The sequence below is a fragment of the Bos grunniens genome, chromosome 15 (genome assembly GCF_055505025.1).
Source record: "Bos grunniens cultivar Pamir isolate PY7600 chromosome 15, Bosgru_T2T1.0, whole genome shotgun sequence".
Lineage (NCBI taxonomy): Eukaryota > Metazoa > Chordata > Mammalia > Artiodactyla > Bovidae > Bos > Bos grunniens.
The window spans coordinates 60,848,865-60,920,953 of NC_141179.1; positions in this window are offsets into that span (position 1 = coordinate 60,848,865).

Sequence of the window (72,089 nt, forward strand, 5' to 3'; positions counted from 1 at the left end):
TATTATTTGATATTCAGCTTCTGGGAAATTTGCTTTGATATCTTAAAAGGAAATGAAAGATATTAAACCTACTTTTCATTTGAGTAAATGTTAGTCTGCAAATTTTGAGGAATAGCTGACATCCATAAGGATACTGGAGGATTTTAATTTTGTTTTTCTTTTTAACAGAATTCAGAAAGAGAACAAGAGAACCATAGTATTATATAATTAAACAACTTCTGATAGTAGCAACATTAATAGTTAAATATATTTGTATTTTTGCTATAAATTTAAGCAAAAAAAAAAAGAAGAAGAATTAAGGCTAAGTATTATCCAATGTCGGAGAAGGCATGGCACCCCACTCCAGTACTCTTGCCTGGAAAATCTCATAGATGGAGGAGCCTGGTAGGCTGCAGTCGATGGGGTCGCTGAAGGTTGGACATGACTAAGCGACTTTACTTTCACTTTTCACTTTCATGCATTGGAGAAGGAAATGGCAACCCACTCCAGTGTTCTTGCCTGGAGAATCCCAGGGACGGGGGAGCCTGGTGGGCTGCCGTCTATGGGGTCGCAGAGAGTTGGACACGACTGAAGCAACTTAGCATTATCCAATGTCAACATTAATGAACATTACGATCAATGTACTTGCAAAAGCAATAGAAATAGCTATAAAAATAGAGAACGTTTACTCATTAACTATACTGAGGAATAGAAACACAGTGATAAAATACAAATAGACATTGCTACATATTGAGAACAATTTTAAAATTCATATTTGATCCTCAAATATATAAATTACCTGGTTTCTATTTTTAATAGACATTTTGATTTATAGAGACCTCCATTTCAAACATGCATACGAATGCACATAAGTGCTGTGGTATAAATAGTAAGCACAAAATATTTATGAAATGATCTAATTTATAAGACACATACTGTTAAAGACATCCTTCAGTTCAGTTCAGTTCAGTTCAGTTGCTCAGTCATGTCCAACTCTTTGCGACCCCATGAATCGCAGCACGCCAGGCCTCCCTGTCCATCACCAACTCCCGGAGTTCACTCAGACTCACATCCATCGAGTCAGTGATGCCGTCCAGCCATCTCATCCTCTGTTGTCCCCTTCTCCTCCTGCCCCCAATCCCTCCCAGCATCGGAGTCTTTTCCAATGAGTCAACTCTTCGCATGAGGTGGCCAAAGTACTGGAGTTTCAGCTTTAGCATCAGTCCTTCCAAAGAAATCCCAGGGCTAATCTCCTTCAGAATGGACTGGTTGGATCTCCTTGCAGTCCAAGGGACTCTCAAGAGTCTTCTCCAACACCACAGTACAAAAGCATCAATTCTTCAGCGCTCAGCCTTCTTCACAGTCCAACTCTCACATCCATACATGACCACAGTAAAAACCATAGCCTTGACTAGACGAACCTTTGTTGGCAAAGTAATGTCTCTGCTTTTCAATATGCTATCTAGGTTGGTCATAACGTTCCTTCCAAGGAGTAAGCGTCTTTTAATTTCATGGCTGCAGTCACCATCTGCAGTGATTTTGGAGCCCCAAAAAATAAAGTCTGACACTGTTTCCACTGTTTCTCCATCTATTTCCCACGAAATGATGGGACCAGATGCCATGATCTTCGTTTTCTGAATGTTGAGTTTTAAGCCAACTTTTTCACTCTCCTCTTTCACTTTCATCAAGAGGCTTTTTAGTTCCTCTTCACTTTCTGCCATAAGGGTGGTGTCATCTGCATATCTGAGGTTATTGATATTTCTCCCGGCAATCTTGATTCCAGCTTGTGTTTCTTCCAGTCCAGCGTTTCTCATGATGTACTCTGCATATATGTTAAATAAGCAGGGTAACAATATACAGCCTTGACATACTCCTTTTCCTATTTGGAACCAGTCTGTTGTTCAATGTCCAGTTCTAACTGTTGCTTCCTGTCCTCCATATAAATTCCTCAAGAGGCAGGTCAGGGGGTCTGGTATTCCCATCTCTTTCCTTATTATCCAATAAAACATTGTCAAGTCCTTACAGTGACAAACTCACACGAAGAAACAAATATTATACATGTTATTCACAATAGCCAAGACATGGAAGCAACCCAATGTCCATCAGTGGATGGATGGGTAAGGAAAATGTGGTACATACATAACGAAAAATCACTCAGCCCTAAAAAAGAAAGCTATACTGCCATTTGTGAAAACATGGATGAACCTGGAGGACATTATGTTCATTAAATGAAATAAGCCAGACACAGAAGGACAAACCTATATGGTACCACTTATATGAGAAATCTAAATTAGTCAAGCACATAAAAAACAAAGAGTAGAATGGTGGTTTCCAGGGGCTGAAGTGAAGGAGAAAAGAGGAAATATTATTCAAAGGGTACAAGAACTCAGTTTTTCAACATAAATACGTCCTAGAGATCTACTGTATAATACAGAATCCGTAGTTAACAACATTATATCGCATACTTAAAATTTACTAGAAGAGTAGATCTTATGTTAAGCTTTCTTATCACAAACAACATGTTAAAGAACAGGGAAGGAAACTTCTGAGTAGGAGGAATATGTTTATGGTATAAGTTGTAGTCGTGGAGGGTACAGTAACACAGTCCAGTATTCTTGCATGGAAAATCCCTTGGACAGAGTAGCTTTGGGCTACAGCCCACAGGGTCACAAAGAGTCAGACATGACTAAAGCCACTTAGCACACATGCATGCACGCACTTATCTCCAAACTTGGTAAGCTGTATACATTAAATATGTACAGCTTTTTGAATGTTAATCATTTTTCAATTAAGGGGTTTAAAATATTATAAATAAAAACATACATCATTGACTCGCCACTTTTAAAATTAGCTTCTATTTACACACCCCTCCACATATAATAATAGATTCTATCTCTTATCCCATATTATGGTATAATATCTGTAGGTAGTTCTCTTCTGTATTTACCAATATATTTAAAATATAATTCAAATTAATAACAAAGTAAAATATCAAATCTTGCAAAGATGCTGTATTTTATGAAGTCTCAAAATGGGATTTTGGATATGATTGCTGTTTCTTGAATTCTAGATTAATGAAAAATTCAGGTTAGGTAGCACTCTATTATAGAACAACTGAGAAAATAAATCCACATAAATAATAACAGAGTAGGTGCTTCATAAGAGTAATAAATTTAATGTTAAAAGAAAATTGATAAAACACTTAAATAATTTAATAAAAAGTATATTTATAACCATGCCATCAAAGTTTATCAAAAAATAAACATCTCATTTTCCTTTTTCTAAAAACTGGCTCACAGTTTTATTTAGAAACTAAATTTTATTAATTAAGAAAAAAATTAGAGAAGGATGCCCACTCACACTATTCCTGTGCATAGTACATAGTACTGTAAATCCTAGCTAGAGCAATTAGGCAAGAAAAAGAAAAAGAAAGGGATCAGATTTGGAAAGAACAAAGTAAAACTATCTCTATTTGCACATAGCATTATTTTATGTACAGAAAATCTTAAATACTCCATTTAAAAAAAAGTGTTAAACACTTAACCACAGCAAGAGAAATAACAAACAAAATGAAGAAAAAAAAAAAACCTGCAGAGTGGGAAAAAATATTGCATAAGATACATCTGACTAGGGGTTACTATCCAAGATATATTGAAAAAAATAGCAACAAATCAAATAATCCAATTTAGAAATGGGCAAAGGACCTGAAAAGACATTTTTCAACAAAGATATATGAATGGCCAACAGGTACACAAAAAGGTACTAAACATCGCTAATCATTAGGGAAATGCAAATCAAAACCACAATGAGCTATCACTTTAGGTCTGTTAGAATGGCTGTCATAAAAAAGACAAGATATAATAAATGCTGGTGAGGTTGTGAAGAAAGGGAAAACTTTTGCTCTTATAGAGATATTCCAGTTGGTACAGGCACTATGGAAAATGGTGTGAATATTCATGAAAGAGATAAATAAATAAAACCACCATATGATCCAAGGCTTCTCTGGTGGCTCAGTCAATCCACCTGTGATGAAGGAGACCCAGGTTCTATCCCTGGGCTGGGAAGATCTCCTGGAGAAGGAAATGGCAACCCACTCCAGGATTCTTGTCTGGAAAACCCTGTGGACAGAGCAGCCTGGCAGCTCACAGGTCATAGGGTTGCAAAGAGTCAGCCATAACTTAGTGAATGAAACTACCACCACCATATGGTTCATCAGTTCCACTTTTGGGTATTTATCCAAAGGAAACCAGGTCATGATGCCTAAGAGCTTTCTGCACCCATGTGTTCATGACAGCATTATTTATATTAGCTAAGACATGGAAACAACAAACCTGTCGAGTCTATCAACAGATGCCATTTGTGACAACATGGATTGACCTTGAGGGCATTATGCTACATGAAGTAAGTCAAAGAAAGATAAGCACTGTAATTAATTTCTATCTGAAATCTAAAAAAAGAAAAAAACTCTTTAAAAAGAGATAAGATTTGTGGTTATCAGAGGAGGTGGGTAAGGGGAAGGGAAATTGGATGAAGGTGGTCAAAGGTATATACTTCCAGTTATAAATCAGTACTAAGGATGTAACATACCAATGGTGATTGCTGTGTGATATACTTATAGAATGTGAAGACTGTAAATCTTAAGTTCTCATCATGAGAAAACAAACTTTTTTTATTCTTTTCCTTTTTCTGTACCTGTATGAGACGATAGATATTAACTTATTGTCGTAATCAGTTCACAATACGTGTGAGTCAAATTATGCTGAACACTTTAACCCTACAGAGTATAGTATGTTAACTATAAAAGTAGGGGTAGAGGAAAATCAAAGGTACTTATCTAGTGATATTTACTCTTATTTGTTAAAATCACTTTTCTTTTAAGCCTATTAAAATAAATTGGTTTCTGTTTTAATGCAATCATTGTAGGAAGCCTTTTCTTACCAACTGTCCTCAGATATTTTCACAGTGCCCTTTGGGAGGCCCCTGAACTATCTTAAGTTTCCATTTCATTATTATATAAAAGAAGGGATTGGACCAAACAATATCTAATTTCCCTTCTGAGTGTAGATTTTTTAATTAAATAATCCAGACAGTTATTTTATTATAATTCTCCTCACATGTGTCCTAACATTCCCACAGCTGCCCCTTCAGTTTGTGCTGGGCTCCATATTTTATATTTAATAGGAGTTAAAAAAGCATCTACTGAGCCAATTTAAGTGACAATGTCAAGAAATGAGCATATACTAATGCAATTACAAGTAATTCTTCCTACTTTAATTAATGATCATTAAAATTTTTTTGATCACTGTTGTACAAAAACATAAGAATTGCTTGAAGCTATAGAAAAGTTCAGGGAAGCAGTTTTTTGTTAATGGTTTAGAACTTAGGCTTTGAAACTGGAGAGTTCTCAGATCAAAGTCCAATTAGATGCCAATTAAATGCATGTTTGGGGACAAGTTAAGCCTATCTAAGCCTTATATTCTTTAAGTGAAAAACTGGAATATAATAGTATTCAGCATTTGTTGAGAAGGATTAAATAAGAGATTGCTCATGGTGGATGCAAAATGAGTACCTAGTCTGTAGAAATCTCTCTTTAAGTGTTAAATATGGGAGTTTCATGATAAAGCTATGATTATGGCTTACTTTTTTTTCAGTTCACATGTAATATATTTTGCAAGTGGATTTTTTTCTTGCATATGGATGCTGAACCAAGTTGAGTGTTATTGAAAGCTATAGCTTCCTGAATCTTGATTAAAGCTCTTCTCTGTCAATCTTTAGATGAAAAAAAAAACAAAACAGTATACCAAGTTATCAATTTACCCACATGAATAATATTAATAAAAATATGTATCAGTGAAACTAGGGTGATATTCAAAACACTTTTCAATACTACAAATTCCTGGCAATTAAAGTGAAAGACATTTATAAACGGATATATGGTTGCATGAAGGCCTATCAACTGAATATCAATCATCCTTAAATATTACACATATATACATTCTTGCCTCTCCTTATCACTCTCCACTCACCATTCATATTACTCACCATTTGTATTGCAAATCAATTTTTCTTAAAGGTTGGAAATTGTATATGATTAATAGACCCCTTAACTTAAACTTAGAGATAAGACAAACAAATAGCCCACCCACTAAAACCTGTTAGTTAACTCTAGTGAATCATTCAAGGTCTCTACAGAAAATAGCACCCTCATATTTATAGGAAAATTACAAGGGATTGTACAGAACCATGAAACTAGTCACTTCACCTCTAAGGCAGAAGAAGGAGAGGAAAAGAGGTCCCCAGCACTGGATGGGAGAGTCCTCTAGGGAGGACCATGAAAGGAACAAGGACATTCCTTGAAAAAAACACAACTATCTCAGGACCAGCCTGCCAGGAAGGCAGCCAGGGGACATAAAAATCTACCTTCTACCCTTCTGATGTCTTGCCATGACATCTTATTGGTCAAACACTATAAGAAGCCAGAAACACAAAGCCTCCTTCATGATCTCCATAAAATTCAGACCCTTAAAACAAAATATGGAATCAAGGTGGCTGGAGCTTAGATCTGAAAGAACAGAAAATAAAAACCCAATAAAACTAGCTTTCTCTCCCATTAGCCTAGCAAATATTTAATTCTGAGACAAAACCAATCTACAAATCAGTCTAACCTAGGTTGTACTGTGATTTAAACCCTTACAAAAGAGCAAATACACCAAAGATGAAATAAATATGTGACACCATCTGTCATTAGACCCTGCTATCTGAATTTTTCCCCTTCTAAAAATTAAATGCCTACTACTTTTTAACATTTGGGCTTCCTTTGTGGCTCAGCTGGTAAAGAATCTGCCTGTAATGCAGGAGATCTGGATTCAATCCTTGTATTGGAAAGATCCCCTGGAGAAGCAAAAGGCTCTCCAGTATTCTGGCCTGGAGAATTCCATGGACTGTATAGTCCATGGGGTCGCAAAGAGTTGGACACAACTAAGTGACTTTCACTTCACTTCATTTTTGATATTTAAACTGCTATTACAGTTTATGGGCTTCCCTGGTGGCTCAGACAGTAAAAAATTCGCCTGCTATGCGGGAGACCTGGGTCCGATACCTGGGTTGAGAAGATCCCCTGGAGGAGGGCATGGCAACCCACTCCAGTATTCTTGCCTAGGAGAATCCCAATGGACAGAGGAACCTAGCGGGCTACAGTTCATGGGGTCGCAAAGAGTCTGACACAACTGAACAACTAAGCAATTACATTTTATATCAATCAAGCCTTCAGACTGGCACAGAAAGAGTTAAAACTTAGATCCTCCAACTTACTACAAAGATGTATTTTCCTTCATTCAAAAGGAGAGAGTTACTGCACGCTTTGAATTGGGAAGGCCCACCCAATGTGCACATGAGTAAGTGGCTCTAATGCTACCAGCTGAGTGCTCTTACAAATTTCAATCAAATATTTTTAATTCTAAATGAGAGCAATTGCTTTGCTACCATTTTTTTTTTTAATATCAGTCTCTGACTCCATACTTTTCTCTGTAGGGAAATGGCAACAAGTTACAGGGACGGGACACTAGAAAATAGAGTTCTAAAATACGAATAGGGGAGTTAATGGGCTGGTAGAAATTTCTAGTACCTTGTAAACGCAGTAACCATCTCCCCAGAACAGTGGTAGCCAAATGCTTTGTGAGAGGCCAGGCACATCTGGGCTCAGACAAGACTGTTTATCAGGGAGTGAGATGAAGGAAATACATCTGGAATCTCCCAAACAAAAAGATTCTGCTCTCCGTGAGTCCATGGGGTTCAAGAGTGAGGCTATTAAAGATGTTGTAAGAATGAACAGGAAATTCTAGAAATTAGACAAGGCAATGGGGTGTTGCAGGACCATTCTGCTTGGGGTGAATAAAAGTGTATTTTATAATGACAACCAGAGAATTCTCCACAGGGTGTAAAAATCTCACAGTAAACTTAAATGAAACAAGCATCTCTGGACTTCATGAACCCACTCAAATAAATAGTGCAAGAAAGACTGAGTGATTGGACTAAAACAGTAAGGAACAACAAGATTAATGATCTGCTGTAAAAAAGATTATTCTGTACCATGTACCCCAAGGAAACTGGTATTGTAGTCATCTTTGAACAGTATGCATTTTATTTCCTCATTGAATAAACTGCCTGGTTATAGAAAATTCACATTAGAAAGTTTGGGAATCGAGACTTGGATTGCATAATATCCTTTCAAGGATACTATTAATATATATGCAATTACATTTCCATTACCAAAATTAAACAAGCTGTTTTGGTTCTGTTATACTTCAAACGCTGAACCCTTCTAGAGAAACTCAGAGATGCATCACTGATACAGTGACATCACTCAGAATACAGGTGCTTCAGGAAGGGATGGCCTTATTGAGAACCCTCTTGGGGTAATCAAGGATTACCCCTAGAAAGGCCTAACCACCCCCCCGCCTTGGATCCTCCCAAGTGTTCAAAGCTTCCATTTTTTCTCCTGTCTCTTCAACTTTTGAAAAATGATCAACAGAATGGAAACTATGAGGGAAAGCTGTTGACTAATTCTGTCCCCTTGATCTTGTGACAACTATAAAAAAGCCAAAGATTCTGTAAAAGAAAGACAACCATCTGCTTCCGACAACCTGAACTTTTCCAAAATTTGCGTCAAGGAGACTCAGCACTGAAATTTTAACTCTTGAGAAGAAACTATTTCTAAACCGTTTATGTTACCAGTTTCTGACACAGAAATCTCAGGTAATCTAGGTATGTTTACTTTGTGTCCAAATCCTCCTTCAAGTCACAGTGGCCGCAAAGAAAACAGCAGTCATGCCAGGAAGCAATCAGGAGGGTTTAGATATTCACTTCAATGAGAGCCCAAGTAAAAGCCTAACTATTCAGTGCCAAGTTTAAAGGAAAAATAGGAAACTCAGAAATACTGATGTTGCATAGAGTGTGGATATAGGGAACAAACTGAAACCTTCACTTGTTTGAGTGAAAGGGATCTTTTTAAAAGGCATCAGCTGAAATCTACCTAAATTTTAAAGTCCTATGCAATAGGACAGAAAGTAAAAGCTTGCTAAATCACAATTTCACCTTTTTAAACAAAGTCAATGGTAGATTTTCCTGAAGAAGAGAGGAACATGACTTACCTTGAAAAGTGCTTTTGTGAGTATCTAATACATTTGGTTCTCAGTCATCACTTGTATCAGAATCAACTTATCAGCTTAGAAGATGTAAAGAAATAGTACCCTGGCCTCATTCCTGGAGACTCTGCACTGAAGGGGATCTCACTGGTATGATTTCTTGTGCTTCCAGGGTTTTTTGGTTGCACAGTGAGGGTTGATAACCACTGATCTAGTTGAACCTGGATCACCCATTTCATAAATAAGAGGACTAGAGAAGTTATATGTTCCATGCAAAATCACTGCTAGTAGAAAGAACACTGTACTTGTGGTCAGGAGACATTAGTTTGAGTCATAGTTTTCTTGCTGAATGATAATGCAAAACTGTGCAAATCACACCAACTTTTACTTTCAGGATATTCATAAGGAAAATGAAAATAAAATGCCTGCTTGATTTCATAGGGTTTTTAGAGGATCAACATAAAACCATGTGACATATACTAGGTAAAATTAATTTGCAAAATGCAAAGTACTACACATACATTGGGAATGTTTATTTGTAGTAGAGGCAAGATTAGGCCTTACAAATAGCTGTGAAAAGAAGAGAAGTGAAAAGCAAAGGAGAAAAGGAAAGATATAAACATCTGAATGCAGAGTTCCAAAGAATAGCAAGAAGAGATAAGAAAGCCTTCCTCAGCGATCAATGCAAAGAATAGAGGAAAACAACAGAATGGAAAAGACTAGAGATCTCCTCAAGAAAATTAGAGATACCAAGGGAACATTTCATGCAAAGATGGGCTCAATAAAGGACAGAAATGGTATGGACCTAACAGAAGTAGAAGATATCAAGAAGAGGTGGCAAGAATACACAGAAGAACTATACAAAAAAGAGCTTCACGACCCAGATAATCACGATGATGTGATCACTGGCCTAGAGCCAGACATCCTGGAATGTGAAGTCAAGTGGGCCTTAGAAAGCATCACTACGAACAAAGCTAGTGGAGGTGATGGAATTCCAGTTGAGCTATTTCAAATCCTGAAAGATGATGCTGTGAAAGTGCTGCACTCAATATGCCAGCAAATTTGGAAAACTCAGCAGTGACCACAGGACTGGAAAAGGTCAGCTTTGATTCCAATCTCAAAGAAAGACAATGCCAAAGAATGCTCAAACTACCGCACAATTGCTCTCATCTCACATGCTAGTCATGCATTGGAGAAGGAAATGGCAACCCACTCCAATGTTCTTGCCTGGAGAATCCCAGGGACAGAGAAGCCTGGTGGGCTGCCGTCTATGGGGTCGCACAGAGTTGGACACGACTGAAGCGACTTAGCAGCAGCAGCAGCACATGCTAGTAAAGTAATGCTCAAAATTTTCCAAGCCAGGCTTCAGCTCTACGTGAACCGTGAACTTCCCGATGTTCAAGCTGGTTTTAGAAAGGGCAGAGGAACCAGAGATCAAATTGCCAACATCCGCTGGATCATGGAAAAAGCAAGAGAGTTCCAGAAAAACATCTATTTCTGCTTTATTGACTATGCCAAAGCCTTTGACTGTGTGCATCACAATAAACTGTGGAAAATTCTGAAAGAGATGGGAATACCAGACCACCTGATCTGCCTTTTGAGAAATCTGTATGCAGGTCAGGAAGCAACAGTTAGAACTGGACATGGAACAACAGACTGGTTCCAAATAGGAAAAGGAGTATGTCAAGGCTGTATATTGTCACCCTGCTTATTTAACTTATATGCAGAGTACATCATGAGAAACACTGGACTGGAAGAAACACAAACTGGAATCAAGATTGCTGGGAGAAATATCAATAACCTCAGATATGCAGATGACACCACCCTTATGGCAGAAAGTGAAGAGGAACTCAAAAGCCTCTTGATGAAGGTGAAAGAGGAGAGTGAAAAAGTTGGCTTAAAGCTCAACATTCAGAAAATGAAGATCATGGCATCCGGTCCCATCATTTCGTGGGAAATAGATAGAGACAGTGGAAACAGTGTCAGACTTTATATTTTTGGGCTCCAAAATCACTGCAGATGGTGACTGCAGCCATGAAATAAAAGACGCTTACTCCTTGGAAGGAAAGTTATGACCAACCTAGATAGCATATTCAAAAGCAGAGACATTACTTTGCCAACAAAGGTCCGTCTAGTCAAGACTATGGATTTTCCTGTGGTCATGTATGGATGTGAGAGTTGGACTGTGAAGAAGGCTGAGTGCCGAAGAACTGACACTTTTGAACTGTGGTGTTGGAGAAGACTCTTGAGAGTCCCTTGGACTGCAAGGAGATCCAACCAGTCCATTCTGAAGGAGATCAGCCCTGCGATTTCTTTGGAAGAAATGATGCTAAAGCTGAAACTCCAGTACTTTGGCCACCTCATGGGAAGAGTTGACTCATTGGAAAAGACTCTGATGCTGGGAGGGATTGGGGGCAGGAGGAGAAGGGGACAACAGAGGATGAGATGGCTGGATGGCATCACTGACTCGATGGACCTGAGTCTGAGTGAACTCCGGGAGTTGGTGATGTACAGGGAGGCCTGGCGTGCTGAGATTCATGGGGTCGCAAAGAGTCGGATACGACTTAGCGACTGAACTGAACTGAACTGAACTGAAGATTAGACAGCAATATTTTCGATCTCCTAGCTTTTTTTACTTTCGAAACTATTCTCTCTTTATATCAATGACTATATCACAGCACTAGTTATCATATATTATATAAATCAGCACATAGTATTAGCTAGCTTACCCCCATACAATGGTAACTGATTTTAGTAATCATGACTCAGATGCTCTAAGACTTCACTACTCAAAGTATGGTTGATTCAAGAACCAGCAGCATCTGCATCAAGGGGCAAGTTTCTAGAAATGTGAATCACATACTTTACCTCAGATTACTGAATCTGAATCTTCAGTTTAACAAGATCCCCAGGTGATTGGATGGACATTAAAATTTGAAAAATACTGTTCTACAAGATCTCAAAATGTCTCTGGCATGATAAAACTAGGTTCTGTGCCATTTGCAATTATTTTTCCATTTTAATGCTTCATAAACTAAAAATGCACATGATCTGTGTGTGTGTACAGAAATATAATCCTTTCTGAAACTATTAGATTAAATAAATATCTCCTTTCTCTGTTTGGGCTGAATAACACCATTCATTGCCTTAATTTGATAAAACTCTCTTTAGATTTCTTCTCATAATAATTAATTCTTAGCAAGAGTTTAGATTCTTTTGAGCTAATCACTGTTAGGTTGTGGAAGCTTAGGGATTCAACATTCTCATTTTAAATGAGATTTTTTTGAACAGCAGTTATTAGAGGCTATATGATCAAAGCCCCCATCCCATTGACTATTACATGTCTTTCTCATCCATTCTCCAAAGCCAGCAGCTCATTTTACCCAGCCCAAGTTGAAACTAATTTGTGATTCTTAGGGGTGACCAAAGTATGCAACTTAATATTTGGATTACATATTCTTAGGGAAGACATAGCCCTGGTGATTTTAATTTAATAAGAATAAATTAATAAGAATTTGGGGGAAGTTAAATGATGATAATATTATGTTCTCATTATTCAGGCATTTTTAAAAAGAAAAGGAATAAATAATTTTGCCATTTTTTTCTCAAAGATGCTATGCTCCAATTAATTACCCTGTCTTAAGTCATTCCCAAGGCTCTGCTCAAATTAAAAGTGTTTGAATTGAAATCAAATAAGAGAATCTTAGCAAATGGCAGCAACATCAGTCACTCAGCCATCACACACACCCTGCATACTGAGTGAGTGGAAATTTTCCTGCAACCCCAGATTCCCCTCCACATCTAATTGGGTGTAAATTGCTGCCTATTTATAGTCAATCTGTGAATAAATGTCAGTCCAAAAGTGTCATGGCTGGAGGTATATTGCAAGAGGCTTATGATGAATTTGTCTCCACAGGAGGTAATGATTTTTGAAAAGTGTGGCCACAAAACGAGAGCAGGTCAACAAGATGTGGCAGGAAGGCTGTTTCCCAGGAAGCCCTTTGAAACCTTGTGTGAAATGAGCGAGCAGTAAGGAAATTCAAAGGGGTCTAGGAGGCTTGGACAGCGAAAGGGGGCTAGGTGCCTTCACTTCATGTCAGTTTCACTTTGGAAAGTATTATAAGGACAGAGAGAACAGTGAGGTTCAGACATAAGGTTCAAGCCTATTGAGGAGAATGAATTTGCTTGAATAGGCCCCCATCCCCCACCTCACCCCAGAAAAAACTATTGATTTTCAGCTGATAAATATAAGCCACTAATCAAGATTTCTAGCATAGTTCTCTGGAATAGAAGAGAGTGAATGAATTTAATTGTACAAAATGTACAGCTTCAGGGCTACAGGTGACATCAAGTTATGTAGAACGCCAGGCTTGTTTCATATTAATTCATGACATTTATATCATGTCGTATGCGCTCTGCAATTTAATACCACATAGAGCTTGATCATTTTTCCCCACTCTTCAGCAAGTGTATTTCATGCTAGGGCGACAAGACAAGCTCATTGATATCTCCACCCATATTGATTGTCACTTTGGGTCTGTTTTCAACATCTCTCTCTAGAGAGAGATGCATTTCTCCTTGTCCCTCTTCAGCCTCACTCCAGTCATAAGGACTCACCTCCGTGAGGAATTTACAGACACTCAGTACAGATACATTGTTTACAGCTGTGTTCCTCTTCGGTTTGTAGACCAATAGATGATATATTAAGTGTAATACCTGAGCATGACGCTGACCTTGATGCTGGGAAAGATTGAAGGCAGGAGGAGAAAGGGACGTCAGAGGATGAGATGGTTGGATGGCATCACTGACTCAGTGGACGTGAGTTTGAATTTACAGACTCCCTGTACACGTGCATTCTTTACAGCTTTGTTCCTCTTCAGTTTGTAGACCAACAGATGATTTATTAAGTGTATTACTTAATACACTTAATACACTGGGGATGATAGAATGGACATTTACAATCAGCAATCAAGACTAACACTAAAATGCTCAGAAGTTTCCCTGAAGATTGAGAAGTTTCTAGAAGTTTCTACCTTTCGGAAAATGCTCTAGATTATGGAGCACTTGAAAGGTGCTAGGTCAAGATCACTCTAGGTTTCGTGGGCCACAAAACATTGAAATAGTCTAGCTTCTGGCAGGGAATAACAGAAAAATAATCAGACAAGCAGGTTTCCAAACCTGGTTCTTCCCCTCATTTACAAAACATCTTCAAATCCTTCAATATTCTTACCTGTAAAATGTCTACCTCAGTGTGTTATTCCAATGATAAAATGGGATGAGCTAAGAAAGTTTCAATAAAGGTCCTGTGTTTTCTTATTTTTAAAGTAATTCATAGTGTTTTCAGTAAGATCAAAGGCGATAAATTGTGTGGAAATACATGGCACAATATAAAGATAGGCTGGAAATTGTAGTAAAGGTCAAATGTAAATACCCCCATGCTACTTGTGATTGATAAGTGAGACCCAACGGGAGTTGATTTGAGTTTTCAAGTTGGTTTTGAGTATATTGTGTCATTGAAAAATGGAGTGTTGCACAAATGAAAGCATGTGTTCATATTTGTCTTAGAATTTCTTTTCTATCAATTCATGTATCTTGTATCTAACACATTTTGGAATTGTGTGAGTTGTTACTCTTGGAGAATAAAATTCAGTTTTAACCTGGAATTTTTTAATCAAATGGTTCATCTATCTCACCTGTAGCCAACATCTTCTGAAACACACAGATATAACAATACCTTATCCCCTTTGTGGCATTGTACGCTTGAATTCATAGCATATGCCAGCACAGAAGAGCATGTGTGTCTTCTGATACTCTGATAGTCTGCCTGAATGTATCAATGGAGCTACATTGGTGACCAAAATAATTACTGAAATACTACTATACATTTGGCAAAGAGCTAGCTATTGCCCTGAGCCTTTAAGGTCCTTCTACTCTCACAAACTTCCCACTAGAATCCCCCACAGATCCCCCACAAGTCCAGCAGCCAAACACATCTGTGCTTCACAGGTCCTACTGGCCCTAGTGCTGAAGTCTGCCACTCTCCTTGATCAGTACCTGTATTGTCTCTTCCATGTCTGTGTCTACGCTCTTGTCCTTATTCCTCCACAGTAGAGCATAGAAAGCCACGGCCAGACTGTTCCTACAGTTTTGACTCCTCCTGGTCCCACACCCTCCACCATTCCACTGACCCTTGACAACCATTGTCCTGAGACCCTGAGGATAAATCTCCTCTTTCCAGCCCTCAGTTTTATTTCTTCTGCATCTCTTTGGGTTCTCTTCTCCTCACATAGAAGTTTTGGACCTTTATCCCACTTTTGTTGTTTAGTCACGAAGTTGTATTTGACTCTTTTGAAACCCCGGGGCCTGTAGCCTGCCAGGTTCTTCTGTCCATGGGATTTCCCAAGCAAGAATACTGTAGTGGGTTGCCATTTCTTACTCCAGGGGATCTTCCTGATTCAGGGATCAAACCCATGTCTCCTACATTGGCAGGCACATTCTTTACTGCTGATCCCCTATGTTATCCACCTGTACATCAAAGTCTTCTATGCTTTCTTTGAATCTGACTACTCTAATTGCAATCTACCATAAGCATCACCATGTCCATTCGTTTCTATTTAAAAAGAGTTTCTTGATGTGGACCATTTTTAAAGTCTTTGTAGAATTTGTCACAATATTGTTTCTACTTTAATATTAATATTTAATGTTATAATATTTAACACTAATAATTAACATTTAATATTACAATATTATTTTGCTCTTTCAGTTCTGGGGCATGTGGGATCTTAGCTGCCTGACCAGGGATCAAACCCATGACCCCCGGCATTGGAAGGTGAAGCTCTAACCACTAGACTACCAAGGAAGTCCCACCATCTCCACTTCTATGAAGTAAATTAGGGATGAGAGGTTGCTCTTTCTTCATGCTGTGGCAGGAGACTTGTCTGACATTATACCTTCTAAGAAATGCTAGAGCCTTTTTAAAGACAAGCGAGAATTTCTCTTTGACTCTAATTTCTGTAACTCTTGAAAAATAGCCTGATTCTTTTGATTTCCATTTTTGTACTGGTTTCTATATAATTGTAAACCAAAAAATGTAATCTAAATTGCATATAATTTTATATAATTATTCAACATTGAATATGAAAATATTCATATTTCAATATTTTTGATATTTCCATTTTAATGGAAAATATTTCAAAATTTTCATAAGTTTTCCTTTTAAAAATAAATCATTTATACATTCTTCCAGAGTATGAAAAAAGGCTACAGAACCTTAATGTCTAGTCTAGGTGTGTTTCTAAATTGGTTCATTAAGCATCTTGGAGGAAGGATGATCTTTCTCCATCCCCAGCAATTAGACAGCCACTGCAGATAAATTCCTATATTGGGCCTTTAGCTAAAGCAATGTCCATAAGTTTCAGCCAGAGACTTCAAGCTTTAGACAAGCAGAAGGACTTCATGCACCCTGAAGCAGGAGTAAGGGACATTGAACTACAGAAGTACTGGGCTCTTAAGCCCTTTAGTGAGGAACTGCTGTCCTATGGATTGGTTCTGTTTTCATCCTTGTTATGACTTTACAAGCAAAATAACTTATCTTTATTCGTTGATTCTAAATATGGTTAGTGAACATGTTTGCACAATGACCCCTACCCATCTGGCACTGATTTTCTGGATGTACAGATTAGGCATTCTTCATGTGTTGATGAAGATAAAAATACTTTGGCCAAAACTGAGACAGAGAAATTCAAATAATCACTTAATCCTCCTGGTTCTGTCCACTTGGCTAACTCTCCTGCCTGGACTATCTCAGTCTCACCTGTGCGTACGTCATTAAGGGATACCAAAGGAAATCATACCTATTGATTTGGGTAGTGGTCAAAAAATGTTGCATCTTGAGATATAATAGCTCCTTCTTGGTTTTGCAGCTTATACAGTGAAATGAAATGCTTTTCTGTGCATTTAGGCAGGCAAAGGATGAAATGGATACACATTAGAAAAATGTTTGAATTTTCCTTTTTTCCACTTCTAAACTTTACCTGAAAATTAATTGGTAAGCTTGTGTTTAAATGTCATCCCCTGAGTATTCGTCACTCAGTTGTGTCTGACTCTTTGTGACCTCATGTAATCTGTCAGGTTCCTCTGTCCGTGGAATTCTCCAGGCAAGAATACTGGAGTGGATTGACATTCCCTTCTCCAGGAGATCTCCCTGACCCAGAGATTAAGCCCAGGTCTCCTGCATTGCAGGCAGATTCTTTACCATCTGAGCTTTCAGGGAAGCCCTTGGTCCTTAAAAAAACTAGGAATAAAACTAACATATGACACAGCAATCCCACTACTGGGCATATACCCTGAGAACAATATAATTCAAAGAGACACATGTACCCCAATGTTCATTGCAGCACTATTTACAATAGCTAAGACATGGAAGCATCCTAGATGTCCATCAATAGATGAATGGATAAAGAAGTTGCAGTACATGTATACCGTGGAGTATTACTTAGCCATTTAAAGGAACAAATGTGAATCAGTTGACTGAGGTGGATGAATCTATGGCCTGTTATATAGAGTGAAGTAAAGTCAGAAGAGAAAAACAAATATCATATATGAAGACACATATATGGAACCTAGGGAAGTGGTACTTATGAACCTATTTGCAGGGCAGGAATAGAGACACAGATGTAGAGAAGGGATTTGTGGACACAGCAAGGAAAAAGAGGGTGGGATGAATTGAGAAAGTAGCACTGACATATACTCTGTCGTGTGTAAAGTAGATAGCTAGTGGAAGCTGCTATATAACACAGGGAGCCCAGCCTAACACTCTGTGATGACCTAGAGAGGTGGGACTGGGTGGGAAGGGGAGGGAGGCTTAAGAGGGAGGGGAGATACATATATATGTATCTATCTATATATGCATATGCTTATGGCTGATTTGCATTGTTGTATAGCAGAACACAACATTATAAAGCAATTATCCTCCAAGTAAAAATAAGAAAAAATAAAAATAAACTATTTTGTTATAGGAAAAAATAATCCATTATGAAAAATGACTGATAAAAATTATTGACATATAAAAAATGATAGACAAAATGGATTAAAATATTTGGATGTTTGTCTTTGGGAAAAAAAAAAAAACTAAATTCTTATCATTTAAAAGATATACGTTCCCCAACACCCTGTCCTGAAAGATTCTGATTTTCTTAGGAATCAGAGCGCAGGAATCTAGAGTTTTAACAAATATCCAGCATAATGTTGATATCAACTGTGCCCTGGAGCTCAGTCCTCAAGGGATTCCAGGCCAGTTTGGAACAGATGCTGCTGACTTCTTTGCTGTTCAGCAGATGTAAATTCCTTAAATATATATCAGTTATTGAATCAAAAAGAGATACCAAAGAAATACAACAAAAAATCATGAATAAACCAAAGTGTATGTGACATTTGATATTATAAAGGTGGCATCTCAAATTAAGGGAGGAAAGAGAACTTTTTAAGAAATTGTGTTAGGACAAATAGTCACTTGAGAAAAAAGACAAATCTAGATTTGTCTCTCATATGTTATACCACACACAGGATAAAGGCAATCAAAAATATAAATATAAAACTAAACTATATAAGAAGAAAAATCTATGCATTCATTTACAATCTTTATGTGAGGGAATCTTAAATATGATTTAATCTAGAAATGATTATAAGAAACAGTAATATATTCAGCTACATATTTTGTAACTTTGCTTAGGGAAATCAATATTATAGGAAAAGAAAACAAAACAGAGGAACCAACATCCTTATACTTAAAGAACTCCTAAAAACAAAAAAGAAGAAAAGCTCAATTTAAATAAATACAAAATATAGACATTCTCTGTTTGGAAGGAAAGCTATGACAAACTTTGTGTATTAAAAAGCAGGGACATCCTTTGCTGACAAAAATCCATGTAGTCAAAGCTATGTTTTTTCCAGTAGTCATGTACAGATAATTGAGTTGGACCATAAAGAAGGGTGAATGATGAAGAACTGATGCCCTCGAATTGTGGTACTGGAGACTCTTGAGAGTCCCTTGCACTCAAGGAGATCAAACCAATCAATCCTAAAGGAAATTAACTTTTTGAATATTCGTTGGAAGAACTGATGCTGAAGCTGAAGCTCCAATACTTTGGTCACCTGATGTGAAGAGCCAACTTACTGGAAAAAACTGATTCTGGGAAGGGTTGAGGGCAGGAGGAGAAGAGGGTGGCAGAGGATGAGACGGTTGGATGGTATCACTAACTCAATGGACATGAGTTTGCTTGAGCAAACTCTGGCAGAGAGTGAAGGACAGGGACGCATGGCTGCTGTGGTCCATGAGGTCACAAAGAGCTGGACAAGACTTAGCAACTGAACAGCAGTTAAAAAAAGTGGGGAGAGGCAAAGTATTTTTTTGCAGAAATTACAAGCAAGAAGACATTGAAAACAGTGAAAGTGAAAGTGTTAGTTGCTCAGTCATAAAGCCAGGCTCTACTGTCCATGGGGTGGGGAACAGACTGATGGTGGACTGGCCTATATGTGCCTTCTCTACTGTGATCACTAAATGCTCACGGCATAAACACAGGACTATTACTACCATGCCCCACACTTCCCAGGACACACACGTACATACCTACTCAAAACACAGAGATATCTTAAGCGTCAGAAAGAACTGGACTAATATCTGATTGTGGTGTGTATTAGCTGTGGAGCCATGAGCAAAATATAGGCCCTCCCCAAAACTCAACATCCTCATATGCTGCATAGGTTAGTAATAAATTCTTCTCAAGATTCACTGATAGAACTAAATGAGGCAGTATGCATAGCCACCTAACTTTAGATGCCCACAAATTGTTTCTTTCCTTCCTGGGTCTTTCCCTTCAGGCCAGTCTCTAAGGCTGAATTGTCTGCACATGGAGTTGTTTTAGGTAAGGTGACAGAGTCAGGGATGCACAACCTGGTGAGAAATTGTTTTCTGCCAAGAGGTGGGAATCCTCATTTGCCAAATCTTTCCTGTTCTCAACAATGTTCATAGTCCAGCTTTAAGCTTTTAAAACAGGGTCGTCCATATTTGGTTAGGAAGGTGGACTTCTTTTGAGATCCTCAAAATTAGAATTATTTTCTTCTCTAGTCTCATCAAGAATTGAGGATAGAGCTCCCTGAACAAGATGGCCTTAAGTTTCCTCCCAGTTTGACTAAAGTTTAGGTTTCTTCCTGATATAGGTCCCTGACTTCCCCTTTCTTAGAGCATCTATTTCAGAAAACTTGTGATTGTAAATCCTTTCTCTGCCCGTTTGAGATATAAATATTCACCCAACCTCTTGCCAGATTTACATGCAGAAATGTCTTGAGTCTCAAGGACCTGGGCACCCCTTTGAAATGTAATCATCATGAAAGATAGTACCCTTGTTTTCCAGTGTCTGTGGGAGGATAAGAGCTTAAGTTTGATAAGTACTAAGTAGCAAACACAGAGGCCTCATCACATTGATCAACCTCCTCACTAAAATCCTTCTTTACTTTCACAAGCTCACCCACATGCCTAAAACCTCTCCTACCTTCTGTTTCAGTAGAGTTGAATTCAATCTGTTTCTTCTATTGCAATAATCTTGAATACAGTCTTTTTTGCCTGACCTGAGAACTTACTTAGGCCCATGACTGAGACTTAAAATCCAAGATTCCAAGGAAAAAAGTGCCCTGTTTCATTGCTATTTTCAATGCTACTTTAGCCAGACTAGATAGTTATTCATATAATGAAGACCTACTTAAACAACTGTCCCCAGGAGTAGAAATGAGCTCAGGAAGAATACAGCTTGCTAAAAGATCTTCCTTTCCAAGGACATTATTGATTAGCATTTTCAGTTATTCAACTGTGTCATGTGGGGACAATTGGAGAATTAATTGGCAGCCTTCCACATATAATGACACTCCTCCCATCTCCATGGAGGTTCGGTAAAATCAACTTCCTACATTTTCCATCTTTACCTGAAGCATCTGTCTGGTCACTTCAACAGGTAACCAGGTACCCCTGAGGGACCACTAGTCATGGGGCTCTTGCTCCATGTATTTCTTTGATACTAAAGCTGAGAAAAAAGACCCCAGATGCCAGAAACATTTATAGACAGAAGGCTGTCCCTAGTTTTCATTTGCATCTCTTTGTTCTCATCATCAAAGGCACTTGTGTAACCATCAAGAAAAGAGATCCTTCTACTTGCTCATTATATGCTTCTTCCTGGGGTAGCAGCAAAGCTGACATTTCCCTTGCTAAATCGCAAAAACTCTGATTAAGGCACTGCCCTGGGCAAGTTGCTCATCCAGCCTCAGGTGAAACATGAGTTTCCACTTCTTAGAACTTTCTTTGTGAGCCATGCATAAAGGAGCCCGGAAGAGTCTGCTCTGTGCAGACTCCAGCAAGGAAGGGCATATGGAATAATAATCTCTACTTAATCAAGACTGGTGGGGGCTTTGATCACACCCACTTTCCCCAAATAAAAAAGCACCTTAGCTATGTTTGTTTGAAAACTGAAAAAAAGAGGGGGGCTGTTTCTTATTAAAACAGGTGATTGATAATTTCAAATCTAGCATTACACTCTTTTGAATTGGTAGAATTAGAAACCTGTGACAAATTCAGAGGGCAGAATGAAAGCCGGAAATCGGAAATCAACTAAAGGAAGAAAATTGTTTCTAAAGATTTTTTGATGCGAACAATTTTTTAAAAGGCTTCATTGAATTTGTTAAAATTTTGCTTCTGTTTTATGTTTTGGTTTTTTGGCTCCAAAGCATGTGGGATCTTAGCTCAACCAGGGATTGAACTAGCCTGCTAAGCCTTCTAAGGCCTTCAGCCTGCTGGCCTGAACTAACCTTCTAAGCCCCTGCCTTAGAAGGCTAACTTTTTTTTTTTTTTTGTAAAACTAGGTTTTACTTCAAATTGCCGTATTTTAAATTGACTTGATTCAAATTCAACCAAAATTGCATCAAACAGCTGATCTTTTTGCTAACTTTTAACCACTGTTTCACCAGAGAAGACCCAAGAAAGAGAATTTCAATAGTTAAAATGCACAGAATAAGCCACTTGGGTGAGGCAGTGAAGTTGTTTGGTAAAGTTGTTACAAAGAGAATTCATGTGTGAATCATATTTCTACCATTTCTGAAATGACTGGATTCTTTATGTCAAATTTCCAACAAAAATAAATTAAAGGCATAAAGGAGGTGTAACAGGATTCTACATAGATTCTACTGGACTTTTGCAAGTCTTCTTTTCGTAAATTTCAAAGTATGTATGAAGCAATGAAATTATTAGAGACTGCCTTTCTTTTTATTTCTTCACATAAGTTAGACCAAGTTACATTTCTGCTACAGAATTGTGAGGTTTGTTTCCCTACACTCTGGCAAACACAGAGTGTGTAATCAAACTTTTTGACCTTTTCCAATCTGAGAGGTAAATATGAAGGCTAGGAGAGTTTTAGTTTACATTTTTTTTTGATGTGTGAGGTTGAACAGGCTTTTAAATGTTTAAGAGCCATTTGGATTTCTTTTTCTGTGAGCTGCTTATTCATTTCCTTTGCTCATTAGTTATTGAACTTGTAGACTATTTCTTATAGATTTATAGAGCTCACAGCCGTTTCTCTGTGATGTGATTAACAAATGCTTCCCAGAGTTTCACATTTTCCCATATTGTGGTTTTCTAGTAAAATTTTCAATAACATTTAGCAGACTTTATTTTATCCCCTTCACTTTTGGACTTTGTATAATACTAAGAAATTAGTATTTAAATATTTTTAAAATTATTCTCCATTTATTTAATATTTTTAGCAGTTTATATTTCAGTTTTAAATCTGAAGTTAATTAAGGAGTAAACTATGAATCCAATTCTATTGTTTTACAGGTGACTATTCCAACATTTATTGAATCAGTCCCTCATCAAGATGCAATGTCACATTAACCATATACTTAAAATTTCATATCTATTTGGTACTATTTCTGGAATTTCTGTGATACCACATTGACTCATCCATATGCATAACAGTACTACACTATTTTAATTATTCTAGTTTTCTAATGTTTAATAGCTATTAGGACCATCCCTTCCTTCAAGCATTTAAACAATGTCATGGACACTATTTTTTTCATATGAATTTTAGCCAGTTAAGAAAATAATGGATGGGATTTGCATATTTAATTTATAGAATGAATAAATAAATGAGTCATTAGCATGATTATGTGAGTCCTTCCAAGAATACAGTATTTCATTTCATTTTCTTTGTATTTTGGGTTCCCTGGTCATATTTTAAGTTTTCTATGTAGATTTTGCATAGTATTTGTCAAATTTATTCTTTCATGTTCTTTCTTATTTCATGTTTTTTCTGTCTTGAAAATACGGTATTTTCAATGTGGGAAGGAGATTTTAATTTTTAAAGGAGGACAGAGCTGATATGTCTATACTTAAAGGTGCATATAAGGAGTGGCTGAAATCAGTACTGGAGAAGAACAGCAAAATCAGATTTAAAAGGGTTTTGGGTGCTATGAATTTTGAATCTTATAATTTAAATGACAATTAATGCCTAGTAATTTTTAAAAGGTCATGTACTATTTTTGGAAGATGGGAGTTCTGGAAGCAGCATGGAGAACGGACTAAATCAGATCAGCTAGGTACTAGGTATCTAACCCAGGAAAACGCTGTGCTCTCCCTCATTCAGTAAGAATGAAGATAGAACGCCAGCATTTACTTAAAACCTAGTATATGCCCAGACATTGTGTAGTACTTGCAGATTTCCCCTCAAAGTAGAGACTCATATTGTACTCCTACCTCTGGCTCTTTAAAACAGGGCAGCACAATAATTTACTATCAGTAGCTGGTCTAAGTAAAAACTAATTCATTCTTTGTAATTTATCAACATTCTTCCCATGATTGCCCCCTCCTTCCAAGACAATTGGTCTCTGCCTTCTTGCTATTCATCTTGTCTCCCTACATCAGATCCTCATCTCTGTGACCCCCTATCATGAATCCATGTCTTTCGCAGCTTCAGGTTAAACCTCATCCTCACTTATGATAACCTCTGGGCCTCTATTCTTGCTTACTAATTCTGGCTTGGCCTTGTGTATGGACCAGAATTTCTCATAGTTTTAGGTAATAATTGGACTTCCCTGGTGGCTCAGATGGTAAAGAATCTGCCTGCAATGTGGGAGACCTGGGTTTGATCCCTGGGTTGGGAAGATCCCCTGGAGAAGGGAATGGCTACCACTCTAGTATTCCGGCCTGGAAAATTCTATAAACCGTAGAGTCCATGGGGTCACAAAGAATCGGACACGACTGAGCTACTTTCACTTTTAGATAATAATTGTATTAATCAGTTCTGACTACACCCTCAGTCCAGTCAGTGAACCAACTCTTTAGACTTGAGAAGAGGGAAGTTGAAGATGGATTAAATTATCCCAGATTTCATAAATCAGTATGGAAATGAGGTCACATTTCATATTCCCTGGCCTTCATCATCTTGTTATCTTCTTTCAGCAAAATACTGGCTTTCTGGAACAACCCTGTCCCTCAAAGATGATCTCTTTGAGGTCATCTTTCTCCTTTAAAATCTTGGAAGGTTCCCATTAGTATCACACTATATTTACAAATCCTTCTGGTTTATGTGATCCATCGGTCCCTGTTTGCCCAGGGCTTTCCCATTTCAGTGTGGAAAGTCCCCCTTTCTAAAACATTTCTCAGTCCCTAGGCAAAATATGATAGCTGGTCACCCTTCCTCCAGTGCTCAGTCCAGGCTCCTTCCTGTGTCTTTTCCTGGAGCATTGCTGTGTGCCTTCTTCTGGAATGAGATCTCACATTACCATGGACCTCACTCATGCAGTTACCCATTTCCAGGACACTAACATACCCTTTGGCTGCTACTGGCACCACTGATTCTGACCCCTCTCCTGCTCACTTCTCTCCAATCTACCTGAATGCTCTTCCTTTTCTTCCTGGATCTCATGGTTCTGCTCATTTACAGGGTTTCATAGTCAACTGAATGGAACAGCTAGATGATAAAACTATTTTTAATATTTGTAGATATAATACTTCTTTTCCTAAAATAGACACTTTTCCTAAGAATAGACACTACTCAGGTGGATGATTCTGGCTGGTTTCAAGTACAAAAGCAAAGCACTTATTCCGAGAGCTGCTTATCCCATGTGATCCTCAGGCTCTATATGGAGTCTGGCTCACTGAGGTAAATCTTCCTTTCTCGAGTTGAATGAATCCTCTCCTAAGACTTATGTATTTGTATCCTCCTTTCATGATCCCCGTAGACCTCCAAACGTGTTCATACACTGCTTAACCCCAAGTATGAATGGTTGAATTTCATAAGTCCATTGCCAGAAGGCTCCAGACTCCCATGCAAATCGCTGAATCATTAGATAGAGGACTAGAGATAGGGATGAATAATATATCTTTAGTGCAGCTTTGATCTGTAACGAGTTGATGTATCCAGTCTAGACGCAGCAAATTTCTACTGAACTGTCTTGTTAAATGTGGCTCCTTTTCTTCTGAATTTTCTCAACTGATGTTTTCACAACACTTTTTTCAGACTCTTTCTCTACTAGAGCCCATATGACATAGACCAATACAGGGTGTGACTATTGGGAGACGAGAATATCTGGGGACTACCCTGGAGTCTGTATATTATACTGTTCTATATCTGTTTCTCTTTCTTATCAAATGTCAAATGCTACCTTCAAAGAAAACAGCCTTGGCAGTTAGACAGATCTGCTTCTTATGGCCTTCATTTTTGTCCTGAAGTGGAACACAGCCTTGCATATGCCCTCGTGTCCTAATGTATAAAATTAGGGTAAATTTCTATATATTTATCAGTGGTGGTAAAAATCAATGAGGTAAACCCCAAAGTAGTGCAGTAGCATATAAAGCGATCCATGTACAGTGGGTGACAGTCTTGCTTTTCTATTTTCCTGTGTTCTCTCTTGGTTCCATTTTTCCTAATCCTCTCTGCTAGAGCTTAACATATCCTGCCTTCTATTATAGTTGTTTATGTACCTTTATCATCTTACCTAATCAGTTATAGAAACATTTTAGAAGTAGAAATTGTAATCATCTTTACAATCTCTTTAATTTAGCATATTGTAGGTACTTAATAAGTAGTCATCAATGAAATATTCACAACTTACTCTTTGTACTATTCCCTGACACTCTTTATTCATTACCTTGTCTCCCAGCTTCTTAGTAGAAGTGACTATGCCTTATAACTCTCCATCCCCAGCCTCAGGCCTTGGGCCGTGTTCCCTAATTGAAATCTATGAAACAGATTGAAATAGCCACTGTTTTCTTCACATATTCCCTTATGCCTTCCATTAGACCCTTCCTATCTCCTGATAGGAAACAGCAGAGCAAAGTAGAAGAAATCAGTAGAATGGAGAGGTTAGGTAATCATCCTCAGGAAATCTGGCTTTGAACCAGATTCGGCTGGTTACTACTCATAAACATTAGAAATTATTTAATCTCTCTAAGCCTCCTTTGTCATTTGGAAAATGGGAAAAGCAATCTTTCCTCATAAGGTACTTGTGAGAATAAAATGGGATAATATATGTATAGCACTTAACACATTGCGTACACAAAGCCAATGCATAGTAAATTCTGACTTTTGTTAAATGTTACCTCTTCTAGGAAACCTTCTTAAATTGCACAAGCTGAAACTCTGCCCAGACTGCCTATGTAATTTTGTTTGATTCTTCCTTATGGAAAATGTCTTACTCAACCCTTTATAACAGTGAGCTATGTGGTTCATTTTATTATCAACCATATTATATTTCAAATTCTTAATCTATAGCATCTGGACAAGATTTTGCAAGAAGTCCTGAATATAGCATATGTAAAGGAATATTTTTGTTATCTTTCCCCACAATTCTACCTCTGTGTGTCCTCTTTGTAGTCATTACATAGATTAGAAGAACTTGCTAATATTATTGATTAAAATCTGGTATGGTCCCTTTTTTATTAGGCAGCACTTCTGATTAAGTCTGCACACTACCTTTTTTTTTTTTTTTTTGATAAGCAAACTCAGGATTCCACTGTAACCAGCATGTCTCTCTTTCTCATTGCTGTTCTGTCTTTGAAGCCACACTCAAGTATATCCTCCTCCCAATTTTTATTCTCCTTTCTCCCTCTTCTTGAAGATGAAGAAATGAAGAGTTCAGTTTACAAAAAGTTCCACAAGAGAGCCTTGCTTTGGGCATTATTAAGCACTAACTCAATATTCTTTAATCTTCTTTGGTTCTAAGTACATATTTGTCTTAGTCCAAAATTTGGCTGGGAAACAAGGTAAATGGAGGGCAGGGTCTGACTCTACTTTTGTTCTTGGAAGTCATACCATTAAAACCCTATCCCCTGAATGTCTAGTGGCAAAATAACAGCAATACTCATAATAAAGATAGTGACTAATATCCACTGAGTTCCTTGTAAGCCCTTCTAAATATTTTCTATCTGCCAACTCATAAAGTCCTCAAAACAGTCCAATGAACTAAATATCGATGCACAAACACATCAACCACCTCTTCAGTGTCAACTGGCCGACAAGTAACAAAGATGAGATGCAAACACAGAACATTTATGTTAGCAACATACGACTCTTATCCTTTGTAATGTACTTCCTCTCACTGGGTACTTACAAATAAGGGGTGAATGTAAAAACTGAACTGCTTCAATCTACTCCACTATTATTTCTGAATTAGTAAGTTAAGAAAACCCTCCTACAAGTTAGATATGAATTAAATAAAAATCAATGATAAATCTGTGTACAGGCAGAAATAGAGGAAACTTAAAAACCTTTGAGGATATAACAGAAGATTAGCAGGACAAGTATCTGACATTAATAGTAGGAAAGCAAGATTATAAAAGCTGAGGTTTAGCCAGTAGAAATAGCTTCTTTCCTCAAGTGGGCTTGCGATTCTTACCTTTTATCTTGGGATTCCATCCACATTTCCACTAACTAATTTTCATAATAACTGAGGTCCAATCTGTCACTGATAAGGAGTTACACTTGTCCATACTTAGAACCTGTCACTCTCGCATTTTTTTTTTCTCTCTTGGTAGTTGTTGTTCAGTCTCCAAGTTGTGTCCAGTTCTTTGTGACGCAATGTGTAGCACACCAGACTTCCCTCACTATCTCTTGGATGGATCTAAAGCCAATGAGCCTTCATATTGACAACAAGCAGTATGGTGTTAGTGGGCTTATTCAACTAAGTACCTTGGTAATTTACCTGCAAAGTTGTAGAGCCAAGAAAGCCAGATTCCACTGCCTTTTAAGATTTGTAACCTTGAAAAACAGACTAATCAACAACAGCTACATGGATGGGGCTACAATGATCCTGACCACTGATCAATGTTCATTTACTTAAAACACATAAACAGGAAGAAATGCATCAGCAAACCGATACATATTGTTTAAGCACGTATTGGAACAAAAGTCTGTCCAGCAGAACAGTAATGAATCATGTATGGATCCTGCCTTCAAGTAGTCTAAGGGTCTGCTTAGGGAGCTAAGACTTAAATAAATAAGATGGGGGTCAACCCAAGAGAGTATCAAAAGTATCAAGGAGATCAAAGACTGTAAGAGAGTAGTGATAATAGGGGGCAAATGAGGATATTTCTCAGCCAGCAATGAAAAGGCATATAGTTATATATTAGCTCCTGAACAATAGCATTGAACATATACACCATAATGCTCTTAGTACTAGCATCTTCAATAAAGCTGAAAAATGCAGTTTTTCATGTTTTTCACACGTACTTGGTATAAAACAGTAACTCAAACAACAGAATCCTAGCATGTATGTATGCTGGGAGATAGGAAAATGTTACTAATAAATTGTGACAGCTAAAAACCTCGAACAAAAGAAGTAACCCACATTCTTCCTCTGTGATACATATGGCTATTATATTTATTAAATCATTGATTTGATTATTTGCTTGTCAGTCTATTTCTTTAAAGAAATTTTTTTTTTTTTTTCTGCTTATCCCCAGGGTCCATTACAGCACCTGAGGAAATGTAGGTGTTCAATAAATAATCACTGGAAAAAAAAATGAATGAATGAACATTGGATGAAAAGTAATGGAACAATTAAGCACATGAATCAATCTCATTCAAGTTACATGAAATTGAGACCTGTAGATCGACAATAATCAAGTTATACACAAATTTTTTTAAGGAAAAATTCTGTGTGAGCAAAGAATTTGGAATGCAAGTTCCAAAACACACATACATACTCAACTGTGATTTACCTAACAGGTTAGAGAATGACATTTTCCTGGACTCCAGAAATACACTGAGGGAACTTATTAAACGGTATCTTGTACAAATGCCAAACACCCCAAATAGTCAGTCTTCCCCAGCCATCTCATAAACAAACTTCAACAGTCAATTGGTTTAATTGAACTGTCAAAGTAGGTCAGACTGAAAGGGCAGAGAGTATATAAAAATAGTCCAGTGTCTCTCAGTCACAAGCAGCTAGTCATTAGGCTCCAATCTTATCATAATTAATATATTATTAAAATCTTCACAAAATAAATTGGCTTAATTCCAATCAGAGAGTTAAAGTCACAGAAAAAAATGAGGAGAGAGAATATTAAGGATAATTTCCTGGAATTTCAAATTTGGGCAAATCTATATGGGCTACATTATTTTTCTTCTTGGTTGAAATAAGAGATCTTTTATTTTAGTGGTAATGTACTCATATTTTCAAGCTTTGAAAACTTAGAACAAATATCTCTAAATTTGTCCATATTAGGTCAGAATCATAATTCTCTTAATCCAATATTTTGTCTCCAACAAAACGAACAAGTGGAATGGTTTGCCCACCTGCCTATCAGTTTTAAGGCTGAGATATATCCACAAAATATACCTAGCACAGTACACAGAGCAATGCAGAAAAACAGGCACATAACAGGCATTTGTTGGAATAACTGAAATTCTAATTTCCGAGTATAACTAATTTCTGCATTTTCCCCAACATTTTTCTAATTTTAATCCATATTTCCTTACTGAATCTACTTTGGAATTATTCTGTATTATGTTCTGTTCAGTTCAGTCGCTCAGCATGTCCAACTCTGTGACTGGAGTGCAGCACGCCAGGCCTCCTTGTCCATCACCAACCCTTGGAGTTTACTCAAACTTATGTCCATTGAGCCAGTGATGTCATCCAACCATCTCATCCTCTGTCATCCCCTTCTCCTCCTGCCTTCAATCTTTTCTAGCACCAGGGTCTTTTCAAATGAGTCAGTTCTTTGCATCAGATAGCCAAAGTATGGAAGTTTCAGCTTCAGCATCAGTCATTCCAATGAATATTCAAGACTCATTTCCTTTAGGAAATGAGTGGTTGGATCTCTTTGCAGTCCAAGGGACTCTCAAGAGTATTCTCCAATACCACAGTTCAAAAGCTTCAATTTTCAGCACTCAGCTTTCTTCACAGTACAACGCACATCCATAACATGACCACTGGAAAAACCATAGCCTTAACTAGACGGACCTTTGTTGACAAAGTAATGTCTCTGCTGTTTAATATGGCGTCTAGGTTGGTCATAGCTTTTCTTCCAAGGAACAAGCATCTTTAATTTCATGGCTGCAATCACCATCTGCAGTGATTTTGAAGCCCCCCAAAATAAAGTCTGTCACTGCTTCCCCATCTATTTGCCATGAAGTGATGGGACCAGATGCCATGATCTTAGTTTTTTGGTCTTAGTTTTCTGTATTATGTAGGAAGTACAATATTTGGAAGAAATTTTAAGAAAAAATTTATCAAATGCTTGCTATATGCCTAGTATCCATCTCATTTTAAGCTCTCTGCAACCTTATGAAGGAGATTCTGTTAGTGTGCTCATTTTATAGGTAAGGAAATTGACAATTTGAGAGATTGATGAGATTGTCCAAGTTTATGCACCCAAACCATGAAAGAGCCAGGATCTAAGCCAAAGCCTTATGTCTTCCAAGCATCAACTTTCCTTAACTTCTGATTTCAAGTTAAACACAGTGAAAGAAGCAGCACAGCCCTTCTGCCCTTGGCATAGTCTTTCTCCACCTATGTTTTGGGATCTCCTATGTCAGAATGTTTGGGGCTAGGGTAGGACTAACAGAGAGATCTTGTGGAAATGCAAATTCATCAGCTTCACCCAGATTTTGTGAAGGAACATATCCAGACGTAAGAAGAAAGATGGAACCTGAAAAAATAAACACCTGCCACATTGGAAAAAAGATGTGAGAAGTGAAATGAAATTTTGATTAAATATGACTGATATTTTTCAGAACTGGCTAATGAGAAAGGCAAATCTATTGTGTGTCTAAGGCAGCGAAAACAAGTTCAAAACAGAATTTCTCATAGAGACATGGGAGCAATAGGTTAACAGAGGAAATTCAGTATTGCTGAAAGGATGTGAAGAATTCTAAAATGGAAGGAGATGATCAACATCCATACTATACTGGGTAACCCTAAACATATTAGTTAAACCTCTCTATGCCTCGGTTCACTCATGTGTAAAATGGGGGAAATAATATCTATGAAGGAACATCAACAAAAATAAGTAAAAATGTGTAGCTGAGTGTCCAGCATATAATAGGCATTTAGCTAGAGGCAGCTTCTTTTTTTCTTAAAATAGCTAGCTTCTCCTGTGTGGATAGTCCTACATTCTCTGTAGATTTGTACTTCCCTCTGTTTAATTCTGGCTACATGCTAAACCAGAAGTCTGTATCTATAGTCCAATAGCCATACTGCAAAACCAGCCTCCAGGGCCAAAAATGAAAAGAGAAGAAACATGACATTGTCTTGTAACTCCCTGGAATAGCAATGCATTCACTTTCTTACAAACCAACTGCCCTTTCCAAACACTGACCAAGGCCAAGGTTGTTCTCCTCCAGATATTCTAAAAATGGCAGGAAGACATTTTTGAGTTAACTATATAGGGTTAGACTCATGATCTTGGAGCTAAGATAGCAGGAGTGATCTAAGAGAAATTCAGCGACCAGTTTAGAGTCAGGTCTGCTGGGCAGACTTACTAATAAGAACCAGGTCATGGGTTCAATCCCTGTGTGGACTTGTTATACACACCTTTTTCTAGGACCTCTGGTCAGTACAACTGGGGCCACCCGCACAGCAATGTCCACAGGAAAGACGGAGCAGAGGGCAAAGCTTTGGCAGAAAACATCCAGGCACTAACTGGATGTGGGGCCTTTCTGTTACATTCCCTTAGGAGAGACACTGACCCTAGTTTTGATTTTCAAAGCATGTGAATTGTGTGCTGAATCTGCTTTCATTTCAAGAGAAACTTTAAGACTCACTGATTGGAGAGGTGGGTAGAGGAAAGATATGTGTGCACAATTTAAAGCTCAAGGACATGTGGGTATTGCAGTATTTGTATTTTCAAAGAGATGAACTTTTGGTGTTAGAATAAAGGAACAGGGGAAGGGTAGAAAAAGGAGGGAAGAGAAGTATTCACACTTTTTAAGGGCTGTGAGAGCTCTACATAAACCCTTTATGTATCCACCATTAACTATTTCCAGTGACAGGCACTATGCTGGGGATTAGCACTGGGAAACAGAGGAACAAGGCAGACAGTGTTCCTTGTTTTTATAGAATTTACTCTCTGGTAAAGGAAATAAATGTTGAAAAATCAATTACAATTGTCACATGTGTTATAAAGACTGGAGTGAAGGGCATTATGGAGGCATCTGATAAGGGATAGATTTTGTTAAGATTTCTGAATGTCAAACACAGAAACTATTTCTGAAAACCTGAAGTGGGTTTCTGAAATGAGTATCATGATAGTTCACAGAATCCAAGAAAGGAGACAGTATTCAGGCTTCGTAAAGGACAGATTACATTGTAATCTTGGAATCTCATAAACAAGACATCAAGAATCTACCTGGGGATCCTACCAAGGCATGACTCTGCACAACAATTGCCAGTTTCTATGCTTCTCCATATAACAGTAGTGGAAGAAAGAAATATCTGATTGGTTTATTTTAGGCCTTGAGCCAATCTTTGGGCAAGACTGAAGAACCTGTTCCCAAAAAGAAGATGATATGGGATTGAAGCAGTTTTTTTGTCTGTTTGTTTGTTTGCAGACAAAATATCCACAAAGATCTCAATGGGATGGTAGAATCAGGAAGTGGCACTTCAGATGAAACTTGAACCATAACACAGACATTACAACCATTTTACAGATAAGGAAAGAAAAGTCCAGGAAGGTTTAGTGACTTATCTAGGGTCATAAAATCATTAAATTAAGGGGACGGGAATAGAAATTCAAGACTTCCTGGTTATAAAACTCAAGGGTTTTCCATTATATCACATTTTCCCAATTTGTAAGTCATTTATATAATTAAACTTGGGCTCTTTAAGATGCCATGGGCCAGATTTTAAATAATCGATTTTGACTCCACTGGCAATCCTCAACAAAAGAAAGGGAAAATTTTTACTTGTCATCCTGATACATTTTGCACAAAGTGTGTAAAAGCTGTAGCAAAATCAACCTTATAAGACAATGGTTGCATTAAATGCATATTTAATAAAACTGCAAGTAAAGCAGACTTACAGGAACTGTTCAAGATAAAACTAGACTTCAGCTAATTACTGCCAACATGGCCAAAATCAAGGGTGGAAGTTGGAAACAGAGTTAACAGATTGCAGAGGGTGGGGGAGGGTGTCTTTTTTCAGCTAATCTGCTTCTCAAGGTCTCAAAGTGTTGGTGAATTAATACTTTTCCAAACTTAGTACAGCTAAATTGAGTTAGCAAAAACTAGAATACCAATTATTTTAATTTTTCACCACCTTAACCATGGCAGACATAATAGCTGATGGAATATTCTATGGGAAAATATAATAAATAAGATACAATATTAGTTTTAAACTATTCCTAGCACAGGCTATAACTTTATCACTGTTCTATCCACTTGAGAAAACATTCCAGAATACTCATGAGAATGAGAGTGAATTGGAAGTGACTCTACTGTATGTAAAATTTAAACAGCCCCATTCTGCAACTTATCATACAACACAGTCATGAGGAATCATGATACAAAATATATTCTGATGATTGTTGAGAAAATGAAGAACTACTTTAACACCCAGATCTGAATTCACCTGTTTCGTGGGTTATCACCTTCTACTTTGATCTAAACTTCCACTTTAAAAAGACCTACTTAACACTCTGAATCACAGAATTTTCACTATAGTTATACACCATCCCTTCAGAATGGGCACCATTCACAATTTTCTATCTCATGTATATCTCATGCTGGATAATAAATGCATTGAAGACACTAATCAGTTCATAATACACAGGTTGGCACAGCTATTATAAATACAGGGGTCTCTTGTCTGTAGTTTTGGGTCTTAAAACTATGGTAATAACCTCATAAGAATATATAGAACCTAGAGAAATTGTCGGAGAAGGCAATGGCACCCCATTCCAATATTCTTGCCTGGAAAATCCCATGGACAGAGGAGCTTGGTAGGCTGCAGTCCATCGGGTCGCTAAGAGTCGGAAACGACTGAGCAACTTCACTTTCACTTTTCACTTTCATGCACTGAAGAAGGAAATGGCAACCCACTCCACTTTTCTCGCCTGGAGAATCCCAGGGAGGGGGGAGCCTGGTGGGCTGCTGTCAATGGGGTCGCACAGAGTCGGACACGACTGAAGCAACTTAGCAGCAGCAGCAGCAGAGAAATTGTATTATCCCATTGAAGTTAACAAGTACCCACAGGAGCAAACTACAACTTGCCTTAAGCCTGTTCTCAGGGAATAGATTTTTGACTAAAACTTAAAGTTAAGACTTAAGATAAATTTAATTGGGTTATGATATATTTATTTACCACTAAATTTAATTTGCTAATATTGTGTTAATGATGTCTATGTTTATGTTCACTAGGGCCATTGACTTCCAATGCTTTTTATTGGAAAGCCTTTGTCTGCTATTGAAATCAGGATAATTCTTGCCTCAGAAAATGAGATGGGAAGTGTTCCCCTACCTTTGTTTTTGAAGGATTGGTATTACTGAATGTGCAACAGGATTAACCTGTGAAACCACCTGTCCTGGAACTTCCTTTGTGTTAAGTTTTTGATCATGGATTTCTATTTCTTCTGAAGTCAGTTTTAACAGTTGTGTTGTTCAAATATTGAGTTGGCCAAGAAGTTTGCTCAGGTATTTGGCCAACCCAATACTTTGTTCATTTCATATAACTTGTTGACTATATTAACATTAAGGTGCTCAGAATATTCCTTATTCTCTTTTTGATGTCATTAGGATCTGTAATGATGCTCTTTCTCTTATTCTTAGTATTGATGGTTTGTATCTTTTGGCCTTAATCAGCCCAACTAGAAATTTAGCAACTTAATCCCAAAGGTTAAGAACAAGTCCTGGATGCTCACTCTAACTACTTCTATTCAACACTGAATTGGCGTTCTGGGCCAATATCATATCTGGGTCAGTCATAAAGAATATAAATTGTACACATAGATCCCCAGGTATTTGGTCAATAGATTTCCAAAAGGTGCCAAGATGATTAAATGAGACAGTCTTCTCAACAAGTGGTGCTGGAACAAGTAAATACACCAATGCAGGGGGAAAAAATATCAACCCTTGCCTCACATAATAAATGCATAATTAATTTAAAGGAAAATCAACATAATATAAAATCTAAAGCTAAAACTATAAAACTTTTAAAAGAAAATGTCGAAGAAAATCTTCACACTGTTACTATAGACAAAGATTCCATAGGATGTGAAAACCGCAAACCGTAAGAAGAAAAAAAAACAAAACTTTCAAACTGGACTTCATAAAAGTTCAGTACTTATGCTCACTGAAAGATATTGTTGAAACCAAAAAGGGAAGTTTTGGACTGGGAGAAAATATATCATGATACATATATTTGACAAAGCTCTTTTAGTCAAAGTACATAAAGAAATCTTCTAATTCCATAAGCTGGAAAATAACCCAATAATAAATGGGCAAAAATTTTGAAAGGGAACCTCACATGAGATGATATATGATGCACTGATAAGTCTATGAAAAGAATGGTCGAAATCACTACTTATCAGACAAATACAAACTAAAATTATAACGAGATACCACTACACATGGTCTTCCAAGTGGCCATAGTAGTAAAGAACTCGCCTGTAAATACAGGAGATGTAAGAGACGCTGTTCAATCCCTGGGTCGGGAAGATACCCTGGAGGAGGGCATGGCAAACCACTCTAGTATCTTGCCTAGATACTCCCATGGACAGAGGAGCCTGGTGGGCTCTGGTCCATGGGTTCCAAATAGTTGGACAGGACTGAAGCAACTTAACACGCATGCACCACTATATACACATTAGAAAGGGTAGAATGAAAAACATTGACAACACCAAGTGTTGATGAGAATGTGAAGAAAATGAATTTTTTATATATTGCTGATAGGAGTGTAAAGTATTGCAATCACTTTTTTAAATTAATTTTTTAATTGAGGGATAATTGCTTCTCAGAATTTCACTGTTTTCTGTCAAACCTCAACATGAATCAGCCATAGGTGTACATATATCCCCTCCCTTTTGAAACTCCCTCCTGTCTCCCTCCCCCTCCCACCCCTCTAGGTTGATACAGAGCCCCTGTTTGAGTTTCCTGAGCCATACAGCAAATTCCCATTAGCTATCTATTTTACACATGGTAAAGTAAGTTTCCATGTTACTCTTTCCATACATCTCACCCTTGCCTCTCCTCTCCCCATGTTCATAAGTCTATTCTCTACATCTGTTTCTCCATTGTTGCCCTGTAAACAAATTCTTCAGTATCATTTTTCTAGATTCTGTATATATGTATAATCATTTTTGAAAATGGTTTCAGTTTCTTACAAAGTCAAATGTACAATTAATATACCTCCCAGGAATTTCACTCCCATGAATCTACAAAAGAGAAATTAAAACATATATTCATATGAACACTTGTATGTGAATGTTCACAGGAACCTTTAACTCAAAATTGGAAAGAATTCAAATGTTCATCAACTGATGGATAGATAAACACATTATGATATATTATATAATGAAATATTATTCAGCAATAAAAAAGAATAAACCACTGATACACACAATAACATGGACAAATCTCCAAAGCATTATACCAAGTGAAAGAAGTCAGATGTAAAAATATATAGAGATATACTATATGATTTCATTTATATGCAAAATTAAAGACACATCTCAGTCTAAAATGACAGAAACAGGGCAATGATTACCAGAGCCAGCTTGGAGGATAAACTGTGTTAGGGCACAAATGCATATTTTAGAGTATGGATATATATGGATAGTAGTGGTGGTTACACGTCCCTTCAAACTTGTCAATCTCATAGAAATATACAATTGCAACAGTTGCATTTCATTATAGTTAATCTATATGTCAATGAAGTTGATTTAAAATTAATTCAACTCACATTACAACATTTTCCATGCTCTCCCAATTTTCATTTATTTCCATGTGCCATTACACATGCTAGAAGATGGTTACAGTGGAGAAAACACACTGTCAAGAGACATCAGTGCTGCCAGTCTATCACTGGGATCTTCACGGTCCTTCCAATGGTCTCTTTTTTCCTGCTTGTTCTCTATTAGAACTGTGTGACCTTCAAAACCTGACAACAAACACATAAGCCTCCTAGCTTTAGTGAGTCTTTAATACTAAAACCTTTACTTGAATTAACTTCAGTCCATGCCAGAGAAATAACCAAAGTTTACAGATATCTCTTATCAACTAGAGAAGAGATGAAAAGCATTGTAAGAAAACAAGGAAATGCTGCTTATTTCCCGTGTTCCTGTTTAATTGACAGAGATAAAGGATGACAAAAGATTGCAACATTACATAATCCAGGAGGGCAGGGATGAAGAGATCTAAGGCAGACACGATTGAGCTCCACTGGTTAAGAAAAAGAGTCCAGAAAATTCAACAATTTCAATAAATTATCCATATTTTCATGTTTACCAGACCCAATTAACAGTAATATATTTAAGAAAAATGTATCCTCTTATTTCATAGACAGGAGAAAACTTTTTGAAATGATGAAAGAAAACAAAAAATCTGAATAGAGGGAAGGAAGATGGGCAGGTAACAAGAAGAGCATGAAATAAAGTATATAATTAGTCTTGCTTGCTTGTTTAACCCTTGAATTTGAACATCATTTGTTTTACAGAACCTGATAATTATGAACAAGAAAAGAAAAAACAAAAAAGTCAGAAAATCTCAATGAACTTGCAAAAAAAAAAAAAAAAAAAGATGAACTTCAGAAAAGATTAAGGAGAGAAACCAAGACATCAGGATCCAAAATTAGCATCAATTTGGGGAGAGAGGGTGGAGAATGGAGGTCAATATCATTAAAAAAAAAAAAAAAAGTACAGAACATTTGAGAACCACTGCAGTATGTGAGAGAGACAGCAGGCATTATTGGGAAGGAAGTTCTTAAAAGTTTTGCTTAAATATGAATTAAGATACCACTCGATATACTTTGAAATTCTAATAATATCTGGATTGAAGTTTTAATTATTATAGGTTATAGACTGGTATAACTGGAATGTGATTTCTTGCAGATAGTATTTTCAAGGAATTTTGTGGTTTATATAGATTACAGAAGAAATTTTAAAAATCTCCCTAAAGAAGCTGGGAGAGAAAAAGAAGGGAGGCAATAATATCTCTTGGGTGCCATGTTGGATACTGAAATACTTTCAGTGAAAAGTCCAGGATTTTATTTAAACCAATTTTGGATTTCCATCATCTTAATTTCCTTCCTGTATGAAGCCCTCAAGGCCATAGGAGGCTGGGAGCCCTTCTCAGGAACTCAGTCATGGCTAAAATCAGGTTGTTTCCCCTTCAGTTCTCTTTATTTTGCAATCTTCTCAGAGATTTTGTTGCAGGGGGTGGGTGGCAGGATGGCACAATTACTTTTTCACATTTTTTGAGATCCTGAGGATAGTACAGAAAGAAACGTATTCTGACCACCAGAATAGTGAGAGGGGATAAAAGATTATATATTATTTTATGTATCCAAATATGTTTTATTTGAGTGCAAGTAAGCCATCAAGCCATCAAGTAAGGGACAGGGAGGCCTGGCATGCTGCTGTCCATGGGATCACAAGAATCAGACAAGACCTGGCAGCTAAACAACAAAGTCATCAAGCTCACAAGTATAGTACTTTAAATATACAGGTGGCGCTAATGGTAAAGAACCTGGCTGTCAATGCAGGAGACGCAGGTTCGATCCCTGGGTCAGGGAGATCCCCTGGAGAAGGAAATAGCAATCCACTCCAGTATTCTTGCCTGGAGAATCCCATGGACAGAGCTGGCAAGCTACAGTGCATAGGGTTGCACAGAATCGGACATGATCGAAGAGACTTAGCATGAATGCATACATGGTTTCAGGATATGATACAGGGATATAACAAACCCACAAGAAGAGATGACTCAGCAACCAGATGAGTTTGGTTTTTTTTATTTTTTTTTATTTTTTATTTTGTATTGGAGTATAGCTGATTAACAAACAATGTTGTGATAGCTTCAGGTGAATAGCAAAGGGACTTAGCCATAAGTATACATATATCCATTCTCCCCAACCCCCCTCCCATTCAGGCTACCAAATACTGAGCAGAGTTCCATGTTCTATACAGTAGGACCTTACTGATTATCCATTTTAAATACAGCAATGGGTCATGCCCATCCCAAACTCCCTGACTTTTCCTTCCCCGCATCTTCCCTGCCAGCAATCATAAGTCCATTCTCCAAGTCTGTGAGGCTTCCCTGATAGCTCAGTTGGTAAAGAATCCACTTGCAATGAAGGAGACCCAGTTCAGTTTCTGGGTGGGAAAGATCCACTGGAGAAGGGACAAGCTACCCACTCCAATATTCTTGGGCTTCCCTGGTGGCTCAGTTGGTAAAGAATCTGCCTGCAGTGTAGGAGACCTGGGTTCAATCCCTGGGTTGGAAAGATCCCCTCGTGAAGGAAAAGGCTACCCACTCCAGTATTCTGGCCGGTGAATTCCATGGACTGTATAGTCCATGGGGTTACAAAGAGTCAGACACAACTGAGTGGCTTTCACATTCCAAGTCTGTGAGCATGTTTCCATTTTGTAAGTTCATTTGTACCATTTCTTTTTTGATTTCACATATAAGGGATGTCATATGATATTTCTCCTTCTCAACCAGAGTTTTTAGAGGCTTCATTCCATCTCCTGTGGGTAACTGCGGAGTCCATGTTTAAGATATTTTATATTTGTAAACACATGTGAGAGACCGCCTGGGATCTTTAACTGGAGAAGACATTACAGAAGGTTGGCTATTTGGCATTAGAATTAACAAGAATTAACTAAATTTGAATGGTCAGTATTAATATGATTCCACTTTTAAACCTGGATTTGGTGTTGGGTGGCTCAGACAGTAAAGAATCTGCCTTTGATGCAGGAGACCTAGCTTCGATCCCTGGGTCAGGAAGATCCCCTGGAGAAGGAAATGGCAATCCACTCCAGTATTTTTGCCTGGAGAATCCCATGGACAGAGGAGCTCGGTGGACTACAGTCCATGGGGTCACAAAGAGTCAGACATGACTGAGCAACTAACACTTTCCCACTACACTTCACTTTTCAGTCTGTGAAAACTCAGCCTATGTAAGATTCTAAGTTACCTCTAACATTTTGGCAAGTAGAAACAATATGTAAAAAAGAGTAATGCATCCTAGGTAAAATTGAAATGTTTCCTCTGTTACACCCCCTTAATCCAGATGGTCTCTTTCAAAAATTATGTAAACGCTTATGTATATCCAGAAAGTCTGGATAACTCAAAAGTTAACTTCACTGCTTCTAAAGAGGATTTCCAAACTTAATTTTTATTCTCTATATAAAAAATTGAAGCTGAAATTTTCTTGAAAAATGGCAGAATTGCTTTTCCATTAGATTATAGATGATACCTTTTCTCACTCACTCATGTAAATGAGAATATTCAAGATTAAAAGAAATGAGAGCTGACTAAATCAGCAAAAGTCATTCACAGAACAACTGGCCCTGTGCTAACTCCCTTAGAGATGGATCATAAATCACATCAGGCCCTCTTTTCTCCCAATTTGCACACAATATTAAATAATGGAATAGAATTTGAGTGTTCTCCATCAAAGAAGCTATCAAGGTCATCTATAGACTTCTGTCGTGTTTTTCTAGCCATCCCCCTTCTGAAAATATCCAGCATTAAGAGCTAGAATTTAGTGTATATTTTTAACCATAGCATAAAGGCTTTGAATCAGCTATAACAAAATTATGTTTCTTAGAAATGTTCATTACTTATCATTTAGAATTAGAAATGGCCCAAATACCTATATTCACTTTTACTCATAACATCTATCCAGAACTGGTATATTATCCAATAATTTTTATAACTATTTATGCTTCATTTAATGTGTGTGGTTCATTTATCCTTATGATAAATGTTAGTTGAGAATCTATTATGTACCAGGTGCTGATTTTGGTATAGGGGCTATATTAGTGAATAAAACAGAGGAAATCTCTACCCTACTTGTTTATAATTTTAGTTGTTGAGGACTCTCCCTCAAAAAAATATTTATTGAATATTCAAAAATGTTTGTGTAAACTCACTGCTGTTGAGGATGCAGAGATGAAGCTGAGTGTACCCAGAAAAGTAAGTGGACAAAAGAGGATGTTCTCTTTAGACCCTAGAGAGATCATGATGGAGACACTTGGCATTTTAAAGTAAAGATGTTCTCTTCTTCACATTCAAAAACATTTTTTTTTAAAAATAAGTTATTCTCTACATGCATTATTATACTAAGTTTGGGTATACAACATAGTGAAGTAATCACAGTAAGTCTGGTTACCATCTGTCATCATGCAAAATTGTTTTAATATTATTGACTATATTCCCCATATGTATATTACAAGTCTATGACATGTATTTTTTAGCTGGAAGTTTGTACTTCTTACTCTCTTTCACCTGTTTCTTCAGCCTTCCCACTCTCTTCCCTCTGGCAACCACTAGTTTGTTTTCTGCATCTTTGACTATGTTTGTTTTGTTGTTCTTTTGTTTTGTTTCTTTAGATTCCACATGTAAGTGGAATTCCACATAAAAGTGAAATAAGAGGCTTCCCTCATAGCTCAGTTGGTAAAGAATCTGCCTGCCATGCAGGAGACCCCGATTCAATCCCTGGGTTGGGAAGGTCCCCTAGAGAAGGGTTAGGCTACCCACTCCTGTATTATTGGGCTTCCCCTGTGGCTCAGTTGGTGAAGAATCCACCTGCAATGGGCCAGACCTGGATTCACAATCCCTGGGTTGGGAAGATCCCCTGGAGAAGGGAAAGGCTACACACTCCAGTATTCTGGCCTGGAGAATTTCAAGGACTTTCAAGTCCAGGGAAGTCCATGGACTGTACACCCCATGGACTGTATAGTCCATGGGGTCACAAAAAGTCAGAAATGACTAAGGAACTTTCACTTCACTCTAAGTGAAATTATATGGTATTTGTCTTTCTCTGGTTTATTTCACTTAGCATAATTCTCTCAGTGGTTAAAATTACAACTTACTCCATAATTTATTATTAACAGAATATTAAGGGGCTTATCATGGAACTAGAGACAGAGTGGATGTAATAACATGTCAGCAAATTCTTACATGTTAGAGCTTATTTTATGCCAAACTGTTTTCTAAGTACTTTTATATATCATTATTATTATTATTTACGTTATTTATTCAGTCATTATCAGAGGATATGGGATAGGAACTTATAAATTAAAAAAAAAAATGAGGCACAGAGAGGTTAGTATGTTCTTAGGGTCAGAAGGCAAGAATATCATGGAGCCAGAGTTTTTCTATGGTCCTCACTCTTAAGTTCAGTGCTAGCGCTATAAGAACCCTCATCAAATGTGGGATGGACTCCATATGGCCACTTGATTTTCCAAAGATACCTTGAATATCATTGGACCCATCAGGTCAAAGCAGTCATAGGAGAGGTGCTTGCACTACAGATTGGATTAGCTGCAACATGGTATTGAACTATCCCCTAATGAGACATCTGCTATAGATATTACATTCTCCATCCTTTTAAGGGCTTCTAGGTAGCACTAGTGGTAGAGAACCCACTTCCCAATACAGGAGATGTAAGAGATGCGGGTTCGACCTCCAGGTTGGAAAGATCCCCTGGAGGAGGCATGGCAACCCACTCCAGTATTCTTGTCTGGAGAATCCCGTGGACAGAGGAGCCTGGATCCTCTTTGTGTTCAAAGGATCACAAGAGTTGGACATGACTGAAGTGATTTAGCATGGAAATTTTTTAAGGGGGGGTAAGAAGGCAATGGCACCCCACTCCAGTACTCTTGCCTGGAAAATCCCATGGATGGAGGAGGCTGGTGGGCTGCAGTCCATGGGGTCGCTAAGAGTCGGGCACAACTGAGCGACTTCACTTTCACTTTTCACTTTCACGCATTGGAGAAGGAAATGGCAACCCACTCCAGTGTTCTTGCCTGGAGAATCCCAGGGACGGGGGAGCCTGGTGGGCTGCCGTCTATGGGGTCGCACAGAGTCAGACATGACTGAAGCGACTTAGTAGCAGTAGCAGCAGCAATAAGCATTTTATTTTGATTATAGAATAATTGCATTATATCAGGCAGAAAATGGATTGTACTTCTTGTTTGAAATTTAAATATCATCTAAGTGTATAAATTGATATTGGGGGGAAAAAGTGAATTGTAGATTTTTTTCTTAATTTGGGTACATTAAATCTTTGAACAATCTTCAAAGAGTGTCAAAAATTTATGGAATTAGTACTTTATGAGCTCTTGAGTCCCTTTTTAGAAGCCAGATATAGAAATTTCTATTCAAAATATATATCCATATTAAATTATTTTGAATCAAAAGCTAGTAATCCATGAAAATGTTAATGGACTTAATGCCACAGAATGGTACATTTTAAATGGCAATTTTTTCAATAATCATTTCTGTTATTGCACTATTCTTTTCAAAATTTTTAATTGGAGGGTAACTGCTTTACAATGTTGTATTGGTTTCTGCTGTACAGAATTAGCTATAATTATATATCCCTGAGGTCAGGGGCAGCGACCGAGAGTGCCAGGCTGTAACAGTGCAGGAACAGCCTAGAGGAGCTACCCAAGTCTGAGGTCAGGGGCGGCGGCCCAGAGGAGCTACCCCACACACGAGGCCAGGAACGGGGGCCGGGAGGACCAATCCCACCTCCAAGGAGCCATGGCTGTGCGGGCGCAGGAGGGCCTAGAGGAGCTATCCCACGTTGAAGGTCAGGAAGGGCGGCGGTGAGGAGGTACCCCTCATCCAAGGTAAGGAGCAGCGGCTGCACTTTGCTGGAGCAGCCATGAAGAGATACCCCACGCCCAAGGTAAGAGAAACCCAAGTAAGATGGTAGGTGTTGCAAGAGGGCATCAGAGGGCAGACACATTGAAACCATACTCACAGGAAACTAGACAATCTAATCACACTAGGACCACAGCCTTGTCTAACTCAATGAAACTAAGCCATGCCTGTGGGGCAACCCAAGATGGGCGGGTCATGGTGGAGAGATCTGACAGAATGTGGTCCACTGGAGAAGGGAATGGCAAACCACTTCAGTATTCTTGCCTTGAGAACCCCATGAACAGTATGAAAAGGCAAAATGATAGGATACTGAAAGAGGAACACCCCAGGTCAGTAGGTGCCCAATATGCTACTGGAGATCAGTGGAGAAATAACTCCAGAAAGAATGAAGGGATGGAGCCAAAGCAAAAACAATACCCAGCTGTGGATGTGACTGGTGATAGAAGCAAGGTCTGATGCTGTAAAGAGCAATATTGCATAGGAACCTGGAATGTCAGATCCATGAATCAAGGCAAATTGGAAGTGGTCAAACAAGAGATGGCAAGAGTGAATGTTGACATTCTAGGAATCAGCAAACTGAAATGGACTGGAATGGGTGAATTTCACTCAGATGACCATTATATCTACTATTGCGGGCAGGAATCCCTTAGAAGAAATGGAATAGCCATTATGGTCAACAAAAGAGTCCAAAATACAGTAATTGGATGCAATCTCAAAAACGACAGAATGATTTCTGTTCGTTTCCAAGGCAAACCATTCAATATCACAGTAATCCAAGTCTATGCCCCAACCAGTAATGCTGAAGAAGCTGAAGTTGAACAGTTCTATGAAGACCTACAAGACCTTTTAGAACTAACACCGAAAAAAGATGTCCTTTTCATTATAGGGGACTGGAATGCAAAAGTAGGAAGTCAAGAAACACCTGGAGTAACAGACAAATTTGGCCTTGGAATATGGAATAAAGCAGGGCAAAGACTAATAGAGTTTTGCCAAGAAAATGCACTGGTCATAGCAAACACCCTCTTCCAACAACACAAGAGAAGACTCTACACATGGACATCACCAGATGGTCAACACGGAAATCAGACTGATTATATTCTTTGCAGCCAAAGATGGAGAAGCTCTAGACAGTCAGCAAAAACAAGACCAGGAGCTGACTGTGGCTCAGACCATGAACTCCTTATTGCCAAATTCAGACTTAAATTGAATAAAGTAGGGAAAACCACTAGACCATACAAGTATGACCTAAATTGAATCCCTTATGATTATACAGTGGAAGTGAGAAATAGATTTAAGGGCCTAGATCTGATAGATAGAGTGCTTGATGAACTATGGAATGAGGTTTGTGATACTGTACAGGAGATAGGGATCAAGACCATCTCCATGGAAAAGAAATGCAAAAAACCAAAATGGCTGTCTGGGAAGGCCTTACAAATAACTGTGAAAAGAAGAGAAGCGAAAAGCAAAGGAGCAAAGGAAAGATATAAGCATCTGAATGCAGAGTTCCAAAGAATAGCAAGAAGAGATAAGAAAGCCTTCTTCAGAGATCAATGCAAAGAAATAGAGGAAGACAACAGAATGGGAAAGACTAGAGATCTCTTCAAGAAAATTAGAGATAACAAGGAAACATTTCATGAAAAGATGGGCTCGATAAAGAACAGAAATGGTATGGACCTAACAGAAGCAGAAGATATCAAGAAGAGGTGGCAAGAATACACAGAAGAACTGTACAGAAAAGATCTTCACAACCCAGATAATCACGATCACTCACCTAGAGTGATCACCTAGGTGATCACTCACCTAGAGCCAGACATCATGGAATGTGAAGTCAAGTGGACCTTAGAAAGCATCACTATGAACAAAGCTAGTGGAGGTGATGGAATTCCAGTGGAGCTGTTTCAAATCCTGAAAGATGATGCTGTGAAAGTGCTGCACTGAGTACACCAGCAAATTTGGAAAACTCATCAGTGGCCACAGGACTGGAAAAAGTCAGTTTTCATTCCAATCCCAAAGAAAGGCAATGCCAAAGAATGCTCAAACTACCACACAACTGCACTCATCTCACATGCTAGTAAAGTAATACTCAATTCTGCAAGCCAGGCTTCAGCAATATGTGAACTGTGAACTTCCTTATGCTCAAACTGGTTTTAGAAAAGGCAGAGGAACCAGAGATCAAATTGCCAACATCTGCTGGATCATGGAAAAAGCAAGAGAGTTCCAGAAAAACATCTATTTCTGCTTTATTGACTATGCCAAAGCCTTTGACTGTGTGGATCACAATCAACTGTGGGAAATTCTGAAAGAGATGGGAATACCAGACCACCTGACCTGCCTCTTGAGAAATCTGTATGCAGGTCAGGAAGCAACAGTTAGAACTGGACATGGAACAACAGACTGGTTCCAAATAGGAAAAGGAGTACATCAAGGCTGTATATTGTCACCCTGCTTATTTAACTTATATGCAGAGTACATCATGAGAAACGCTGGACTGGAAGAAACACAAACTGGAATCAAGATTGCCGGGAGAAATAACAATAACCTCAGATATGCAGATGACACCACCCTTATGGCAGAAAGTGAAGAGGAACTCAAAAGCCTCTTGATGAAGGTGAAAGAGGAGAGTGAAAAAGTTGGCTTAAAGCTCAACATTCAGATAATGAAGATCATGGCATCCGATCCCATCACTTCATGGGAAATAGATGGGGAAACAGTGTCAGACTTTATTTTTTGGGCTCCAAAATCACTGCAGATGGTGACTGCATGAAATTAAAAGATGCTTACTCCTTGGAAGGAAAGTTATGTCCAACCTAGATAGCATATTGAAAAGCAGAGACATTACTTTGCCAACAAAGGTCCGTCTAGTCAAGGCTATGGTTTTTCCTGTGGTCATGTATGGATATGAGAGTTGAACTGTGAAGAAGGCTGAGCGCCAAAGAATTGATGCTTTTGAACTGTGGTGCTGGAGAAGACTCTTGAGAGTCCCATGGAGCAAGGAGATCAAACCAGTCAATCTTAAAGGAAATCAACACTAAACACTCATTGGAAGGACTGATGCTGAAGCTGAAGCTTAATACTTTGGTCACCTGATGTGAACAGTTGACTTGTTGGAAAAGACCCTGATGCTGGGAAAAATTGAAGCAGAAGGAGAAGAGGGTGACAGAGGATTAGATGGCTGGATTGCATTAACGATGTTATAGACAGGAATTTGGGCTCTTCCGAGGGATAGTGAGGGACACAGAGGCCCGGCAAGCTGCAGTTCATGAGGTTGCAAAGAGTCAGAAATGACTACATGACTGAACAACATTCTTCTAGAAATTCTTCTTCTTCTAGGAATTCAGTGAACTATAGAATATCTCTTAGTGATTTTTTTTTTTTTTTTTTTTTTGCCTAAACAAGTTTGGATAGCTTTCTGATATTTGTAACAATGGTCATTAGTTGAAATCAATAATTTTGGCACAATTTATTCGTATTTAGTTTGTGCTAGGCACTGTATTATTTATCTTTATTCTCTCATTTTAGAGTCAGAAAAATAAAAACAGATGCTGACTGAGTATCCGCATTACAGTTGAAGAAAATTAAGTTGACTGGGGTTAAGTAATTTGTCCAAGGCCACATAGCTAACAAATGGCAGACTCTAGAGTGGAACCCAGGTTTGCTTGATCACCATGCCTACGCTTTTAATCATTGTCTGATGAAAGTTGCTGACTGATAGAGTTACAATGATATAGTACAGTAGTCCTGTACTTTAAAGACTTGACAGAAGTACTATAAGATTATAAATTGATTATAAATTGACACCCCAAATCTAAATTCTGAAGAGCTAATTTGCAGATCTGGCTTCTCTCTATCACATGAACTTAAGCAAGTGACCCATCTTTCTGAGCCCAATATTTCTCCTCTGTAAAATGAGGAGTTGGATCAACTAAGAGTCCAGGTCCTCTGCAGCTATGCCATTACACAGTTCCAGCTCTATAATTTCTAATTAGAGAAAAAGGCCTCTCCTCTCCTCTCTTCCTCCTTATTAAGAAGGAAATGTGTAAAAAAGCTATTAACTATCCACAGAGCTTTGAAGCTGTCTTCACATCCTTCTCCTCTCTGTGTCTGGATAGAGTCATGTTCTGATTAAAAGTCCAAGGAACTTTTTTATGTGCAACCCAGATAATTTAAGGTCAGTCTTCAGATGCTGTTGTGCAACTGCCGGTTGAAAATCAATAGTACATGTCATGTATTTAGGGACATACACAAATAAGCACACATCACTTAGGATGGCATCTGGTCCTTTGACTTCATAATAGAAATGCCAAAGGGTTATATTTTTCTCAATGTCATCTCATGAAGGCAAGGTATTCCATGGGGTAGGCTTTGGACCCAAGTCTAAGAAAGGTCATTTTTGTTGAGTTCCAGAACTCTCCCTGGGACTCTGGGTGTCACTGTAGAAGCCATGCTTTCTTTGGCCTTGAACAACCAATATATTCCCATATAATAGTTCTTTATTTATTATGACTGCTTTATCAACTCTAATATTACTGATACTTTTATCACTCAAATTAGTTTTCAGGACCTACTACCAAACTAGGAACTCCAAGTTAGAAACTATGTCATCTCACTGTAGTATTTGGAGATAGCTGACTACTGATAACTAGCTGACTACTGATTACTATTTTTACTATCCAGTAAAGATAGTAATGCCTATACTACTTATATAATCTGTGCCAGATATTAAGTTAAGAGATTTATACATACAACCACTCTGTAAGCATGGCAACCTTATACGATAGGCACTATTATTATTAGCTTTATTTTATATATGGAGATACTGAAGTTTAAAGGTGCTTCCTCAGTTCAGTTCAGTTCAGTCACTCAGTCGTGTCTGACTCTTTTCGACCCCATGAATCACAGCACGCCAGGCCTCCCTGTCCACCAACTCCCGGAGTTCACTCAGACTCACGTCCGTTGAGTCAGTGATGCCATCCAGCCATCTCATCCTCTGTTGTCCCCTTCTCTTCCTGCCCCCAATCCCTCCCAGCATCAGAGTCTTTTCCAATGAGTCAACTAGTCAAGCACCTAGAGGTGCTTCCTAGGTAGTGGTAAAGAACCCACCTGCCAATGCAGGAGATGTAAGAGAGAAAGAGTGATTTCCCCAGAGTCATGCAGATAACAATATAGACCTGCCTGCATTTAAGGTCTACACTCGTAGTTTTCTCATTAGGGAGATAATAATACCTATTAAGAATCAGCCTGCCTAAAATATGCATGAAATAAAATCTTGTTTAGAAATTCTAACAAAGTTGCCATGCTCATTCTCTAACCATTCTGGAAAGGGTTTCTTTTAATCTGAGAAGGCCATTCTCTTAGACTGAATCTTAATAGCTGGAGACACATGTGGATGTATCAGACTTGAATGGGTAATGGGAATGAGGCAAAACAAAAGAGAATATGAAGATAAATGCAGTGATTTAATTTCAAGTCCGTTCCCTGAGGCAAAGGCTGGACTGAAGACCAAAGGCAAGATTGCTTATTAGGTATCCAACTGAAACACGTCAAGTAAAGAAAGAGCTGATGAAAACATCCAGAAGCAACATGTAGCTAGAAATTCATCCTTAATGAGGAATTACAAAGTGATTTAACATAAAATCAAAAGATACCCTTGTGAGTTAGGGACTTTCTTTTAAACTTTTTATTTTATTTTGGAGTATAGTTGATTAACAATGTGTTAGTTTCAGGTGTAAAACAAAGTGATTCAGTTATACATATAGATGTATCTATTCTTTTTCAAATTCTTTTTTCATTTGGGTTGTTATGTAATATTGAGCAGAGTTCCCTGTGCTATACTGTAGGTCCTCATTGGTTATCTATTTTAAATATAGTGGTGTGTACATGTCAAATGAACTTATTTACAAAACAGAACCAGATTCACGGACTTAGAGAAGGAACTTACAGTTACCAGGAGGGGATGGTGGGAAGGAGGGATAGTTAGGGAGTTTGCGGTTGACATGTACACAAGGACTGTTTGAAGAGCTTGGGTCCTGTATACTCACTGAGATATGATTCTGCATCTGAAAAGGTGCGCTGGATCAGGGGTGGTATTGAAGACATGGACAGACCTCACAGTCAGAAGAGGAAACATCTGTAAAGACTGCTACAATGTATGATAAAGAAAAATGAGATTCGTAGCACGACGTTGTAGATCAACCATACTTCAACAAAATAAATTTTAAAAAACATTGGGATTCTAAATTGGCCAAGCCCAGACCTGGGTTCAAATAACTAGAAAAGTACAAATAATCAGGCTTATAAAACTTCATAAATACCACTATTAAATCCCATTATGCAAGGAAGCAACTGTCTGCTGGGAACTTCTGAGAGCTCCCTGCTGAACAAGCCCACCCAGGTTGGAAGTGAGGGAGTTGGGGAGCAAGGTACCACTTGCAGACACCAGGGTCTGATCAATGCAGATGTACAAGCCTATTCAGTGGTAAATATTTTTCATGTATTTTTTGTATTCTGGAAACATAATGGTAAACATGATAGGGAGGGGTCCTACCCTCCCTAAACTTAGAATCAACTGGAAGAAACAAGAAAATGAACAGTCAATGACAGACAAATCGAATAAGTGCAGGGTGCAAGGGGACATAACCAGAACTACAGGGTGGTGATAGCTTCTCAGAGAAAATTATGCTTCTCAGGGTACCAAGGGGTGAGTAGGAGTGGTTCTGGGGAACAGAAGCAGGGAGAAGAGCACTCTAAGATGAAGGAATATCATCTGGAAAGACCCAGAGTCTACTGAAAGAATGATCAATTCTGTAAAATGTCAAAAGTTTAATATGCTTAGAAGATCATTTACAAATGGAAAGGAGAAAGAGATGAGGGAGGTAAGATTCATAGAATGTAGCACAAGAGGGCCTTTTAGGCTTATATTATGTCTGAGCCTTTTCCTGAAACCGATGGAGAGCCATTGATAGGTGCCAAGGAAGCAAATGACATGATCATATTTGCATTTTAGAAAAGAGCTTTGGTTGACCTCTATGCCATGTTAGTTTCCACATGTTATTTCCCTGAGATAAGCTGATGAAAACCTTTAGTCACCCCGGAGTGAGCTAATGATATTGACTTTCTTACCCTATAAAGCTGAGGCAATTCCCTCAAGATGATACTATCATAAAAGCAGCTGGGTGTTCTCACCCTTTATTACCAAAATATAATACATGATGACAGTGACCTGGGAGTCCCTAGTGCTCTACTTAAAAATCCAAACTCTTCATCTAGTTAATTCTGACTCTAAACTGACCAGTAACTCACACAATTGTTATATACAGACAAAAATGGAGTTCAAAATAGCAAATGTAAAAAGACAAAGTTAGCTCTTCTTGAACAAAACTTTTATGGCTTTACTATTTTAATATAGAACCCGATATAATAATGTCTATTACTCATTTTTAAGGGTTTCAGGCACTATTGCCAATACTTCATGTGCATTTAACTTTGTGATAATTCTCTGAGGTTGATACTAGTATTATTCCTATATTTTATATAAGAAAACATAGATTAATATGAGGTTAAATAGCTTCCCAAGGACACACAGTTAGCAAGAGGCAAAGCCTGTCTTCAAACCCCAGAACTGTTCTATTGCAAAACATGTGCTTTAAATCACAATTCAATTCTGCCTCCTTTTTCATGCTGCTGTGAGAGAGATGTCGCAGTGTTAACTATCATATCTGGATATGGAGGAAACAAGTTCTGCCAATTTTAATGCCAATCCCATTTGAGCTCAAATGTGAATGTGTTCTAAAACTTAGTAGGACAACTTTATTGAAAATTAAAAATATATGCATTTTAATCTCTTGAGAGTCCCTTGGACTGCAAGGAGATCCAACCAGTCCATCCTAAAGGAGATCAGTCCTGGGTGTTCTTTGGAAGAAATGATGCTAAAGCTGAAACTCCAGTACTTTGGCCACCTCATGCAAAGAGCTGACTCATTGGAAAAGACCCTGATGCTGGGAGGGATTGGGGGCAGGAGGAGAAAGAGACGACAGAGGATGAGATGGCTGGATGGCATCACTGACTCGATGGACATGAGTTTGAGTGAACTCCCGGAGTTGGTGATGGACACGGAGGCCTGGTGCGCTGCAATTCATGGCGTCACAAAGAGTCGGACATGACTGAGCAACTGAACTGAACTGAATCTCTTCATTTCCCAGCTGAGCAGGCAAGGACTTGGAAACTCAGATGATTTGAGTCAGAATTAAGAGTGTCCTATAAGAATGTGATATTTAGCTTGCATCTTCAGAACAAGATGTTAGAAAAAAAAAGTCAAAATGAAACAGAATCTAATCAGAGAGACTAGATAAAGAGAGAAAATTTTAGCTTAAGTTAAAAGTGAAGCAATTGATATCAATAAGATACTCTGAGCAAGTTCTTATAGCTGGGAGAGTAAGGGAAGGCAGAGAGAGATTCTGCAGACAATCCCCAAAGCACAGATCCAAGCCCCCTATATAGAAAACATGAGTTGGTTGGGACTCACCCTTCATTCATATGCAGGTTTACATATGATGGATTGATAGAAAGTTTCTATGTCACAGAAGCCCCTTCCTAGTAGATTAGAATCATGAGTATGCCAGGACATTTTCTAGAGTCTAGAAAGTCCCATAAAATACAAGAGGCAAATTAGCCTCCTATTAACATAAATTTTAAAAATAAATAAATAAAAACTAAAACACAAACTGGAAAACAAAACCAAAGCAGAATGCCAACTGGGGAATAAAGGAAAGAAAGCAAAACAAAGTAACAAACATGCTGAAAAAAAAGAAAAGAAAGGAAGAAAAGTAGAAGGTAGAAGAAAAAATAGAAAAGCAAAGTTAAACAGAAGTATATAAAAAAGATTTAGATATATTAAATAATAACTACAGCAGGAAAAGAACAATAAGGAAAACAATCAAGCAAACAAAACAAAAAAATCCCCACAGAACCACAAGAGGCCAATGTAGAGGCAGAAATATATAAAGGAAATAAAAATTATGATTAAAAAATCTTCAAAAACTTAGATAATAAAATAAAAAAACCTCAGCAACAGATGAAAAAGAAGAGAAAAAAATAATCCAGAATGAGCTACAGAACCAATCAAAATATAAGAATAATAATAAATGTTTTTCTTGGATCCCCCCCACCCCCAAAAAAATACTAGAGGCAGTAGAGGAAGATGGTTGAGAGCAAAGTCTCTAGAAGCTGATGTCTTGTTGGACACACAGCTTTAACACTGTGTGTCCTACAGTACTTAGCTCGTTCTCTTTTTGCTTCCGTTTCCTCATCTATAAATTAAAGATAACACTATTAATATCTATAACACTGATATAAAGAATAAATGAGGAAATCCACTGAAATACTTAATCACTTGTGAAAAGTCAAAACCAATAAATTTCATCATCATCACTGTCATCATTGTCACATATATCTGTATTTCATTCTTATCAAAGCAGATTTTCAGAGTACCCAATTTTGATAAAAAGAATAGAAATTCAAGACACAAAAAAATACTACATTTAAAAAGTTTAAGGATCTTGAGTAAGGTCAGTATAACCTAAGTAAGTGAGTAAGTGAAGTCGCTCAGTCGTATCCGACTCTTTGCGACCCCATGGACTGTAGCCTACCAGGCTCCTCTGTCCATGGGATTTTCCAGGCAATAGTACTGGAGTGGATTGCCATTTCCTTCTCCAGTGGATCTTCCCGACCTAGGGATCGAACCTGGGTCTCCCTCATTGTAGACAGACGCTTTACCGTCTGAGCTACCAGGGAAATCAGTATAACCTAATGTACTGCCCAAATGAGAAAGTGCTGAGATAGGGGTGTGGATGTAGCAGGGATCTGATCAGGCAGGCCTTACATTTCCACTGAAACATTTAGTTTTACTTATTCCAAGGGCAGCACAAATATCAATAAATGATGTTCCTTTCCCAGTGGGGCAGGAAGGAAAGTAAATAGATATGTCAGTGCAGTGTAATGCTATGCCAGAAATTAGAACATAGCTCTTATAGCAAAGAGAAGGAACATGTCATTCAGCCTTCAAGGAACCTTCCACTCTTTGAATAAAGAGAGGGGACAGATACATAGGTGGAATATTCATTAAAAGAAAGAAAAGAGGCCTTGCTTTTATCCATGTCTTATTAGGTGATTTTTTTTTACATTATTATTGCATATAAAACACTGATCATCTGTTTCACTACTGCAGTGAAAAATAACAGCAAATTTGAATTATTTACCCTCTCTAAAGAGTATGTCAGTTTATATGTTGGTTTCTTCACTCTTCGCCGACACATCTTTTCCCAGGAAGTCCCTGCTATTGAAAAGTTCAGAGCTTTATAACTTCTCATTTCATGACAGGTTGGAAGGAAACTCACATCCATTAATGGCCAGCTGAGCAGAAATAAGCAAGCAAGCAGATGTAGACTGCAATAATCTCAAAGGAGAAATTAGAGTTGGTTACTTGTTTCCACTGATGAGGAAATGGAGAAAATTGTTTGTGATAAGTGGAGAATTTCTGAGAGCCCTTGAGATGCTGAAGGACCGAAGGCACCATCTCTAGACTCTTTCTCCAGACTTCTTTTGTTTTGAAAGTACAGTTGGCCAAGTATGCTGGCAATATTGGCTGGAAAGTTTATCCCAGGGTCCCAGAGCCTAGAGGACTGACAGGGCTATCACGCTAGATGACATCTGGCTCTTGCATTAATGAAGAGCATTTGAGCTTTGGACTCTTAGCCAAAGCTATGCACCAAAGGTATTAAAAGGCTTAATGGTTCTAATGCCAGGAGGCAGCTAGCTCAGCTCCATATCAGGATCAAGATTCCAAATAATGTAAAGATATCTCACATAATAATTCAGCAAACACTTTATTCTTCCACTGCTTCCAGTGAGTCTTTCATTCCAGTCATTTTAGTCTGAGCAGACCTCCACATATGACATGCATGGTCTTACCTTCTATCATTCACTCCTTCTGGTCACTCCTCCTCTCTAGTTGTCAAAAATCTTATCAATTCTTTCCAATCTAGTTCCAGAGATATCTCATCTATGGAAGAGACCTGGATTACTTCACCCCAGAGTGGAATAATTGCTTGATAGGCCTAGAAGGAAATCTTCTGAACAAGACCCCAGAAAATATAGCTAGTTCATAGAAAAATGTAATTGTTATAGTATGTATTCACAAATAGCTTTTCAAATAAAGGTAGCCACATACAGCTTTTTCCATTAAACATAGTTACTGATTTTTTTTTTGTAAGCAATTGCTAGCACATAGGAAGTATAGGTATTCATATTTTTTAAAATGCATAGAAGAAAAGCTTTAGCTAATGAGAAGGTCTTTGTGACTTCTGATATTTTTTCTGGAAATGGGAGAAATGTTAACAGTGAGAGATTTAAAGTTTGGGATATCTCAGTATAGCTCATAGAATGAGCTCATAGAATTAGCATTTGTTCTAAGCATATTGGAACCCAGTGACCCAGATTCTTTAATGGCCTGTGTTCAGCTCTGTCCAATGATATTTAGCATGCTTCATCCAGATAGGGACTGAACCTCCCGCATCGGACAGAGAATGCTGAACTACCTGCATTTTCTACCTGACTGATCAGCTGGCAGACAGACAGGATATTGGACTTAATGTTTGGCTGACTAACTGACATATCCCACTGGGAAAATATAAGCCCAATAGAAATACATATAAATTGTTGTTGCTGTTCAGTCACTAAGTCATGTCTGACTTTTTGTGACCCCGTGAACCACAGTATGTCAAGCTCTTCTGTCCTCCACTATCTCCTGGAGTTTGATCAAATTCATATCCATTGAGTCAGTGATGCTATCTAACCATCTCATCCTGTGCTGCTCTTTTCTCCTTTTGCCTTCAATCTTTCCTAGCATCAGGGTCTTTTCCAGTGAGTCAGCTCTTGGCATGTGATGGCCAAAGTATTGGAACTTCAGCTTCAGCATCAGTCCTTTCAATGAATATTCAGGGTTGATTTCCTTTAGGATTGACTGGTTTGCTTTCCTTCAGTCCAATGACCAAATATGGTATGATTAATAAGTCTTAGAAAGAATATGTAAAATTAGATAGCCAATGGAAATTTGCTGCATGATGCAGGGAGCTCAAATCTGGTGTACTGTGACAACCTGGAGGAGTGGAATGGGATGGGAGGTAAGAGGGAGGTTCAAGAGGGAGGGGACATACAAATACCTATGGCTGAATCATGTTGATATATGGTAGAAACTGATATAATATTGTACAGCAATTATCCTCTAATTTCAAATAAATAAATTTAAATTAAAAAAGAAAGACCAGTTCTCCTTAGGAGGGACTAGAGCAGAATGACTGGCTTTCTTAGAACCCACAACCAATGCTCATTCGCTTCTGGGACATGTAAGAGCTAGCGCATCACTATCATAACAATCAATGGTGATTGAACTCATGCATTTCACACTTTAATTCACAAAAGCATCTTCTCCGTTGACTACTGGTAGGTACACATAAGAAAGAGTTGATTGTCTTGCTGTTGGATACAACAATGTAATCCCTGCAAATGAGTCTCATATCAGATGCTTTTCTCACCCCTTCTCCCACAAATCTAGCAAAACCTAGGAAAAGAGGATCTGATAGGAGGATATCAACAAAGACAAGAGATTTAAATTATCAGTTTACATACACACACACACACACACTTCTATCCTGAGCTCTTTTCTCAAGAGAAAGTCAGTTAATTTTTTAAAGCATCCTCTTTAGACTAAACAAAAGAAATAGGATTAGATATTTGTATCTTTGTCTTTAAACAAATTTTCCTAAAATATACATTCTTTGAATGTGAGAGAGTCAACTAGGAGCATTTGTGCCCATGTCAGGAAACTGGAGACATAAAATGTATTCCATAAACCAATAGGAGGAACTGTTATTGCAATCCACAGCACTCCCTGCCTTAGGGCTAAAGGAAGAAGCTCGGACCTATTAGAAGCCTGCTACCAGTTTATCTTCTCAGAAGGCCAATTGAACAAGGAAGGCAGAATCTGTGTGTCTCCAACAGCTCTCTTGGCCAGAGTCTTGGCTTGGGACTGAGCACACAGTAGGAAGCCAAGGATTCAATAGAGACCAGTTGGCAAGCTGGCTGCACACTGCTTCTCATGAGTCTAATCCCAGCAGCATGGGAGGGTGCTTATCTCAACTTTTCAGATTTGAAAAAAAGGCTAACAATTCCCAATGCATGTGGAAATTTTATTTTTTCTGCCTCTTAACTTTATGTTCTAACCCTGCATACACATAGCATGCATCACATTACTTTACTCATATGATAACCCATTGGTATAAGCATGAATGAAGTGAAGTCGCTCAGTCGTGTCCTAGTCTTTGCGACCCCATAGACTGTAGCCCACCAGGCTCATCTGTCCATGGGATTCTCCAGGCAAGAATACTGGAGTGGGTTGCCATTTCCTTCTCCAGGGGATCTTCCCGACCCAGGGTTCGAACCCAGGACTCCCACATTCCAGGCAGACGCTTTAACCTCTGAGCCACCAGGGAAGCCCTTGTTATTACTTAAGCATATTATTATATAAGCATGAATATATATATATACATATATATATACACACACATGTATATTATGATGACAGCAATCTTTAGAGCAAAAACGCCTTTAACTTTCATTCAACATGGATGAATATATATATATCTCCATGATAAATTATGACTATACATTTGTGTATAATATTAGAGTTGGAGGCAAGAAACTTGGCTGTATTAAATTTTATCTTGTAGAATCCTCAAGAAAATAATTTAATTTGTGTTGACTTCAATTTATCTATCTGCAATAATAAGACAATAATATCAGATACACTGTTGTGGTATGATTCAATTGAATCATAAATAAGAAAGTTTCTTTAATGCTAAGCATCAAATCAATGATACATTTACAAGAAAACCATAAGATGATAACAATTATTGAAATGTATGGTTAAGATTTTCAGCTCTGTAGGCTCTGTCATCAATAGCACTGAATTCAAGTCCCAGGTCCGCTGGTTTTAGTTGTGCAAACTTTGTCAGATTTGAACACTGGCTGCCTCAACTATGAAAAGTGAGCAATAATAATAAAATCTACCTCACAGATTTGTTTTCTCCTGATTAAATTATGTGATGAATATGAAGCTCAGCATCTGACAATGAATAAGTGCTTAATAAAATAATCAGCCAGGGCTCCAATGGGAAATATATGGCTCACACAGGTTATAATAATTGGAAGAGAGTTCACTAAAGGGGCAATTTTCAAAGATCTGCAGAAGAAAATCACAAGAGATAATGCAGAGCTGTTGCCATTACTATTGATATATGGGAAGGGAAGAAAGTATGGAGTTATCTGACCCAGAAGAGAGGGAGGAAGAAAGAGTAGCCTTGAGAAGAATTAAGAGCTTAGATAGACTAGACTTCTCTAGTCCAAGTATGTCTTGCATAGATAAAACTCACTCTTTTCCCACGCTCTGACCTCTGGCTCTGTGCTCTATTTACCAACCCAATTAGAACTTAGAAGGCAAAGAAGCCCATCGACATAGCCTAGAATTCAACATTTTTTGTTTGTTTTTTTCCCCTAAGAGTCAGATAGTAATTATTTTAAACTTACAAGTAACAGGTTCTCTTGAAAACATAGATACTATGTAAGTGAGTGTAACCCCATTTCAATACAACTTTATATAATCAGGCTACATATTTTTGGACATTTGTTGCAGTCCATACAAATCAGATTCCTGATGCAGAGAGAAGGTGAAAAAAATGGATCAGGAGGGGTAGATAGAGGATCTCCAGCTCAAAGCAATGCTAGCTGTTTTAGCTTTTGTTATACCTGCTCTTGGGCTTAAAGAACCTGCCTGCCAATGCAGGAGACATAAGAGATGCAGGTTTATTCCCTGGATTCAGAAGATGCCCTGGAGGAGGGCATGGCAATCCACTCCAATATTCTTGCCTGGAAAATCCCATGGACAGAGGAGCCTGGGGGCGGGCTACAATCCACAGGGTCTCACAGAGTCAGACACAGCTAAAGCCACTTAGCATGTGTGCACATATGCCTTCTATTATGAATACCATGCTAACTATATGTGAATTGAACATATTGGAATACTTTCTTCAGCTGTATAATATATAGTGACTTTTGCTTAACTTTTGCTTATAAGACTGGTTAAGCAGTCTTATGCAGGTCTACCACAGAAAGCTACAAATAATGAAGGCTATATGCAAGCTCCATGAAAGTAGAGACACTTTATTTGCAACTGTAAATCCTGAGCCAGGTTGAAATTGAACAGAAATGTCACCTTTGGAATAGTTCAAGTGACTGTATATATGTCAGCCTGTTCTAAAGCTTTCTATTCTTTTCCACTGGTCCATTTGATTAAGTTTGTTGTTGCTCAGTTTCTCAGTCATGTCAAACTCTTTGAAACCCCATGGACTGCAGTACACCAGGCTTCCCTGTCCTTCACCATCTCCCGGAGGTTGCTCAAATTCATGTCCATTGAGTCGATGATGTCATCCAACCATCTCATCCTCTGTCATCTCCTTCTCCTCCTGCCCTCAATCTTTCCCAGGATCAGGGTCTTTTCTAATGAGTCAGCTCTTGGCATCAGGTGGCCAAAGTATTAGAGCTTCAGCTTCAGCATCAGTCCTTCCAATGAATATTCAGAGTTGATTTCCTTTGGTACTGCCTGGTTTGATCTCCATGCAGACCAAGGAACTCTCAAGAGTCTTCACAAATACCATAGTTTGAAAGCATCAGTTCTTCAGCCTTCAGCCTTCTTTATGGGCCAACTCTCACATCCCTACATGACTACTGGAAAAACCATCGCTTTGACTATATAGACCTTTGTTGGAAAATCGGTTAGGTTACATGTTGTAATGCCTTTGTAAGAAGTATTGACTCACTCAAACTCTTCAAGATTGTTTTGACAAATGACCTTTTGGCACTTTCAAATATATTTTAGAATAATCTTTTAAATTTTCACCAAAATATGGCAAATATTTTTATTTAGATCCATTTGAGGACAGCTTTTATTTTTATGATATTGAGACTGGTACCTGACTATGGTAGATTTCTTATGTTTGGGACTTCTTTAGTATTTTGCAGTTTTTTAGCTTATACAACTTACATATCCTTATTCAGACATATCTCTAGGTATTTTTGTGTTTTAGGTTCTATTATAAACGGTGTCTTTAGTGTCAGCTGTTTGTTGTATATTGACCATTGTCATGAAATGTAATTACTACTTCTGTATCACCTTTTAGATTTTCCATGTTATTAGTCTGCTCAAACCACCATAAAGAATATCACAGACTGGGTTGTTTAAACAATAGGTTTATTTTCTCATAGTTTTAGAGGCTAGATATCCAAGATGAAGGTGCTAGCAGGGTTGAAAAGATCCTCGTGGAGATAGCCATCTTCTCACTGCATCCTCACATGGCCTTTCCTCCTCACAGAGTCTTTCCTCTGCCTTTGTCATGGAGAGGACAACCTCTGGTGTCTCCTCCTCATCTTATAGACATTAATCATGTCAAATTAGGGTGTTTCTCTGATGACTTTATTTAACCTTCCTTACTTCCTTAAAGGTCCTATCTCCAAATATATTCACATGGAGGCAAAGACTTCAACAAATGAATGTTAAGGGGATATGATTCAGTCCACAATGCATAAAAAGATATATGCTGTTGTGTAGTTGTTAAGTTGTGTACGACTCTTTGTGACCCCAAGGACTGTAGCCCACTAGGCTCCTCTGTCCATAGGATTTCCCAGGCAAGAATATTGGAGTGAATTGCCATTTCCTTCTCCAGGGGATCTTCCCGACCCAGAGATCAAACCCATGTCTCCTGGTCTCCTGCATTGGCAGGCTGATTTCTTTACCACTGAACCACCAAGAAGTCAGAAAGATATAAAGTAATAGGTGAATTCATCAGTGTCAAACATGATGGCAGCCTTGAACTCCAATTTTTTATATCCATAGACCCATGAGACTGCAAAAAAAAAAAAAAAAAAATCTCTTGAATGTATTAACTTCTTAGCAGCAGCTTACATCTCAGCATCTCACCCTCTTGGCTTCTGATTCTTAGGAATCAGTGAATGTATCCAGAAAAAAAACAGGGTAGTACACCAAGTTCACTCAGTGCTTCCTTTCTATGAGACCTTAACCCCTCTGTGTAGATGTCTTGGTAGCTCTCTGATAACTTGAAATCAATTATTTTAATTTATCTAGCTTTTTCAGTTGTTTTTGCTGGGTTGGATAGTATCCTATAAGGTAGCCCATTATAGCTAAAAGCAGAAATCCATACAAATTTTGATTGAGGAGATCTAAGAGGAGGTTAGGTTGAGTAGGAGTATAATAAGAAATACATAGCATAGAGGGAGGAATAAATATTCCAGAGGAAATGGCAACCCACTCCAGTATTCTTGCCTGGAGAATCCCAGGGACGGGGGAGCCTGGTGGGCTGCCGTCTCTGGGGTGGAGCAGAGTCAGACACAACTGAAGCGACTTAGCAGCAGCAGCAGAACAATATTAGGCAAGTTTCAGAAGTAAAAATGAGTCTGTGGTAGTAGCGACTCTGTGTCAGAAACAAGATCTGACAAGCAATCAATTATTGATAGAAGACCAACTACAGGCTTGTGAAAATAAAAGTTGCTCAGTCATGCCTGAATCTTTGTTACCCCATGGACTGTATAGTCCATGGAATTCTCCAGGCCAGAATACTGGAGTGGGTAGTTGTCCCCTGTTACCGGGGATCTTCCCAACCCAGGGATCGAACCCAGGTCCTGCATTGCAGGGGGATTCTTTACCGACTGAGCCACAAAGGAAGCCCAATAATATTGGAGAGGGTAGCCTATCCCTTCTTCAGCAGATCTTCCCTACCCAGGAATTGAACCAGGATCTCCTGCATTGCAGGCAGATTCTTTACCATCTGAGCTATCAGGGACTTACATCCTGAATATAAGGACAGAGTGCCTGTCTTCTGAGAGGTTGTATTACTGAAGGGAAGATAATGCTGCTGCTGCTAAGTCACTTCAGTCGTGTCTGACTCTGTGTGACCCCATAGACGGCAGCCCACCAGGCTCCGCCGTCCCTGGGATTCTCCAGGCAAGAACACTGGAGTGGGTTGCCATTTCCTTCTCCAGTGCATGAAAGTTAAAGTGAAGTCGCTCAGTCGTGTCCAACTCCTAGTGACCCCATGGACTGCAGCCTACCAGGCTCCTCCGCCCATGGGATTTTCCAGGTAAGAGTACTGGAGTGGGTTGCCATTGCCTTCTCCAGAAGGGAAGATAACAGATGCTGCCAATTAACTATAAAGCAAAGTTTAATAGGGATATGCCTTATAATGGCTTTTATAATTTTAATTCTAAGGGAATTCAAAGAAGGGAGAAATAAAGAAAAGCATTATAGATGAGGCAAGCAAAAATGGGCTTTCTGTTTTGTTTTGTTTTTATGTTTTTTTTTTTTCACAAGGCGAAAGGGAGGAAATATAGAACATATAGGGTAAAATACAGAGGGAAAGCAAAAGGTATGGTATAAGGTAGTGGTTCTCAAACTTCAGCATAAATTAGACTCATTTAAAGGGCTTAAAATGCAGATTTCTGAGCTTCACCTCCAGGGGTAGGACCAGATAATTTGCACATCTAACAAGTTACTAGGTAAACCAGTGTAGCTGATGCTACTGGTCTGGGAACCACATTTTGATAACCAATTAGTAGAGAGCGATGGGCTTCCCAAGTGGTGTTAGTGATGAGGAACTGGCCTGCCAATGTAGGTGATGCAGGTTCAATCCCTGGATCAGGAAGATCCCTTGGCAGAGGGTATGGCAACCCACTCCAGTATTCTTGCCTGGAGAATTCCAAGGACAGAGGAGTCTGGCAGGCTACAGGCCATAAGGTCTCAAAGAGTTAGACATGACTGAAGTGACTTAGCGTGCATGCACAAAGCATAGAGTGACTACAAAAAGAACTGTAAAGAATGTGTTGATAACAGCTAATAGAGAGGTAGAGTTGAAAAATGATTTTTAAAATACTTTCTTCAAAGAATTGAAATATATTTCATTTGGCTGAAGCACAGAGCATAAACATCGAGTGCTGGCATGAAAGATCATAAGTAATTTGGACCCAGGATTGTGAAAAACTTTTCTAATTTACTAAGAAATGTGATGGCCATGCAGCTAGTAAGGATCATCATTACTTTGTAAGCCATTTTTCCTGAACCAGCATCCTGCTATCTCCATAACTTTGTAAATAGAGTAATTTCCCTGTCCAATATGTCTACTAAAATTCAGCATGATTGGTTCAAGAGCTGTTAGTAGCACTCTATGATAATTGAATATATTAATAACTGCAAAGAACAAAGTGCTACCCAGCATTTTGCTTTAAACATATACCATGTGACTATCATTTTCCATCAGCTACATTTCTGGGATGGAGTTTAGTTGAACCATCACTTGCGTTGGAATGAATCTTGGTGAAACAAATTTTATTAATATCAGGGGAAATTATTTAATAAAAGTGTTAACTTATTGAAAGTCAAAATGGCATAGCTATGGTTCACAAATCAGAGGTAAAACTCGGTGGTCATTGTGGATGTGATTTCAAACACTCTCCTGCCAAGAACTCAAATTTCCCAAGCTGTGTCAGACTTGGACAGCACCAGCCATTCTCAAAGCAGTGTCTCTTGGTGAAACCAAGCAGGACCTTATAGGTTCCCGTGTCAAGTTTAGGACTAACATCTCTATTCTTTTCTTGTCCAACACCTATTCTCCTCAGTATTGAGCAGTATCAAAGGAAAAGGGGGACTTTCAATTGAGCAGGACTCTATGGGGCCTGATTGGGACAGACCCCTCTTCCATACCCTCTGGTTTAGCTCCTCTCTGAAGTACCCAGATAATAGGATATCATGCATATTACTTGAGTTTTTTAGATGCTTAAAACCAAATGGAAGAAATTAGCTGCTTGATAATAGCTCCCACACCTACTGGCACCTAAGTACTGATAAAATTAACCACTGTGTTGCCTCAATATCAACCATTCAGAGAATTGTGCACAAGTTGATCACATACCCTTGTGACTCCTCTCCCTTTCCTGGCATTTACAAAGGGCTGGTGCTCTGGGATGACTCAGGGATGGTATGGGGAGGGAGGTGGGAGGGGGGTGCAGGATGGGAAACACATGTACACCAGTGGCGGATTCATGTTGATGTATGACAAAACCAATACAATACTGTAAAGTAATTGGCCTCCAATTAAAATAAATAAATTTATATTAAAAAAAAAGCTTTATTGAAATCCTTTGAGAAATTCAGGTTTGGGTGTAGAGGTAGGCATAGGTCATCCATCTCCTTGCATGGCCCTGAAATAAATCTTTCTCTGCTCCAAAAAATGAAAACAAGTCAACTTAGAAAAAGTCAAGTTGATGTTTAAGACATTATATTTATATATTTCTGGAAAGTTTAAGGGGAGATGCTGTTCTGCATTGAAATTAAAATTGAGTTAAATTTACAAATAATTAACATACTATACTGTGAAGAAATATACTGGGAGGGATTGGGGACAGGAGGAGAAGGGGACAACAGAGGATGAGATGGCTGGATGGCATCCCCGACTCAATGGACAAGAGTTTGAGTGAACTCCAGGAGTTGGTGATGGACAGGGAGGCCTGGCATGCTGCAATTCATGGGGTCACAAAGAATTGGACACGACTGAGCAAGTGAACTGAACTGTGAAGAAAAGGTTATGTTTTGAGTATTGAATAAAATTTCAGTTATTGAAAAAAGTTTCAACTTAATATTCTTAACTCTTTGCTTGGAAAAATTAGGTGTCTTTAATAATTATGTACACATTTTCTTTAAGTGAAATGCAAGTGATTGTTTTAGGAAAACTAGACATGTTTTAACAGAGAAGGCAATGGCACCCCACTCAGGTACTTTTGCCTGGAAACTCCCATGGGCAGAGGAGCCTGGTGGGCTGCAGTCCATGGGGTCGCTGAGTCGGACAGGACTGAGCGACTTCACTTTCACTTTTCACTTTCATGCATTGGAGAAGGAAATGGCAACCCACTCCAGTGTTCTTACCTGGAGAATCCCAGGGACGGGGGAGCCTGGTGGGCTGCCATCTACGGGGTCGCACAGAGTTGGACACAACTGAAGCGACTTAGCAGTAGCAGTAGCAGCAGACATGTTTTTAAAAGGTGCAAATACTGACAAGTCACACTGACTGTCCTTCCAGGCTAGTTTAACAGCTGGTAATGGATTAATGCACAGCATGTCTGAAAATTCTTATATAGACAAAAATCACAGTGGAAATTGCCAGAACTCACTACATTAGTACATTAGCAATTTGAAAAAAAGGTAATGAATCTGGAGATAGAAGAAATGCAAGCCTGGGGAAATGTCAATTGTGATAGCATCAATAATGAAATTCATTCTATTCAGGTATAGATGAGACTTGGAGAGCCAAATCTCTCAGCTCTTTAAAATGATTCTAAAATGTCCAATAGTTTTCATCACCTTCAACCTAGGTCTGATCAACTAGCAATAAAGGAAAGGCAAATTGGATTTCTAAGCTTTAAGGAATGGGTCAGCAAATCCCCTATTGGTTCTTGGCTCTTTTAAATAATTGAATGTGTGATTTTATTAAGAAAACATTAAAGACAGAGGAAGTAAAAGACTTCATGAGATGCTGTGTAAAACAGCTCGATTTAATAGAAATAGAATGCTCTGCTTTTTATAGTAAAGCACCGAATTGTTTGTGGTTACCCAGAAAGAATTTGAAGAGCCCTAGAATTTATTACCTCCTTCAATATTGAGTAAGGTACAATGTGTCCTCAGGAACATTTCAATCTTTGATGATCAAACAAACACAGTCTTTTGGGCCTCCTGGAGTTGATGGTATACTACTCCCTAGGAATAACAGTTGGACTAACACTCCAATTACCATTTTCCCACAGGGAAAGATAATTAGTCCATAAGATACAGTTCCCTCTTTGTCTTGTCTACCCAGAAATCATGGTAAGTTGAACCACATGTCTATTAATTGCAAGATTTATAAAATACCTTTACATTTCCACTCTCAATGTAAAAAGCAAATTAAAAAACAACAGATTTTTCTCTCTGCTTCAAACCCAATTTGGACTTTTCTCATACCTCAGTTGATAAAGAATCTGCCTGCAATGCAGGAAACCTGGGTTCGATTCTTGGGTTGGGACGATCCCCTGGAGAAGGAAATGGCAGCCCACTCCAGCATTCTTGCCTGGAGAATCCCATGGGCAGAGGAGCCTGGCAGGCTATAGTCCAAGGGGTCACCAGAGTTGGACATGACGTAGCAACTAAATCACCACCACCATGAAGTAAATTTATTTTACTAGTGTGAACCCATTCATGAATGCTTTTTACTAGTGTGAATCCTTTGATGAATGCTTTCAGTGGGCTTCCCTTGTGGCTCGGCTGGTAAAGAATCCGCCTGCAACATGGGAGATCTGGGCTTGACCCCTGGGTTGGGAAGATTCCCTGGAGAAGGGAAAGACTACCCACTCCAGTATTCTGGCCTGGAGAATTCCAGGGGCTGTATAGTCCATGGGGTCGCAGAGAGTCGGACACAACTGAGCGACTTTCACTTCACTTCACTTCAGAGTTCTTCAATATGCAAAGATGTTATATTTTTATTTCCAAATAAAGATATGGCAAATTTTTTAAAGGGTGATATAGTAGATACATTAGGCTTTTTAGGGCATATGATTTATGTAATATCTATTCAATTCTGTAATTCTAATGATATTTAAATTGACAGCAAACTGACCTAGTTTGATGGCTTGCTCTGCATTAGGTAATCTAGGGTAAGATATGCAATATCTCTAGGTCGTAAATTCATTTTTAACATGAAATTTCTCATAGGTCATCTGGGAAGACGATTGAGTACTTAGTATGTTCCAGAGACAGTACCACATAATTTTACACAGTGCATCATCCTCCCAATAGCAGCCTGGAAGGTATTATTAGCTGCTTGGACAGTCATGGCAGGAGATTCAGTGAGATTAATTTTGGGTCACACAGCTAGTAATTCAGAGCTGGGACTCTGAACATAGTTTCTAAGACATCAAAGTCATTTGTTTCTTCTAATCTGTGATTTGGTTACTGAACCAAACTTGGATTTGCTCATCTAATATCCAGCAAAGCCAATCTGCTGACATCAGACTGTGATGAAATAAAGTATAGCATTTATTGCAAGGCACCAAGCAAGGAGTATGGTCAGTTAATGCTCCGAAGACACAAACTCCCTGATGGCTTTCAGGGAAGTGTTGTTTTAAAGACAGTAAGAGAGTGTGGGGGTGGGGAGGTCACAGAATGTGTTGTCCACTCATATACAGTTCTCTGTTTGGTTGATAGTGAGATAATAGGGCGAAGCTTCTAGAATCTCAATCATCAATCTTCTGGTTTCAACCAGTCTGGGGTCTACATGCTGGTGGTCAGCATGCAGTTAACTTCTTTCAGGTGTTGGGGGTTTTAGCATCTGGAAAATAACTCAAGGATAGGGCTCAGGATATTATCTAGAACCTGTGAGGAGGAACCAAAGGTCCTCGATTTTGTTTCATAGCTAAACTATCATTGTTTTGCCTTACTTGACTGTTTTCCTTCATTTCTGAATTTTTTCATATGCATGCACGCTCAGTCACTTCAGTCGTGACCAACTCTTTGCAACCCTATGGACTATAGCCTACCAGGTTCCCCTGTCCATGGGATTCTCCAGGCGAGAATGGGTTGCCATGCCTTCCTCCAGGGGATCTTCCCAACCCAGGCAGGACCAAACTCGTGTCCCTTGTGTCTCCTGCACTGGCAGGTGAGTTCTTTACCATCAGCACCACCTGGGAATTTTTTCACTTCTCTGAATAAATTTTTTTTTTTTTTGGAGGGCTGAGGAGGCTAAAGCTTTTTTTATAAACTAGAGGCATGGACACAGGAGTGGGGCTTGTTCCTGGGAAGACCCTGCAGGGTTCTGCTCAATTTCAATATCTGGCTCTTGCTATACTTCCTTTTGGGAATAGGAGAACATGCAAAACACATTTCGTGTATTGTGGTAGGTATTCAATAAGTGTTGGTTTTCTTTCCCTCCCAAGACAGGCAATCCAAGGCTTGTTAATGGCAGCTCCAGAAAGATTGCCTGATAAATCTTCCTGAGGAGAGGAGAGAAGGGGGAAGACACATATCAGATTATATCAATAGCTCTGAGTAGAAAATTCAGTAGGTTCAGTAGCTACTGAAGTAGCTCTTATGCAACAGCAGTTTCTGATAGGCAAAAACCAGGGCTGGAGACCTGAAGCCCGGCTGTGTCTGTGAAGGTTCCACAGAGAATACAGGTCTGTTAAATGTTCAATTCCAGATCCCATCTCAAGCATTCCAATTTCTTTCAAAAAGGCATCTGTTCACTATGCTGAGGAATTAACAATATGAAATTTCTCTTCTAAGATTGTATTTCTTCCTAGCAGCCCAGAAATGAACCAGAGTATCTGACAAGGCCACTGCCAGAAAAGAAGATCAGGACCCTGATTACTAAAAGTTCTACCTAGGCCCCCAACACAGGTACCCATATAGTATCCTCTTGTTCTTTTCTTTTTAAAAGAGGGCTTTTCAGGGTTCAACATTCAGGGTCTTATGGAGCCCCAAGAAACTCAACTACAATGACATAAGTCAAGGGGCCAATTTTATTAAGCACTGGGACAAAGATGTTGTACCAGTTATGGTAAGCTAGGCTATGTTGAGAAAAAAAGTTAGGCTTGAAATTTAAGTGGCATAATGCAATGAAGATTTCTCTTTGTGTACCTATAAACTCCTTTGCAAGTTGAGTGCCTGGAGAAGCTGTGCTCCAGCAGGGACTCACTCAGAACCCAGACAATATACTCACAAGCTTTTGGATGCTTTGGTCCAGAAGAGACACGCATCACTTACACTTACAGCCCATTTCCCAGACCCAGTGAGTGGTAAATGTGTCTGCCTAAGATGTATCCATTGGCAAACAGGGCAGCGGATGTATACCTTTATCCAATGCCAAACCAGCGGATACTCTTTCACATTGTCTTTAAATTCCACTGGAGGACTACAGTGTACAAGGAAAAGCTCTGGAACACCTCATTATGGCAAACGTGAGTCACCTGAGGTTTGGATGAATTTGCCTTGCGTCTTGTCCTTTGCCAAATTAATACTTAAGGAATGGCATGTCTGCTGTTCCATGAAACAGACCTAAGACTAACAGATGTTACCAAGTGATGGGTTTGTCTTTGTATTAATGGAGAAAGTGTATATTGGGTCTAATCTGTGTCTTTATCCATAGCAGAGAAATAAGGAAGGGAAATCTGGGTTGCAGATTAGATTTCTTCTTTCCTAAGCAAAGGGCAAGAGGGCATCAGGATTCTCAAAGACAGAGCCAAGGAAAGAGAGCTTGTCTTCCATTCTGCTCCAATATAAAGTTAGATGAATCTCAGGCTCTTATCTGAGGACAGTGTTAGAGAAAAACACCAAATGATCTTCTAAATAAGAGAATTAGAGAGTTAAAGAGTCAGGAAGATATCAAGATCAGAATCGGGAAATCTGGACAAATTGCTCTGATGGGCTAACACTTACAATTAGGATATTTCTTTCTTCAAACCATAAGTACAGAGTAAGACCATTTGAAAGAGACAGCAATAGATGAATATCTTGAATAATTTTAATTAAAAGATCTTTGACTAAAGAAGAGGAGATGAATATTTGCTCGACTGCTTTATGAGCAAGTTGGGAAGCATTGAGAAGGCAAAGGTAGGCTACTCAAGGTTGGGAAATTAAGGACAACGTGCCTTGTCTTGATACATAATTTTGGAATAGGTCAAAGAAACTAATCATCCAGCCTAAGACATTACCTTCACCAGAAGACCTCTAGATCTCTCCTTGGGAACATGGTATAAGTTTCTACAGAGAGTTCTAAAGGAGAAAACACAAAAGTATTGCTTATGGGGTCAAGAATGATTATAGGGAAGATAAATCACCTTTAAATGGCACAGAAAGAACTGTAGTCCTCAGGAGAAGAGTAGGAATAAGGAAGGCAGCAGCAATATTAAGATGCAGCTATTTGTCTTGGACCAGCCCCTTAGCCTATTCAGGGTCAATGGTGGTGATTTGGCAGCAATAAAGAAAAATAAGAAAGTTGAAGAAAGGTTTGCTGCTGGATCTGAGCACCCAAGATCTAAACTGAGCTAGAACTGTATGCCAATGATAAAGAGTTGACCTTTCCCATCACTGCTACACTTGTGGCTTACTGAAAAGCAAAAGCCCAGAGGGGTGGTTGAATGCTCCTTGAGCTACCAGCAATTGAATGAGTTGTCATAAGAAGTACTGAGATTACTGTTTATAGAAATGTTTAAGAAAGAAAAGAATGACCATCCACCTAGCTTACTGTAGAAAACTTCTTGATTTGACAAGAGAGAAGCATGACTTGAAGTCAAAAGGAAAGAGGGCCAAAGTCAATGCCTGCCTTTGCCTAGCTTTTCTCTCCATATATTCCCAGCCTCCCATGAGAAATTATGGGGGACACCTAAAGTTCCTTCTAACATCTATTGAATTGTGAAGAGTCTGTTTCTTATGAGGTTTAGTTATCAGATTGTGTGTGTGTGTGTGTGGTGTGTGTGTGTGGTGTGTGTGCTTATGTGTGTGTGTGTGTCATCTTACTATTCTAAGCTCTCTGAATCCATGGTTACTTTGAAAATCAAAGTGATAACATATAGGAGGATGAAACAGGAAAAGAGAAATACGATGAGCATGCAGCCTGATATGTTCAATCACAGCTTTCTCCCTATTTCTATCCTTGTCATCAGGCACAGCCATCCTATCAAAAGGCTGTTCCCAATCCACAGGGCAGTGCTTCTTTTAATGACAGGCTGAACTCTGGAAATAGGCTCACTGGCTCAAACTAGAAGGCACAGCCAAAGGCCTTTCCAGATCCAGCCTCTTGCCCTCCCACATCCCTCTAACCTGACCCAGCTTCCCCAGCCAGGCCCTCACTGTACTTCCTAAGGTTCACAGGCTCCCAAACTTGGATACAATATTTGACCAACTGCTTTTACTCGACAAAATAATAACTATTAGCTATTGACTGCTCCCTAGGATCCAGGCTCTGTTAAGTGATCTATGATATTGTTGCTTCTAGTTATCACTACATCCTGTAAATTACTATCAGCTCAGTTTTATGATGAAGAAACTGAGGTGAAATAACCTGTCTCAGGGTACTCCAGCAGGTAAGAAATCATGATCAACCCCAGGCCATCTGAGGCTGGAACTCCTGCTCCAAGCTCCTTTTACTCAACACTGCCTCCCATGAGGGAAAAGAGGGTCATGACATATGCTTGGCTCAGACAATGAAAGCGGTCTTCTCCTCAAGCTCCAGGGAGACAAGCAGGACCTCTTCAGAATCAGTGAATACATCTGAGATGCTGTCTCTCTTCTCTCCCGCAAGGAGGTGCCCTGGAGCTAAGTGGAGCTGAGGTTTGTTAAAATCACAGAGCTTTAGAGATGCGAGAAAATGCATCCAAACTCTTCATGTTGTAAATGAAA